This window comes from Brachyhypopomus gauderio, chromosome 19 (genome assembly GCF_052324685.1).
Source record: "Brachyhypopomus gauderio isolate BG-103 chromosome 19, BGAUD_0.2, whole genome shotgun sequence".
In the NCBI taxonomy this organism is placed as follows: domain Eukaryota; kingdom Metazoa; phylum Chordata; class Actinopteri; order Gymnotiformes; family Hypopomidae; genus Brachyhypopomus; species Brachyhypopomus gauderio.
Window position 1 is genome coordinate 5,365,759 of NC_135229.1, and position 72,089 is coordinate 5,437,847.

Sequence of the window (72,089 nt, forward strand, 5' to 3'; positions counted from 1 at the left end):
TAAAGATTTCCAAACGGTAACGGAAATGCTGCTGTGAGATATATTACAGTTAGATTAACTCCCAATTAAAGTTTGACTAAATTACAGGTTAACGTGAGCACAATTGTATTAGTATGGTCTCATTTACCTTAGACAGGTATACACTTCATTTAATGAAGAGTTCAACATTTCCCTCTTTAGGCACAGCATCCTAATTTGTTTTAAAATGCTTATTCTAGCATAAGCAACAGGCTAAAAGACTGTGAAGGACTGGACCTAAATAGCTGCAGTAAAGACCACAAATGTGAATATTGTTGCAAGATTCTGCATATTATAAAAAGGTTTATACAGCAAGAACAGGCGGCCAAAGGCTGCGGTGGGCCAGAGGAAAGCCTGTACTTAATGAAAGAAATACAGCTGTTGAGGGTTCGAATGCAGACAAGGCAACCACTGTTAAAATCCTTTGGTGTGTTTACATTACACATGAAAGATTTGATCCATGTCTTTTAAGCAACATTGGGAATACAGTCAGCACCCGGTGTGATTAATATCTCATGTTGTTCGGTCCAGACCTTGAGCTTATGTTATGAGCTTGATTAATAACATACATTACGAGGTTTTGCCTCAATTCTGTATCCATTAGCATGATCTCATGTCACTTCATCTCACACCTACTTACAGAAAAGCCCCTAGCAATACGTCTGTGTGAGAAAACCTTTTGTGTTTCTTCTCCCGGCACTGCCATCGGGCCCACCACCACGAACATGGCCTCCTAAACCACAACTGTTTAGGTTAAGCCCTCAAACACATGTCAACAACTAGGCAAGCTCCTGAAATAAACTACCGTCCAAACTGTGGGGAGAGCCAGCCAATCGGAGTGCGTAGGGCCTTCTGAAGATACCTCATTTTCATTGGCTCTTGGCTCCAGCAGGAGAAGAGCAAACAACAAAGGACCCGGTGGTTAACCTAACCAGGCACCCGGGGTGCCGATACCAGAGGACGGAGGTCCCAGGAAGGCTCTTCAAACCACAGGAGCAGCCAGGATGACCACAGGTTCCTAATCATAGGTCTCCGACCCTTCTCTGTGTGAAGTGCAAGAAGATCTCTTCCTTCTGGAGAAGCTTCTGGTGCCTCTTCACGGGGGGTGCTCTTTTTTAAACAAGAGAGGGGACGAGCAGGAACCCGGTGTTTACCGCCGGCTTCCCGGGGCATGGAAAGAAGAAACGAGCACTGGATGGAGCTTCTCCTGAACGCCACTCTGGCAGGGAGAACTGGGGGGGGGGGTTTCTTAGTCCATGGCCGCCCAATTTCTCATCATCAGGACGATGGGCAGGCGCGTGCCTCCGCCGATCTGATGAAATCCACATGTACACGCAATACAAGAGCCTGCACTCTTTAAAGACCCGGTTCTTTTTCCCCAAACCCGTAACCATTTCTGCCAGTCACTGGAGACCAGTGGGGCCCCCCGTCCAAAGCAGGCGATGAGAACCAAAGTCCTACTGGTATCAGATTATCATATTGCTACTGAGCAACTGACAGAGCATCGCCTGTACATTATATTTGATCTATATTGCAGATTTTCACAGAACCTATTGTTTATACTCTGCACTGTACTGGATTACAGTTTATATTATGAAAATCCTAAAGATTTAAACACATTCTTATTGAGACTGAAGTTGTGCATTTTCTCTATCAGTTTGTTTTGACCTAGCAAAATTGCCCAAAATAGGTCAAAGTTTTACCTGATTAAATAAAGAGTTAGAAGCAGAGACGGCTAGTGCTTTTTTATTTGACTGTATTGTGATGTACGGTATGAAAACCTGCTTCTCTGGTGAATTAAACGAAGTCTTTTGGATGATTCATCTGCTGGTCCTCCACTCCAGTCATAATCATGGCAGAGAAAAGGAAGTAAATTCATCCAGCTGAGCTTGCGGATGGCACACTGGGACTCTCGGTCAAGATCAGACTCAGAAATGATGATAAACTTTCCATTCTGACTCTGGTATTCATGAAGCTCCACACACAAATGACAAGATGCCCCCGGTCATCAGTCACCAGATGTTCTAATCTGAAGACGTTACAATGTTTTCTTAAAAGAGTTATTAGTTATGCATCATTTTTTCGGTACAGGCGCCGTATAATGCATCAGCAAGAAAATTATTATTGCCAGTAAAAAAAGAAAAAATAAATAAAAACAGAAAGAGAGAGAGATGAGTCCTGTTGGAGTGTGCACGGTAACGCCATGGAAAAGTCACTCCAAAGCACTGCTTAATGTTGTATGTGAAGTAATATATTTAGGAAAGTCAATGTCAAGTACAGGCAGAGCGGTTATGAGACGTAAGGGGATATGTGCTGGTGCTTATGAGGAGAACGGGGCAATATGTATTCTGTTCTCATCCCTTCCTATTATTCTGACATACACTTGCATTCTTCCTCATAAAATGTCCTTAAAATGAAAAAGTTAAAGTATAATTTTAATTTTGACTAGTAGTAGTAATAGTTGTAGTATTAGTAGTAGTTGTTGTAGTATTAGTAGTAGTTGTTGTAGTAGTATTAGTAGTAGTTGTAGTAATAGTAGTAGTAGTAGTTGTAGTATTAGTAGTAGTTGTAGTAATAGTAGTAGTAGTAGTTGTAGTATTAGTAGTAGTTGTAGTAATAGTAGTAGTTGTAGTTGTAGTATTAGTAGTAGTTGTAGTAATAGTAGTAGTAGTAGTAATAGTAGTAGTAATAGTTGTAGTATTAGTAATAGTTGTATTAGTAGTAGTTGTAGTAATAGTTGTAGTATTAGTAGTAGCTGTAGTAATAGTAGTAGTAGTAGTTGTAGTATTAGTAGTAGTAGTAGTAATAGTTGTAGTATTAGTAGTAGTTGTAGTAGTATTAGTAGTAGTTGTAGTAATAGTTGTAGTATTAGTAGTAGCTGTAGTAATAGTAGTAGTAATAGTTGTAGTATTAGTAGTAGTAGTTGTAGTAGTAGTAGTAGTAGTAGTAGCTGTAGTAATAGTAGTAGTAATAGTTGTAGTATTAGTAGTAGTAGTTGTAGTAGTAGTAGTAGTAGTAGTAGTGTGACGCTTGCGGCAGCTTACGGACGAGACACAAGTCCGCTGGTTTGGCTTCACAGACGTCACTTTATTTAACCTATATTGCGCAGACGGCGCACGTATAACAACAAGGTTCACAGAGAACATGTAGACTCAGACAACGATGAGCACAGGACACTGCGCGAACGCACATTAAATAGACAAACCACATAAGTCCCGCGTGATTACGAGACGAGCCACAGGTGAGACGTATTATCACAAGACACAACCGCATCCATCCAGACACAGACGAGTAGACGACGTGAACACACGCCCAAAAGGGAGGGGCCGGGGTCCTCAACGTGACAAGTAGTAGTAGTTGTAGCAGTAATTGTAGTCATAGTAGTAGTAGTTGTTGTTGTAATAGTTGTAGTAGTAGAGGTTGTTGTTGTAGTATTAGTTATTATAATTGTTATAATTAGGAGTATTAACATTAGCAGTATATCAACACACAGTATGGCAGTGTCCCCCCACCCCCTCAAATATCATCGTTTTGATACATTACAATAAAATGTAAATGATAAAAGTAACACAATAGTACAAAGTATGAAAGAAAAAAAATCTAAGACCCAATAAAGTGTAAACCTTCCTGAACATCTCTGGTCTGGATTTAAAAGTGTTTCTTTTCAGATGATAAAACCTCTTTCTTTCATGGACATCACTTTGTGAGGGTGAGAGTTGGTTCATAAAAGCCAAGCAGATGACCCAACATGTCATTAAACCTGTCACGTAATAAGTTGCATCTCCCGAAGCTAACGTGAATAGCATTAATCAGACCTACAGGGAGAACATTTATCTGTCCTGTGTGAGGATGCGCAATGAAAATACCATCCGAGTCCCAGTGTCTGTGATGTTTCGACTGGCATCAGTTTGCGTTTAGTGTTTTGTTTTCTCTCACTGGTAAGAGGAGAACATTTCACTTAAAATTACCAACTCTAACCTCAAAAAATATTTCAGCTATCTATTATATTTCCAAATAAGGAATTCATTAATGAGTTAATATAACACAGGACTACCTGTCTGTAGAAGAGTTTGGTTAGTAGGTCATACACACGGGCACTGTGTATTGGAAACATTCACTACTGATTATTGAGTAGCCTACTGCTTGTGAACTTGTGAAGAACCTTTACCTGGACATGGAGTTTGGAAGGCAATTTGCAGTAACTCCACAGACCCTGGCCTAGCCTCAAAGATATGGAACTCCTCCGTTAACTGGAAAATGGCATCAGATATACGTTTAGGATATTAAATATTGGCAACTCGACAATTGCCCGTTTCTTTATTGTGAGATATAAGTAGTACCCATAGCCTATGAAATCACTGGTACTTACTGGTTCTGCAGGGCCTGTTATAAAATGGGCCGGTCCTTTCAAGGTCTAGAGTCGGTATAATCCCTGTGTTTGCATAGCAGGTCAAAAGCCAGAAGACCAAAAGTCCCGGAGAAAAACCAGGCGACAAGCCCTGCTCAGGAGCCGCCTAAAACGGACCGCGGTTTCTGAATGTCACTGGACTTGACATCAGACGTACATTAACCCGCCGCAGCTGAAACGGAGACGCGACGTAAGGAAAAAGCGCTTTTAACAACTTAAGGCCCGTCTTGCTTTTGTGCCGCGGGAAGATGGAAAGCGATATCGCTTGAAAACTGCCGTGTGCTTTAATGAAATACGCTGAGCCACTTCTGGTTCAACATTCGCCCTGGAGCTACAACGATGCCAGCTCTTGTATGCTGGGGCATAAATGGGTTTTTGTGAGATTGGCCAGTGAGGCCAGTTATTAGTATGTTCGTAGTCAAGTGTCGTACCTGAGACTCAGTGGGACAAAACTGAGGCAAGTTCATGGGCCACAGGCCAGCATGTAGTCAGAACATCAGCGTCCTTCTCCTGTGTGGAGAGGGGGATGTGGGTGAGGGCTCTGCAGACTGCACTGCAGGGGTCAAGAGGACCATAACCCCTTACTGGTCAAGCTCCCAGCTGCCCCGGCCCGTGCCGTCTGAGCGGCGCACTGATCTGTTGAGCAGAGCCTGTGCTAAAAAAACGATCCCAGAAAAACAAGGGACGCAGGAAAAGGGTTATGGGGTGTCTGTCTGTTTATCTGTCTGTCTGTCCATCAGCGGGACGGCTAGCTGTCTACGTGCTCCGCTAGCAAACGAACAAGTGTCGCAGCATCGCACGGAACGACGCTAGCACGTGCCCGCCGTGTCCTCCGCGCACCCGCCAAATCTCACAGCTCATACGCGCCACGGCCAAAAGACGTTTATGATCCACTTTGGGGGCTGTCTGAAAACACTTCAGCCCGCACCGGTTCCCACCTTGCTTGCTGCCGTGTGCACAATAGTCACAGCCCAACAAAGGAGCTGAACCTTGGGAGAATCTGGGCATGCACAAACATGGATGAACTATGGCAGGAAAAAACAGAACAATAAGATTTGATTTTTTTAATATGATTTTATTATTTGTTTTTTTTAGCTTGGTTTCCTTTTGCAGCATTATTGCAAATATTCCATAGAAATATGACTTATTCCAATCACGCAAAGGGCGTGCAGGTTTACAGACGGGCAGGGGCAACTGTGAAGTGCAATTGTTTTGAGGAGTGTTTGTCTTCTCAACTGAGATGAGCTCGGAGCAAAACCTTCCTGGAACACAACCTGTGTGCTGAGCCCCAGTATATCAACTTTATATATCACTGCCTCATGCCAAAGTGTTTAGTCCATAAATAATTTCCTAGCTTGCCTCCCGAGGGCCTTTTGTCGATGCAATGAACACTTGTTCTCCAAGAGACCCTTTCAGCGGGTGTGTGTGTGTGTCTGTGCACATGCCTTGTGACAGCTTGCAGGCCCAAGTGTACACCCCTGAGAGTCCTGGGCTTGGCTGTGAAGTTAGGTAGATAAGCAGCCGTGTACGCAGCTGACCTCATTAAGGAAAGAGCTATGGTCTGCTCACAGCGGTCCGCGAGTGTCAAAACCAACGGCGGTAAATCTCAGGCTTGTTTTGCGGTCTCCCTTGTGTTTGGCTAAGGTGAGGATCTACGCAGAGACAGCTCGCTGATCCTGGATCAGCAGGAACTGCTTCTACCCTACCGGCAGATCACTGAACACAGGCCTACCCAGTCCAGCTGAGCCATAATTTAGGGTTTTATCACATCCATTACCCCGCCCTCTCCCCCTTCCTGCCCTCCTCGCCCCCTCCCCTGCCCTCTCCCCCCCCCCCCCCCTCTTTTTTTTTTTTTGCTAAGTTGCAGACAGCATGTGTTGGAGTCATTAGAGGCTTCTGCCAGTGGATGATGCTACTGGGTGTGTGCGCTCACTCCAGCATTTGAGGAACTCTTTACCCTTCATTGCCTCTGGCAGAGAGCATTCTGGGCTTTTTCTGTCCATTTCACGAAGAGACAGAAGGGAAAGAATTGAGGAACAGAGCAAGAGAGACTGAAGCAGAGCAAATTCTGCATTTCAGTACTAAGTACCAAAGACCTTCCTATGTAGCAACACTCGTTGAAAATCGATCAGAAAACTACCGGATGTTGCTGGTTATTTCTGTGGTGTACTTGTGTATATACAGCACAGTCCTCTGGACAGCAGATCAAAATGATGGTTGGTCTTGGCGAGAACATGTCAGGTGTTACTTGTATGAATGTGTTTCATATGAAACTCATAGGAAAATCCTTATAAGAAAAAAATTCATACACACGCGCGCGTGTTCACTGCATGCTGTGTGTAACTGACCCAATTCACATACGTGACCAGCAAAAGCTTTCCAACAACGCCCTCTAATGGTGACTAGTAAAAATACACGACACAGTAGCGCCTCGTAGCTAAAATGTGAATTTATTCTGTTATTTATACTCAATGTTTTCAGTATTTTGTAGTCACCATTTCACGTATCGTGCACCGTGAACGCTTGCTACCACATTTTAGAAAGATTCACAGTTCCAGGAATCGTATGGCGCATTCGTTGAGACAAGGGGATTATTAGACTAGTTTTTATTATTACAGCTCATGAGGAGATTGTTAAAAGCGACGAATAAATAATTTTGCACACCAACCTGTGTCCGCCATTGTTTTCGCAAACATTAAACCTATTTTGAGAAGAAAGTGACCTTGACTGCCTCGTCAGGAGGACCCGAAGAACTATGTAGATGAACTCTCCACGAGAACATAAACCGGCAGACGGCTTAGACGAGTCCAACAGTAACAAACCTTTACAGTAGCCGCCCTAGTAAAACATCGACTGATACGCTGTCGTTTTCACATTAACTTTTTACAGTATAACATTCTTCTGTACCTCCTCACGCAAACCAGACTTCTAGTTTCAGTTACTGAAGAGTAGCTATAGGGCGCTTGACTCCAGCTCAAGGCCACCTGTTAAACACATGAATACATGTGTCCGTCTGCCCATCCTCAGACTAACTGATCCAACCCAAGAAGAAGGACTCAGACGGAGGTCTCCTGTCCTGCAATACTGTGGGAATGTGGAACTACACGGTGAAAAGCTGAAAAGCGAGTGTGGGAATCACCCTTAAATATCCATGTTATCACATATTAAAGGTTTTTTTTATGTTAGCCCCGAAAATGCTATTGATAACAATGAATGAAAACGAACTAAATTAAGAATACACGTGAAACAGCCAGTTTTAGTATCAGAGCCTGATCGGAGTATAGAGACACACAAAGGAGACACAGAAATACAGAAAAGGTAGACGGTAGGTGAGTTAAAACGCTTGGTTTTATACCATTATCTCAGAAGTTATTTTAAAGGGCATAAGCTCATATTTATTAAACATAATATAATATTAATTGTATACTTTTAACTATATAGTTACTGTATTTTAAAGTACTATATAATTTACTATATAATAAGCAACAGACATCAACTATAATCACCTTATTAAATGATGCTTGAGCAAAATCTGGAAGTTGAAAATGTATTTTCTATGTCAGGAGCCTAATAGCTCAAGCATGTATGTGCTCAAAAACACTTTTGTAACGCTCCTTCTTACAGTTAGAAACATGAGCAGCAAAATTGAAAGTTGTTTGGTACACACTGTTTAAAGAGGTTTCAATTTGAACTTAATGTCACACTCGTCTAAGATTTTACCATCCAGTGGTCATGCAGTTTGTGTCACTTCTGAGCAGATCTCCACCTGGTGGACAAAACATGCCATCTCACCCTAGAGCAAAGGTTTACGTTTTAAGCAGGTTCTTAATTTTTTTTTTTACTATTTTATTTTTGACTGAATCAAGCGGTTTAAATATTTATTTGTAATATCTGTGTTATAGCATTTACCTTTTGGCATCTCGGCAGAACACTGGCTTTTTGAGAAGGACTTGGAATGGGACCAATCTAATGTCCCATTTTCTGTACACTAATTATGTCTGGTCCAGTTTCAAATACAGACAAAAATCCTGATGGGCACATAGCTTAATGTCAAATTTTTTGCTAAATAACGTTTGTGTTGATAACCAATATATCAGCTGTTCAGATTTTCATTTGAATCAGTTAACAATTATATCAGAAGCCAGTTTTTTTATTAAAGATAGTTTATTTTAAGTGATACTTAAAATAAGGGATTTTCTCCTCTAAAATTTCTCATTTTAAATAACAAAATATACTGCTTTAACATGAACACAAAATTATGCTACAGAATATCATGTATTTATATGTATACATTCTATTTTTACATTTTAATCAACAAACTACCTTTGAGATTATAATCATAGTTAATTTCATAAAAATCTTTAAATCTAATCACAGAATGCTATGCTATTCTGTTCTCTTCAAAGTTATCAAATGAATGAATGAATGAATGTTCAACTTATATAGTGCCTTTCTAGATACCCAAGGTCGCTTTACAATTGTAATACAGGTACAACTCTTACACAACCAATCATTGTAAAGCTGATATAATAGGTCCAATAACCACTGTACTCACTACTACTGATCATCATTATATCTAGTCAATCAAAAACATTTCCTGTATCGTTTCCTGCTGTACAAACAATGTTCTGAATATACTGAATGTTAACTGCCAAAAACATGCACTGCAAATATAACCTACAGTGTTATTCTCTTTGTCTCTTACCAGATTATGTTTAGTCTATTTTGTGGATTCGTTGAGACATTCTGCATCATTTAGCTTAAACGTGATAAAATTGCTTACTTTTCACTTGGTAGTCGCTGCTTATAATTGTGACGGGCAGGTGTGAGCAACTAAAAGGAAGCGATCACGCCAAGTCTCAGGGAAAAAGAATGGTTTAATAGAAAGTGTGCAAACCAAAAACCCGTGCAGTATCTCCAAATTAAGGATATAATGACCAGCGGTCAACTGGTCAATACATATATAGGCAAACAAACGACCCTCAGGTGAGACGGATCACGGGTCCCGCCCACCTGAGGGACGAACATGACGTCACCAAACAACAACAGCAACAACAACAGCCGCTGTGGACGGAGGCGGCCGGTAGGGGGCCGCCTCACCGTGACAATAATCAATGGTAAGCTAAATGCTTGTTAAGTGTAGCTAGCTAGGTATTAGAAACTAAGAAACTAAGGCTTACAAACCTTGATAAAAAATCCCATTTAACATAAACTCAGTTTCTGTTTAAACAGCTAGATAGTTACATAGCTACATTTAAAGAGCTTTACTACTTAAGTACCATTCAATGTAATAAGATACTGTATAACACAACTGTTGTTTTTGGCTAAAAACTTACAAAGTCCCTGCATAAAAATATTCATCCAGAAACACTTCCGTTGTGTTATGGCCCAGTGTGGTGTGAATAAACTTGACTGGCCTGCACGTCCTGACCTCAACCTGATAGAACATCTTTGGGATGAATTAGAGCGGAGACTGAGAGCCAGGTCTTCTCATCCAACATCAGTATGTGACCTCACATACAAATGCGCTTCTGGAAGAATGGTCAAAAATCCCCATAAACACACTCCTAAACATTGTGGACCTTCTTTCGAGAATAATTGAAGCAGTTCTAGCTGCAAAGGGTGGACCAATGTCATATTGAACCCTAATGATTAGGAATGGGATGTCACTTAAGCTCATATGTGAGACAAGGAAGGTGAGCTAATTCTTTTGGCAATGGTAATCAGATCAGACGGACACTTTGTCTTACAGCACAGTCCTCTATCACCTTAGACAGCAGGTCAAATTATGGTTCATCTTGATGAGAACATGCCCACCTACTTCTCAGTTTACAGCTATATTGCCACCAAGACAATTGTCAAAACCCAAATATAGCAAATATTCAGGCAAAATTAGAATGGAGTATAAATGAGCATGTTGATGAGTTTTTACACTGGAAATCTTTACATAGTTAAAGCACTTAAATAGATAGATACACTTGACTGAAGACATTTTCAATCAAAAGGCTTGTGCTGATTTGTAAGACAAATAGGGACGACGACATTTTTAAATGTTATTGTAAATTTGTTATGCCAGATCAACAAGTAGTTTAGAACTTTAGTTCCTTAGCAAACAAGTAAACCGACTTACATATCCCGGAAATTAAGTACTGCTGTGAAAACGATGCAACCCTGGAGTCTGTGAAGCTGTCTGAGACAATGTCAGCAGCGCAAAGCTGCTATCAAGAAAAGTGTGGCCGCTTCAAAGGTGGGGTGGCATCTAAAACATGACAAGTTTATCATTTGTTTAACACGTTTTTGGTTTCTACACGATTCCGTCTGTGTCTCGTGCAATCTCGTCAATATGTCGTTTTTGACAGCTGCACGCCTATAACTACATGCAACTAAACCCGTGCCTGCAAATGTACGCGATTGCAAACCGCGACGCGGAACGAGCGAGCGCGAGCCGAAGGCCCCCGTAGAGAGGCGGGGGCGGCGGCGCGCCCGCGCGCGCCACTGCGCTTTGCTCGTGCACGTAGGTCGTGCTCGCGGGTTTAAAAAAAAAAAAAAACAAAAAAAAAAACCCGAGGGTTGAACCACGGCTTTCTCGTGATTAGGAAAGCGACGTTTACAAGTCCGATAACTTCCGAAGCATCATTATTATCACCTCGTACGTCCAGCTAACCGGACGACAGTGGTCGGAGGGCGAAGATAAGCGGGAGGAGTAACTAGTGGTCCACTTTATAAGCGCCACGCACCCACACCAGTACAGCATTAATGGTGATGCATGCACGGAAACAGCCGAAGCTCACTGATGGGTAAACACGGACGCCTTGCGTTTCACTTTCCTCCTTATTCATTCATCCCGCGCTACTCTATATCTGTCGTTCGGGACGATAAGTTGTGTTTTTGGAGGGTTGTTTTGAGCGCCGGCCTCCTCCTTCCCTCCCTCCTGTGCACAAAAGTTAACAAAGCTGGAGCAGTGAGTGTGTCCCGCTGAACTTTCTCTCCTTCTCCCGCAGGTGTAACGAGCGCAGGGACTACCAGACGCAGCAGGTACCGCCGGCGGGGACTTCAAACCCCGACGAACCCGACTAATAATGCCTTTTAGCCGCGTTAGCCGGGCGAGTGGAGCGGTTTTAGCTCGCTAGCCGCGTTAGCGGGTTAGCCAGTTAGCACTATCCGGGCCTAGCTGCACGGTTGGAGGGGCTAGTCCCGTCGGTTAGGTCGGTGTCGGTCCAAGGGCGTCGGGTTACGCCGTCTAAGCGGCACTAAAACGTCTGTAAGTGTCCACTTAACGGCCGGGCTGGCCGGTGAAAACACCACACAATCTCGTGGGTGTACGTAGCCGCTCGGCTAGCGGGTTGTGTAGCGAGACTGCAGGCCTGTGGTAACACTGTAACAGGAGAGGGACCGGGGAAACAGTCGGCGTAGTTGGTTTACTGACCTGTCATTTACTTCCCGTGTTTAAAAAAAAAAGTGTTAGCTCATTTAGCCTTGGTAGAACTGTTTTATTTATTGTTTTCCCAAAACGTTAACTGGTCCTGTAACGCCTTTCATCCAGACTGACATTTCCTCTGACGTCCCCACCCCCCCCCCCTCCCCCCCTCTCCCCCCCTCCAGTAACACACACGTTACAGATGTTTCCACACGATTTACATTTCACTGTTGTCCTGTGTTTGCATATTGCACAGCCTGCTGTCATTAGGGTTCTGCGTCTCACTTTTAACTCTTCAGGGCCTTGGTGCTTTCACGGATAAAGCCAGCTGCTGTGTGTAGTTACCTAAAAGTGTAGTTGCCTAAAACGTGCGAGATCGTGCTTATTCGGGTCCTGGGAATGCAGATGTGGCCTTATGACTTTCATCCTGCTGTGAAGGCATCGTACTGTGTGCTCCATTAATGCGTGTCGTCCGGTTTCCCCTCCCTCGTCTAGCCGCGGGAGGCGGCTGACTACTGGTCCGAGCACATCAGCTCCTCGGGGAAGAAGTACTACTACAACTGCAAGACCGAGGTGTCTCAGTGGGAGAAACCCAAAGAGTGGCTGGAGAAGTGAGTGTAGCAGAAATCCGTCCCTGCTCAGGCCCCCGCTCCGGGACCGATCTTTCTGACCGCGTCTGTCCCGACTCTCTAGGGAGCAGCGGCAGAAGGATGCGTCGAAGGCCGTGGTGGTCAACAGTTTCCCCAAGGACAGAGACTACAGACAGGAAGCCATGCAGGCGGCAGTCGCAAACGCCAGTTCTGTCATGAGTAAGTATCTCCACGCATCACCTCAGCATTGAAGCAGCATCAGGAAGGGTCTATGGAGCCAAAGGCTGTGGCCCAGTGCTCTCTAAAAAACAACAAATGAAATGTGCCTTGTTTATTTGTGTACCAGGGGAATCATTTGTCTTTTCGTGCCTCACCTACAGAGCCAGCAGCTGCGGACAAGCCATCGTCTCATTCCGACTTCTCCCAGCCGTCCTGTAGTGTTGCTGGGGGCACGAACACCTCCAGCACTTCCGCGTTGTCCACGTCCGCCGCCACCCCCCTCCCCGGCCCTCCAATCGAACGCCTCCGCTCTCCTGCAGGACCCCGCCCTCCTCAGACAGCTGCTCCCCGCACTGCAGGCCACCCTGCAGATCAACAGTTCCAGTGTGGACATGGCCAAGATCAACGAGGGTGAGCACCCCCTGCAGGCATATCTCAACATTCACTTGTAAATAAAATGTCATGTTTGTCAATTGTGATTTTCACCCCCAATCAAAATTTGTCCTCCACATTTACCCATCTGTGCAGTGATGTCATGTGTGTGTGTGCGTTTAGTAGGAGGCTGTGGGTATAATTTGGGTATAACTTGCATTTGCTGCCTCGATGGGGTAATTTGCTCATTTTCTAAGTGAAAATCTACAGTGGCCCAGAAGCCTTTGTGTTTCCTTCCTCTGTTTTTTCACTGCACTGATGCTCATGACCGTTAAGGTGTTTTGAACCTTAATGGCATGGTGCACATCCGTAGCACGGTGCAACATCTCCGTAGCGTCTTCAGGTTACACACGATTGGGGTTTAACGTCTTAAAAACAGTGAGCTAACCGCAACTCCACGAGACTTTTGAGGCACGTGAGCTCAAACACTGAGAGAAAATGCTTAATTTGGCTCTCACCTTGACCAAGAGCTAGAAGAACCGTGCTGGCGGGAGCCATGAACACGATGTACGGTGAAGTCATCATCTATTCAACCCTGAGGGCTGTGCTACATGGCACTCTTTCACGGTCCTGATCACCGGTTCAGTTGTCAAGTAATGTCATAAGTAATGAATTGCCTCGTTGGCATGGGAGATTTGTAGCGTTTGGTTTGGCTTAGTTAAACAACCAAGTTGCCTGTCACCAAACTATTCCTGGAGTTTTTCCAGTTTGAGAAATCTATGGAAAGCAGGGTCAGTGTGATCTGAGGGGCTGGATGAATAAGGTTCCTGACATTGGCATGTCTGCTTCATAGACTCGAATAACTTGAAAACCGTGAAGTATAGCTCTCTGTTGTCTGTGTGTGGCTTTCAGTTTGTAATCCTGCTTTCTCTCTCTCTCTCACTGTGTGTGTGTGTGTGTGTGTGTGTGTGTGTGTGTGTGTGTGTGTGTGCTTTTTTCTCCAAGTTCTTACAGCTGCTGTCACCCAAGCTTCCTTGCAGTCTGTGCTTCATAAACTTCTCGCTGCTGGACCGTCTGCTTTCAACGTCACTACCCTGCTTTCCCACGCCGCTCAGCTGACCACGCAAGGTACGGCCAGCACTACCGGATGCCCGCGGTCATGTCAGGTAGCGCATTTTAAAAAAAAAGACCCATCTACGAGGCGATGGCACAACCAACGTTTCCGCTTCATCACGCTTAATGGGTGATTTTTGAATCGGTTTTGCCGAACCGGGCCAAAGTAGTGTCGGTCACATCCCAGCATGCAACACGGCACAACTGCGATGTCACATGCACATTTTTGCAGCTATGATTGTCGCCACATTTGTGGATGTGCACACGTTTTGCTAAGACTGTGGTATGTAACCTATAGTGGGTCTACAACTAAGTTACGGTAGTGTGCATTTCCTGCTCTTAAGTTGTGCCGTGCTCTAAAAATCCACCAGAAGCATTTATGATCTCTCTGATCCGGTGGTTCTAATATGCAGTTCAACAATCCGGTCAGTCGCCCATGTCAGCGACGCCAGACGCCTCGTCCCCGAGGTCTTACGTGTCGCCCAGGGTCAGCACGCCTCAGACCAACACGGCCACGTCGAAATCCCTCCACAACGCAGCTTCCCTGTCCACCCAGACGAAGGTAAGATGCAGATACCAACCCAGCTGCTGCTAACCTTTCTGCGCCTTTTGTAAAAAAGGATATCGCGGACTGTCGATCGGATGTACAAGACTGGGTGAACTCGTTTTGAAACGATATCCTTCTCATTCCTCGGGTGCGGGCATGTTGTCGGTGTTGTGCAGGTACAAAGCGGAGTGCCGTGTTTGGGCCACCGTCTAACACGAAGCGTCTTGTCGTCTTTCAGGTTAGCGAGTCTGTGATGAAACCCGCTGCAGTTCTGCAGAACCCCACCGCCACCGTGGAGAAATCGCAGGAACTGGATGACCCACGACTTCATAGGCAAAAGTATATATATATTTATATACTTAATGTTTTAGTATATGTCTTTGTTTCAAAGCTCACAAAAAAAGCTCACAAAAACAGGGTGCGTTTGTTTTGTTATGAAGCTGTGAATCACAGGACGTCCTCGGCTATTTTGTTGTGTTGTGGCCCCATCTTGTGGTTGAGTGTGGTACTGCAACCAGCTTCTTCTTATTGCTTTGCTCACGTCCTCTGCCTCACTTTCCCTTGCAGCAGTCAGGGGCCCCCGTCCTCGGGGCCGAACGGTTGCCTGGTGAACGACCTCGCCAGCACTGCCGCGTGCCCCCCCACGACCTTCACACCGTCGCTAGCGCTGCACTTCGATGAGAACCTCGTCAGACACGTTCAGAGCTGGCCGTCGGATCACGTAGAGAAGCAGGTGGGACCCGCGTGTTTTCGTGTGGGCGTTTGGCCCTCGAGACCCTCGTCCATGGGTTAAAGTTCTGTCACCACAACGGATTTCTGAATTTTTGGAGTAAAAAAATTCGTCATATCATAATAATAAACTAGGTTTATAATTGATGCATCGCGAGTGGCACGAGGATCAGCGCGGCGACAATGACGCAATCACGGTGGCTTCGCCCGTGTGCGAGGGCCTCGCCCGCTGTCTATTCGTGAGGTCGTGCACCTCTCGAATTTTGTAACCGCGCGCGCTGCGCCTCAGCGCAATAAACAAAGCCATGTTTGCAGGGCTCATACACCTTCATAAGGTGGAATTCAAGCACTTGTACATCACTTTAAAGGGCCATTTCAATAATTCCCAGCATGTTAAACTTAATTAAGTTAAATATTTATACATATACTCGAAATTATTCGAAATAATTAGCTTTTTTCATCACATTATTTAATGGTTGTTTATTTTCAAAACGCCCAATCTTAACGTCTTCACGTTCTCTCATGTTTCGTCCCGGAATTACAAGAGGCTCGTATTTGTTAACGTAATACAAGAGAACTGTTCAGTCAGACAGCTATTTGTTGTGAAACAAACTAGTTACAATTTCAAGTATTTTCAAGTACTTTAGCCTAAAATTCCAGCACTTTTCAAACCTGAAACACACGAACATTAAAATTCGTCAGGTAAATGTTCATTCCCCTGTTTTTGAGGGGTGTTTCTTTATACTACCACACATGGGGGTGGTAGTGGGGGGAAAAGTGGACCTGACTACCCAGGGCCCAAGTAGGGAGAGGGGCCCATTTTGCTCATGTGCCTCATTTACTGGCATATGATAGTGTACAGGGCCCATAATGTGCTGCTACGCCGCTGCTATCACATATCGTTTCGGAGAACACTGCAAAGAACGTGACGCCTCCACCGTTCGCAGAGTCGCGCGCTACGGTCACTCGCGAAAGTATAAACCTAGCTTAAACCTAGCTTTAGCATAGGATAACTGCGCGTACAGTATGTACATATGTTCCGATTTACACCGAAAATTGATTTACGATGGATCGACGTCGTAACCCGGGGACCGCCTGTATTTCAGACATCGGAAGAGCTTCAGAGGTAGATGCAAGATAAATTCAGTATTTTATCTTTATTCTTATGAAGTTTTTTTTTTTTTATCAGAAATATAAGAGTGTTTTTTTTTTTTTTGAGCCGGTACAGGTGGTCAGGCAATCTGGTTCATCATGGCCGCCCGTAACGTAAGGTGTAATACATGAATAAAAGCACAAAATGTATGTCCTAATAAACCAACACAAAATATTTATTAAATATTTTATATTGCAACTAACTATAATCATAATACTTGTAATTATTTTAAACTTTATTTGCATAATTTCTTTGAGTTGTATCCTTGTATCCTATAATTTTAACAACAGTAATTGTCATTGCCGTTTTTGGACTTTTAATATTTTTGTAACATACCTATTTAAAGTAGGTAATCTTACTGCTTATGTTTTTGAGATAGTGAATCTGATGAAAACAAGAGAGCTTCATACCTTTTAAAACTCACCAGGATTCACTAAATTTGAGGGGGACCCCCAGATAACTCCATTATATAAACATTTATGTACATTTATTGCTCAGGTGTTGCATTTTGTCACTTCATAGATTCTCTCTTATCTCCTTACACAGGCTGTTTAGATTAATATGCTTTATAAATGTGTTTATTGTGTAGAATTAGGCAAAAGAGGCCGTGTCCCAACTACACAACATTTTCAGTAATTGCTGGCATTGTCTTTTGCCAGGAAAAATTTCAGTCAAATGAAAATTTCTTGCTTTAACCCATGCCCTCATCTCATCCTTCTGACCTGTTCCCACCTGACTGCAGGCCTCGAGGTTGCGTGAGGAGGTGCACACCCTGGGCAGCATCAACATGTCCGAGATCTGCACCGAGCTGAAGAAGCTGCGCTCCTTGGTGCGCGTGTGCGAAATCCAGGCGACGCTGCGAGAACAAAGGTGCCCCTCTCCTCGGCATTCGTACGTTCCCTTGCCCGTGTGTTCGTTTCGTGGCGGAGCGCGCTGACTCTGAGTTTCTCCCGTGCAGGGTGCTCTTTCTGAGACAGCAGATCAAGGAGCTGGAGAAGCTGAAGAATCAAAATTCCTTCATGGTTTGATGAGCATCGCTCGCATCAGTTTTTCCACCCTCGGAAGGAACTTTTGCAGCTGGCTGCCTTTTCCTCTTCTCCTGGTCTGAACGCTGATATGGTGTGGACCTTACAGGCTGCACTGCCCCCTGCAGGACTGGAGCTTCCTCCGGGACCGGGCCGGGCGAACCAGGAATGGGGGTCATGCTGTCCTTGCTACCTAAAGCCCTGAGATCGTAGATTTATTCAAATAACCTTTATGTACATACACTTCTGTCATGAAAGCAATTATCTTTTAGGATTTCATAAATGCCGTCAACGCCAACAAATTAATGGGGCATGTGGTAGGGGTTCCGTCTTAAAGTGAAGAGTCTCAACAAAAAAAAAAAAGTTTGTTTGGACCTGATAACCAAATGGCTGACCAGGCAGACAAACTGCCTGTGAGGAGTCTGCCTGAGGGGCATAACGTTTGTTCATTAGAAGACCCGTCACTTATGCTGCCTTCAAGGACTAGAATCGATTCCAAAACAATCAGACTGTCTCGCAAGGAGTCCAGAGTGCACGTCCGTAGTAGGTTCGCTCTGTGTCTCCAAAAATAAAAGGAGCCGTCCGTTCGATTCGAACGGATCCTGGTCGTCTGCTTTCTAACCCTGCTGAAAGAGCTCGGGCCACGTCTCTCTGTTGCTTGTCTCGTCAGTTGAACCAGCTCGGCCTTCCAGCCTGATTCTTCTCAACGCCGCCTTGACACGTTTGCCACTCTATGCTTTTCCCCCTCTGTTCTCTTGCTTGATCAATTGACCACCATTCCTTGCATAAAAACTCAGTACTTCTAAAAATGTCTGATATCTGTATGCCACCCCTTCCAAAAAAAGGAGTTGGGGGGGGGGGGGGTGGCAATGCCCTGTATTTTGGTCACCATTTACCCAGCTGGGACAGTTATAGAGGTTGCTCAGATATTAACATTCCAGCCACAGGTGTGGGGTATTTTATTTTATTTTTTGTTGTTGAGCATTTGCATTAAATGCAGTGATTCTTGAGTTACGTTTTTGTTCAGCAGTCTTGTTATTCTGCACACAACTTTGAATCTACTAGGATCTATTGTATCTACTAGGTTCTATTGGATCTGCTAGGATCTATTGGATCTACTAGGTGAAGCTCACATTAGAACTATCTCCTCTGTGGAGTCTGACATAAGACAGACCAATGCGTGATTTAGGGAAAGTGCATCAGTTTCAGAGCAGTGTCTAGCTTTGTATACTGTTTAGTAAAAATGTTAATTAAAAAAAATCTACTTTGTGAAGTTTCACTGTTTCAGTCCCATCTTGTAACACTTTGCAATGCAAAATACACTGGGGATGTTTTGTTTGCTATTGTACTTTTTTAAGGTGTAAATGAGTTTTGTTTAATTAGGATGTTTCTCTGGAGGAATGCACACATCAGGGCCATTAGGAATAGCAAAGATTTTTACCAAGCAATAAAACAATTTATGTAAACGCAAGGAAACTAATGGTTTTCCGTAAAGGTCGACCAGACACGCAGTGTAGTGTTCTAGCAATTATGTTTACTAGTGTGCTTATTGATTTATTTTGAATGTAAAAGTTGATTCATTAGCACAACCCACCTTATGTCAAGGTATTTTTCCACACACGATTGCTCCTTTTAGAATAATCTAGAGAATGTTTGTGCAAAGTTTCAAATCCAAAATTTGTACCAAAATAGCTTTTTTGGCTTGAATGTGCCATTTTATCAATGGGAGAAAGGGCGGTGCCAACCCCCTCACCGTCCGTGGCGTATGTAAATAAGTTGAAGAATAAGCCAATCGCAGCCCTTGAAGGGGGAGGAGCTGGTGTGGGACGTACGCGCTACGGCTGCTCAATGCGCCCAGCGCTTATATTTGCAATGTCCAGGCGCCGTACTGTGGACGTTTGCGTGGATTTGTCTGAAGAATACAGTCAAGAAACACATGGATCTTACATAACTGGATATAAACATTTTGACGTCCTTGTTTACTTGAGTGTATTTGAACTACAGAATATCTACATGTTTTTCTACTAGTTCTAGTGTAGGTATCATCGGAGTTATCACGATGTGATTCCGAAAATGCTGACGGATGCGTCGAAGAAAACCTTGGAATACGTTTCTGAATTTGTCCCAGTCCACGGTCACGGTTCCGGACACGGTCTCGAGCGGGTCCTGTTGCCGGGACGGTCGAACCTGAGATAACACGGTACCAAATGGAGCGACATTCGAGCATCGTTTCATTTTGGCTGCAACTGGAGATTTGCGCGATCGCTGTGCTGTTGACCAGAGGTGAGATGTGATGGACACTGTCGCAGTTTTACGCAGTAAAAAGTAACTGCGAGCATGTGGTGTGATGTTTGCGGCTGAAGGTGCGACGAAATTGCATGAGCCCCTACTGTAGTTTTTGTGTGTGGAAGGAAAGCAACGTACGGGTAGGAAAATCATTTATAAAAGTTATGAAAATGTCACATGGTTAAGTTTTAGATTCGCATGTCATATAAAGGACCAAGATAACAAAAACCGTGACTTCGTTCTTCCTATAATAAAGGCGCGGTTCTTGTTTCACTATGGGGAAAGATCCTTTTGTGCATCACAGCGCTTTTATTCCTGTTTTTAATCCCTGTATTTACCTCGTAGGAGAAATCCGGTGTTACTGCGACGCTCCACACTGCGTGGCCACTGGGTACATGTGCAAGTCGGAGCTTAACGCCTGCTTCACACGCGTCTTGGACCCCCACAGCACCAAACCCCCCCTCTCACACGGCTGTTACGAGCCCTCGGCGGGCTCCGGGGTCGCGTGCCGTTCCGAGTCCACCTACGAGGCGCTCCGGGGCCCCGCCGTGCTGGAGTGTTGTCACGAGGACATGTGTAATTACAGAGGCCTGCAGGACCTTACCTACAGCAGGGGAGAAAGCCTCGGTAATATATGTCATTCAGAGTCATGTCTCCAAGATCGCTTGTTGCTTTGAGAAATCATGCAGGCATATATAAAATATATATAAATCATGCAGGTATACACCCTTGAACGTTTGAATGATTCTTCTTCCTATTAACTTAATAAATCACTTTAAGTAGCCTCACAGAGAGTCAAGAAAGTTTGATCTGTTATCTGTGTATTAAAGTGCATTTGTCTCATTTGAGGTATTTTGCTTTTCAAGATGCAAAATGTTCAGAAAAGTATGAAATCCAAATTTCTGAAACAGCCAAGCTTGTTGTATCTGCCATATGCGCTCCCACATAACCTGCAGTGTCGGTACGCGTTCGGCCCAAACCCTTCGCCTCGCCCTAAACCCTTTTCGTGTTCTTTTACGCCCTCCTCTCCCTAGACCGCGGAGTTCGGCCGGGGGCTGAAGGCGGCCGTCACCTGGTGGCCCGCGTCCAGGAGCTCCCCACGGCCAAGGAGGTGTGGTTCCGCGCGGCCGTCATCGCCGTTCCCGTGGCGGGCAGCCTGGTTCTGGCGCTGCTGGTGACCCTGGCGCTGCGCATGCTCCGTAGCGAGAGCCGTCGTCTGCGTCGGCAGCGACGTGAGATGCTCTCGCGTCTGCACCGCGGCTTCCGCGGACAGCCGTGCGGGTCCAAGGCCCGCGCCGCCAAGCTGGACCTGGAGTGCATGGTGCCCCTCGGCGCGCACGAGAGCTGCTGTCTGACGTGTGACGTGGTCAGGCAGCCCGAGCCGAACAGTCCGGGATTCCTGTCGCTCGTGCACTGGGGGCGGTGTGGTGGCAAAGGCAAGCTGGAGTTGGTCTGATGGCTTTTGTGGGTTCATATATAAATTTTTTTTTATTCCCCATTTCCCCTCAGTGGTTCCCTCCCGCTCCTCTGGACTCGAGCTCTAGCTATTTTTGAACGTCTGCCTTCTAAAGGACAGACTGCAAAGAAATGGGGGAACCGGAGCAGAAGACCTCTCGGAAGCGTCGGCCATCTGGTCACTGCTGTAGAAGCACTTTACTTGAATCAGAAGTTAGCAGAGATGAGGATCAAGTTCTTCCTCCATTGAAGGAGACGAGGACCTTGTTCCATCTGGTCAGATGGAGGACGACCATCACACCGGTTCTCCCTAAGACACGAAGGACCCCCGCCCACGCCACCCCAAATCGGTTTTTGAAACTCTTTGCACTTTTGTATATAAAAAGAAAACTGAATAAAGAAATGCTTCAGTGTTTGTGTAGACAAGAACATTTCTGCATTCGGACGAGATGGACATGGCTTCTGAAGACAAAATGGCCCCTGTGTCGTCTGATTGTCCTTGGTCAGCGTAATCTGAGATGAGTGTCATGTTCTGCTTTCTTCGTGTAAATATCATGTCTGACGAGGAACGGGCATTGTGTTTTTGTTTGTTTGTTTGTCAACAAGTGCTATTCTCAAACCCTCCTGTTGATTATGTGGGTGGTTAATTGAAGATAAACTGCCATGAAGACATTTTGTGCCCAGGATACTGCACAGTTAAATCGGGCCCAGAGGAAGTGAACATGTCAACATAAAACATGCATGCACGTCTCATGTGACTCGCTTGAAATGGCTGGCAGTAGCGTGGTGCCCCAAAAGCTGAGACGTGTGAAAGTTATTACATTTGTTATACAGAAGCTCTCCATTGCCGAACGACTCAGTCTGGAAACTCCACCCAGCTGAGGCTGATCAGTCCCAAATGGCTAGTGTTCTCTCTCTCTCTCTCTCTCTCTTTGTCTCTTTTTCTGTGTCTGCATTCATCTACAAATCCTCCCCTCCGTGTCTGTCTTCCTCACTCTCAGCTTTCCTCGATCTGTGACTGACACGCACGCTCACACAACTGCACCTTATTCCTTTCTGCGTAAGAAAAGCAGGTGCTGTAATCGTGAACTACACTCGCTGGTCTGAATACCCCAGTGCTGGAGGGAGGTGAACACAGACCTCATCCTGCTCTTCTGTTCACACACGCGTGCTAATGTCTTCATGTTTCCCTCACAAAGCCTCAAACTAGCCTCTCATTTCATGTACCGGTGCACTGTTCATCATTCTTACTTATTTATATATTTATTTGAAACTTCCCGTGGGACCCATGTGTGTATCCTGTGAACAAACACCTCACCATTCTCTTCCTCCTCGATGTCTGCTGTGTTGTCACCCAGACCCTGGCCTCTGGAGCAACTCGGAGGGCAGATAGCTCTTCGCACACGTGGAATATGGTTGTGAGTGGCTGCTGGTGTAAGACTGAACTGCAGCAGGACGGACAGCAGGCATTTTCTTCTGACAGTAATAACAGGGACGTTCTGCTGGGACCTTGCATATATTTTAGGCAGTAGTGGTTTTGGAGGGTTTAATGTGCACTCTGCCGAAATTGCTATTAGAGTCAGTCAGAAGAACTTTGGAGAACTCCGCCCCTCTGTGCTTCATGGTTTCTCTTAACTTTGCATACAAAAGTAATTAAAATGGTGTCCACTGTACGTCATGAGCGTTTTACATTTGGCTATGTACAGTATTTAAATGGGAGGATTTTACCCATGTCTTTATAATTAAAGTTTTTGAAAAGTTTTCATGGGTATTTATGTCATGTTTGGAGATATTTATGAATCTGTCATAGCAGAAAGAAATGTTCATATATTGTTAAACCATTTGGCAGAAAGTCTTTACAGTACAATGTCCAAGAAGGCCTATTGCTCTGTATGGTAAAACGGTCTCTCTGCTCTAAAATGGTCTCTCTGCTCCAACATGGTCTCTCTGCTCTAAAATGGTATCTGTGCTCCAACATGACAGATGTTCTAAATGAGACTTTGAACCTAGGACAGGTCCAGTATCACTAAAGAGAAAGAAAACATATTAGACAAAGAAAAAAATACAAACCCACCGAGATCTCTTTAGCTCAATTATGAAACTCTTGACATGCTGTGATACCAGTACATTTACATTTACGGCATTTAGCAGACGCTCTTATCCAGAGTGACTTACAAAAGTGCTAAGTGTTTAGTCAGAATATGCATCTATATCTAGTATAAACAGGTTTAAGTCCAAACTACTCGAGCTCAAGCATTGTCATAAACAGTTGCCAGTGCGGATACCTAGAAAGAAGACAACAAAATATAAGATTAGACATAGAGCAATACCTAGCAAGACTGAAATACCTACAAGACTACATTAGCAAGTGTTCCCAGAGATAAAGTGCAATTACGATTTATACCAATGCTTCAGTAGATTAGTGCTTATAAGTGCTTTACAAAGAGATGGGTCTTCAATCTGCGTTTGAAAACCGTGAGAGACTCCTAGACACTCTCACACTCCACTACCATCTTTATTATATCATTATATCTGATTCACCCGTTCACATGAGGGGCAGTTGCTGATTTGGAAGTGTGGAGTGGGGCAGATTTGGGGGTTCGGGGGTGGCCCGAACCTTCCTTGCATCCCTAGAGCTCGAATCCCTGGCAATTTGACCAGAAGAGTGAGTTTGAACTTTGAACTTGGAGTGAGAGGAATACATATTGAGGTACACACAGGGAGTGTGTGTACATAGGAGTGAATGAGACACAAACTGATCTTTGATGTTCAGGGAAATAATGGTGATGCCTTTTTTCAGTTCTAGTTTGCACCACCGTTACATTCAGCCATTTTAGAAAACTGTCTAGTAAGGTAGGCTACAGAGGACTGAAGTAAACTGGATTTGACCATTAAATCTAACACAAGTTGCTTAATCAGTTTAAGCACAACAGATGCAACAGACACCTTGCAGTGTACAAAATCAAGTGCTATGAAATAACAGCTTAGTCAAAATGGTACAGAGATGGTAGAATTTTTGATGTGCTGTTAATACATACATAAAAGATCAAAATATTGTAGGCTATACCTGTGTGCCATTGTTTTAAACGTATCCTCTGAGAATAGAGGTAAGACACTCAGATGCAGACGGCAGCTTGAAGGGGCATCACCCCCCTGCAGTGTTAATGCAGTTCGGCTACAATACGGCAGTTACCCCCCCACCACCCCGCTCTCTAGACAGACCTTTGCTGACAGACAGGAAGCACTTAGTCGCATGCTGGTTCTCGGACTGCTGACACATGATACCCATTCAAAGGGACCAGATTGAGCAAAGAGTTACGTTCACGTTTTCCCTCAGTAAACTCTCAGAACCTCGATAAATGCGTGCAGCATGTTAAATGTTTGAGAGACACCGAACAGCCTGCTTTTTTATTTGGCACCGGTGAGACTGTTTTTGATAGTAAAACGGAGAGAAGATAACTAGATAAGATACTGGAGAAAATGCTTAAACAAAATAATAATGCTCCTATTAATTTATCAAAGAGAGAAGGTCTGACTTAACATTTCGGTTGAATTTGCACAAGCACAATTTGCACTGGCTTACCTTACTAATGAGAGTATCCTATTACACCCACCCAGTCATTGCTTATAGTGATTTTGTCACTTTATTCAGTAAATGCCCCTTAATAATCCAGCACAGGCCACACGCTGCATTAGAATTTGAAACATTTCCAGATCCATGTGAAAACAAGTTTTCAGTTTTTTCACTCGACATTCTTCTTCTATCAGCTAATCAAAAGCACCTTTTCGCTAGTCTGCCAACTTCCATAAAAAGTAAGAGGTAAGTAAATGTGTACTAAGAAATCTAAACAATTTCTAATGCAGAGTAATGTTGAACGACGCCCGTTGTAAAGTTCTTGTCCAAAACATTGACTTTACTGTCCCTAATGAATAGACCCAGAGCATACAGTTTATAAAATGTCCTACACAACTTGAATGTTTATCACAAAAGTATCAGCAGCACCACAAAAACGTCAGGGCTAGATTGTAAAATTAAAGGGAAAACATCTTGCCATATCTGGTAACATCTCGGCCCAAACCCCCATACAGTTTTTAACGACCTTCTTCCTACGTTGTCTGTAGATAATAAACAGTTGAGATACCCTGAGAAGCCCCGACTCCGAGGCCGGTTATTTTCTGCTCTCTATTTAAGCAAAGGGAGTGATTTTCTTAACTGTAATTTTCGGGACGCTGATTAAGGTTTGTGAATGCGCAAAATGACAGATTCGTGCTGAGCCATGTCGCGTGGCCACCTCGCGGCAAAACACCACGTTTCTGTTTTTCTGAGCTGCAAACAAACGCACAAGACGGCGGAGGAGGGGAGAGTTGTCCCGGTTGTAATGGCAGCTTGAGCTTGGCCAGCATGGGGCATTCATTTTTTTAAAAGCCTACATTTACAAACAAAAAAGTTACTGTGGCGGGTCAAGTTATGCTGAAAGAGCGACATTCATGTGCACGTTTGTTGTTGATAAAAATCTGTTTTTTCACACATCAAAGATTTTTCTAAACTAAATGTGTTCAGTGTGTTCAACAGACTGTGCATGGCATACAATGTATCATCTTCTCAGAATTATAAAGCTCTTATATCGTTGTGTTTCATTGTAGCATATATAACATGTTACATACATGTTACATATATGTTTATAACTAAAAATGTCATTATAGCCATATGACTATAATGATTTCCTCATAACACACATTGTTGGATATAGTTGTCAATGATGAGAAAAAATTATCCTTATTCGATTCTGTCAGCCCCGTAAAGCATGGCATGAAGATCACAGGGTGGATGTACTCATGCTTCGTTGCTGTGTGCCAACGTGTGTCGTCGTGGCACATTTGGTCACGTCGTGTACGCTGCAGGGCGACTCCTTTGAGAGGCGAGTTGATGTACAACAGTACAGAAGATCAAAGACGGGCACACCGTACCTGTCCACCGTCATGTTCCGTCATGCTCGTAATTACGGAGCTGTCTACCTCAAAGCGAAGCTTTCAAACTTCTCATAACCATCTCTCTCTCTCTCTCTCTCTCTCTCTCTCTCTCTCTCTCTCTCTCTCTCTCTCTCTCTCTCTCTCTCTCTCTCTCTCTTTCACACGCGCACAAACACCTTTGACATGAAACTGTAGTTCTCAGCCACATGAGATGGAGCACATTCCAGTGGTCGGGGCTCTAATAACAGGGCCGCCTGTGTGTTCCTGCTCTCCGCCACTGATCACCTGATTCCCAGTGACCATCCAAACGCTTGAAACAGATGCCGCAGAATAGCGGCTATATTATAGGATCATGTATTATGTATTATGTTGCCACTAGATAACCCTGAGAAATGTAAGAACAATGACTCTACAGTGCGTCTGCGTCTAGATTAACCCCAAAAAGCCTCAACTGCTCATCAGCCATTGACGTTACTGAATGAATTTATGTATCGCATGTATGAGAATGCAACTCATTCACCAGAGACGTTTCAAACAGGCCTCTGTGTAAAACATTACAGGCCATATTTTGTCTGTGTGTGTTGCTACAGGCCAAAACACAATTGCCCTGCTCCTCAAATATGTCTTTGTGACCTGTTCCCACTCATCTCCACTGCGTTTGGTTCCAATTAGTCCCCAACGCCACCGACATCTAAACCGTCGAGCACAAGCCGGCTCGGTATGTTATGTTTAACTATGGCGACTCTGTCGGTCACTTAAAGGGCAGCTGGATTGCATGAAGCTGCCTGTGAGAAACAGGAAGAGATGCAATCGCGCGCCGCTCTGACGAGATTAAGCAGCTCGCGGGAAGGAGGAGGAGGAGCGGCGAACTGGTGCGCGTGGAGATGACACGATAGGGTTCGAGGTCACCGGCGTGCGGTGCCGCGCGGGCGCTGGGACGCGCAGGGTTAACGTTAGCGTTAGATCTGTGTGCCAAACGTCCCCCGTCAACAGATTTGTGTTGAGACATGTGAGATAAGTTACGTTGCATTTGCTGTTTTTAAGGTTATGGGAGATTTTAGGGGGTCTACCTTCATAAATAAACTTTATTAAAAATTCTTATGTGTCATTAGTGCTTCTTTTGGGAATCTGGGTTTATTGTCTGTTGTACTGATTGCAGACGTCTACACAAATGCTGTTATAATATTTATTGTGGAGGTGGAGCATGTTGGTGGAGAGAATAGGTGTAGGAAGGGATTTAACCCAGAGCATGTGAGCATCTTTAATGCCCCCTTTGCTATCTTCCAGCTGGCCGCACCTGATAACTAAGAGTCCTACGCAAACGCATGACTCAGCAGAATCTGAGGGGAGAATTTAAACGTTTCAGCAGGGCTGTGCCGGACCCATGCTGAATGCCATCCCTTATAACTTGTGTTTTGCCTGCTCTCTCTATCTCTCCCTCTCTCACAGTTTCTCTCCCTCGTTCCATCCCTCCCTCCTTCGTGCTCTCGATCTGTCTCTGTTTTTCCTCTCTCCCTTTTTCTTTGTCTCCATTGCTCTTTCCCTGACCGACTCTTCTAATTATGGTGCTGGAATATTGCAGGGTTTGAGTCATCTCCACAGGCCAGCCTCTCCACTGGAGGCGGACGGAGAAAAACACTCCTCCGAGCCCCAACCTGGGTTCTCTCTCTCTCTCTCTCTCTCACCCTTTTCTTTCTCAAAACAAATATTACAAATATTTTCCCACTTTGGTCTTTTAAACAGATTAAAAATAGTTCTTTGGTGAGGTACAGTGAAAATGTAACAGCTATTTAAAGGAACTTATAGTGACCATTAAAAGCTCCCCTCCCTACATAAATAATCAAGGCCGGCTAAATCGAGAGACGCTGCGTCTCTGTGGATTTCGAAGGGAATTTCTGCGGTTGCGTGGATTCACCGTGGCGCCAGTTGTCACGGGGAGGCTGATGGTTCGTCAAGGAGCCACAGGTGTGACGGGGTGTCCGCATTTCAGGCGTAGCAGAGTGAAAGCATCTTATTAATCCTGCAGAACGTTCAGGCTTCACTTCTTGCTTTGCAGCATTTTACCGAGAGCCACCGTAATTACCGTCTTAGAAAAAGCAAACACTAGGGAGGGTTCCTTTGTAATGTCAGAGAGTGATGAATGTGTAGAGAGAACGTTAAATTGACAAGTGGATAACTTTTTATCTAATCATGGTTTCATGGTGGAGGCCGACAAGAAAAGCGAGGTGTCGGACGTGTGTGTACACACATAGCACTCAAACTGAGGTGATGAATACGGACACACACACACACACACACACACACACACACACACACACACACACACACACACCACTCAAACTCGTGGTGAACGAGACTGGCGTAATGTCGTGCTGATTGTGTTGCATTATGTGTTTGATTGTCTTTGAACTGTCCTGTTTTCTGTGCGAGTGTCTCCGCTGAGTGTGTTATCAGCAGACACTCTTTCTCTGTTCTGTCCTGCATGGAGGTCGTCCCCACGTCTAGATGTGCATTCTACTCTGTAATTATGCCTGTGCCAAGCTGTCTGGGAAGAAAGAGAGAGAGAGAGAGAGAGAGAGAGAGAGAGACAGACAGACAGAGAGACAAAGATAGAGACAGAGACAGACTAAGTGTGTGTGTCCAAAGTTTTGGCTGAGAGGATAAGCCCACTTCTCTGCAGTTCATCAACCTGACAGTTCATAGCCCAAATCCACCCACCAGTTCCCTTAACTGTATACACCGCACTTAACAAGCTGCTGACCCGAGGTCATTTTGAATGTGACTAAAACTAACCAATGAGCTTAATGCAGCTGTGTGAGCTGTTCTAAGATCAGGATTGTTCTTTAAAAAAAATAAAATAAAAATTCTACACTGTGGATTTATGGGACTTATCCTGACGTCTAGAGTGTATAAAACATTTGGTATGCCCTCAAGACTACAATGCTCTGTCATGGCCTGTTTTGCTAATCAACGTTACTGATATGTGCAGAACATTATATAAATGTAACCACCGCCCGGGTAGACGCTGTCCCACAATGCAGTGTGAGAGAATCCTGCAGAAAGTGTGTCAGGAGTGCAGCTTGTGCCAGCAGTCTTACCAGGCTTCTCAACTGCAGTATCGGCATTGGACAGGGCCTGCGGTTATCCCACAAATGAATATTACTTTCCATGTGAAATAATTCCCTAAAGGCCCCCGGATGTAAAAGCAAGCGTGCGTCTGAGTAAACTGACATCTGTTTGTGGTTTTCGACTTCCCTCCAAACTCGGGCGTGCTATCGTTCGAGGGTTTAGCCGTCAGGAGACTTTAAACACCGCCCTTCGACACTAACAACACATTTGAGTGTTATTTGAATGACATTTGAGTTGTTAATGGGACAATTATTGGTGCTTTGACAATTGAGAAATAGTTCCAGTCAAATCAGATGCATTCACTGTGCATCCCAGAGACTTAACAAGGTTGTTGTACACAGTCAAGACTGCAGATAGAAGACTTGTTCCGTAATTCTATTAAATCTGTCATGGAAACATAAAAATGGCTAAAGCATAAATCACACGAATAAGTCTCAATCTCCTCTCCCTGGATTCATTCTCACCTGCTTCCTAATCTGCAGGAAGTCGACTCTGTGAGCCTGTGTGAGTGTAGTGAAATGCGGCTGCCTCTAAAGTGCTTTTGAGGCTCAGGGCGGCGGAAACGGGATGAGAGAGGGCTGAAGAGGACATTTCCCCCGCTGGGCATAAAGGGACGGGCGTCCTGAAATGTGGGCGACTGCACAAAGATCCTCAGAGTGGGCCCCTTTTTATTTGGTTCAAACAGGAGGTTTGTGTTAACGCCATCAGCAACTGTACACAAGAGAGTTGCTGGTCTCTTTACTGAGGGGCCTGGAGTTCATTAAGTCACTGGTGGGGCAGGAGGGGTAGGGTGGGGGTAGTGGTGGGTGGGGGTATAGGTCTTCACACAGAGAGGGCCACAACTTACCCTGTCCTGGAACACCGAGGACAGCACCTGTTCTCACTGGACGCTATAGGTTCCTAACAGGTTCCAAAATGGACAAAGAACATCTGTGTGAACTGCCGATGTCTGTAATATTCTGACATGCAATACGGAGATCCTACGCGTGGCGTGTTGGTTTCAAATCACACTGTAGTGTGGTGTGTTCCAGTGAAATGATAAATAAACATATTTATGTAATTATCATTTGGCCTACTTGACATTACCCCATCAGTCTTGTTTGCTGGTATGTAGAGGGATTTTCATTTTTGAAGTGTGTTATTGTTTTGCTGTTCACTTCCTACCCTCTGTGTTCTCTTTAGTCTCCCCCTCCTCACTTTTTACCCCTCCTCTTTTTCTACAGCGGGCCACATTCCTGCGTTTCACAGCCATAAACAACTATTAGGCTAATGAGTAGAAAAATCATTATAGGGCGAACATCTGTGGACTGCAAACGCCCAGTTAAAAAGGCATAGGGAGAAGGGCAGGCCAGCAAAGTCATCTCTTATTGGTCAGAGGCTAAGTTGGCTCCTCCCAGTAATGTGTGGCCATATAAGTCCATTAGGCTTCATGGACATAAAGACAAAATGAATGTACAAAAAGAAAGATGAAGGGGAAGATATGAGGCATTTGACTGGCAGCTATGGGTCTTACATGCTGGCAGTCTGTCAAGGAGGAAGGAAGACTGGCATCCCACCACATTTACAGACCTTCAAAGACAACAGGTGTCAGCCCAAGCGATTTTACAGTAAAACCAAATAAAAAATGAAAGCAAGCATACAAAAAATTAATCTTAAGTAATCAAATGGGATGACACAACAAACGCACAATATGACTAAAGGATTATAGATTAATATACTTTAAAATAGACTGAAAATTGCCTACCCTGGGGGGGGGGGGGGTGTATCTTGAAAGGTTCTTGAAAGGTTCTAAAAGGTTAGAACATTCCATAGTCTCTTAAAGGAGATCAGAGATGTATCGCCAAGTCAAATATGGCTTTAAAAACAAATAATAAAATCTTAAATGTCAATTTTGTATTTAAGTGGCGAACAGTGGTGTGGACCCAGAAGACCAGAGCTGCTGACCTACTACAGATGTGATGAGGGGGGAAAAAGCTGTCTGGTGATAAATCACATAATTACAGGTCATGGTAAGGAACACAGGCTTTTTAAAATGGCGCTTGCTTCACACCAGAACTTCCACTTCAATAACTCTACACAGGGAGAGAGGGAGACAGGGTGAAAAACACACACACACGGGCTTCTCAAACAAGTCTGCCTTTGGGAAGGGGGTGTCGAGCTCCTGCATTTAAAGAACCCCAACAACAGGGCTGGTATGATAAGTTCACCTACAGAGGAGCAGCAGAGGTAGAGGGAGGGAGCAGAGGGAGCTTTCAGTTTATCAGCAGATCAGATGACCTGTAGGCAAACAGATGTTACTGATGGACAACGTCAGCATGGTGTGTTAGCAGGGATGGAGTATTTAGTCGGTGGACTGCGGAAGTCGTGCGTAATATGCCGTGTATTGAATGATTGAGTTATTGTATCATTAATGTTTATCTGTCACTGCAGAGCCGGAGTGGCTAATCGGGAGATTCGGGAGGATTCCCGATGGGCCGGCTCATGTCAGTCTCTAGTTTGGGCCGATTGGGAGGGAAAAATAATTTTGGGCCGGATTTGGACATGAAACTCCCGGGCTGAAAATGTGTCCCACTCCGGCCCTGTGTCACTGTGTGTGTGTGTGTGGGGGGGGGGGGGGGGGGGTGTGCAAGATCATGATCGTGTGTGAACACTCGTGATGGATACAAACTCCAAAATTCTGTCACCTATGACACAATATCCCTGAGTAGTGTGTTTGGAGGTATTCACATAGCTAATGTGCTCAGTCCCCCCCCCTGCATAACACAGTGGTAGGGCGGAGTGGTAGTTTAGCTGTAGCAGTGTGTCCATCCGGATCAACATTCAGTCATTTGACTGGAAAACGACAACAAATTGTGCAAATTCAAGCCAGTGTTCAATTTTATAGAGAAGGTTTGTTCATCTAACCTACAGTTTATGAGGCAATTCACTGTGTTAATGATATCTCTGTCTGCACTCTATACCAGAATTTGGGTGGAATTATCCTCATAAAAAGCTCTTTTATGTCTGGTTGATTGCAACCAACATTTTATTTGATACTGTGAAAATCTCTATAAACTAGTTGAAGAAAGATCAAATGCTAACATATTTATATGTATTAGAAAGGTCCGGAAGGCAGGTTAAGGGTTCAGAACATTTAAACGCTTGAAGCAGATCAGAAGATACTAGCCATCTAGGTTCTCTCATTTCTATCATTTTGAATTTTTTAATAAGTCAGTCTGGAGAAGATTTTCTGCCAGTTATCCAAATGTAAACATGCTGCCCCAACAACATCAGCAAAAAATGTACTACATTGCAATTTAAATGAGTTAAATAAATCAAACCTACTCAAATACTTTTAAATAAGTGGGTTACACACAGTCATGAACTGTTTAGTCATTGGCGATAAAAGCCGAGATCTTTGATCTTAGGTCGATATTGCTATCTGACCTATTTCTTCCTCTCTTTTGTTTGGATACTGGCATTTTTTCGAGCCACACTGGAGCTGTAAGTGAACTAAATACCCCCGAGAGGATCTCCATCCAGCCCTCATAAACACCACCGACCGACAGAACTCACAATGTTCTGGCTTTTCTTCCCTTCCCACCCTCAGGCTTTTCCTCTCTTCTCTCTCCCTCTCTTCTCTCTCCCCATCCCTCGCTCTTTCTTTGTCAGGGGCATGGAGGCGTGAAAACAGTCTCCCAAATGGGGATAATGAGATAGAAAAGGGCCCTGCCCCGTCTGCCTAATCAACTCACACAACAATCGGTAGATTGTTCCGGAAGGCTGGTGACACAAAACCTCGGTCCTGCAACATTTGAGCTGTAATTAGCAAGGACTTACTGTCATGCATGTCAGATGTGGTTATGGCGTGAAGTGAATCGGAACGGTACATAAACAGAGATGTGTGTGTGTGTGCATGTACACACACACACACACACACACACACACACACACACACACACACACACACACACACACACGTTCACAGAAACTTACAGACCTTGAATTGTACTTACTTGCATTTTCTAGAGGCACTCACGGGTATAGTAGATCATAGTGTAAACATATAAAAAGGCCACACGTATATAGCTCTCACTGGCTTAGAAATGTTTAAACTTTTCAAATCTGCTCCACATCCCACACAGAGGCCTCTTGTTGATTGAGTTACTCCTCCAAACCCTATTATTTGAGCATGAATTGAAGTTCTATTAATGATCTGCACAGTAATAGCACCGAGGCTGCTGAAACGCGCAAATATTTCCAAGTTGACCCCCTCCTGAACAATACTTCAGCTGAAAGTATTTATCTCTGCTGGGCCCTCTGTTCATTTGCTTCTGAAGTTTTTACAATCCCATGCCCAACAAACCTCCAATACTATAAGGAACACAGGCACTCTCTGTCTGACCGGAGGGCAACTTCCACTCACGCTTATGACATATAACGATAGTTTACTAGAGTTTTAACGTAACCCACAGAAACTGTTCATTACCAGACCATAGTTGTTTCAGAGTTGTAGAGCAGTTCCGTGCAACTTTTATATTATTTAATTGACACTTACATTTATTATATCTGAATAGCAGATGATCATTCTTTTCAGTCCAGAGAACCACTGTTAGCTGAAAATAACGACTGACCCTGAGTCAGTGAAGTCATCATGCCTGTAGTGCGCCCTCTAGTGGGGCCGATGAATTTATGAACAATCTTCACTTATAATAAAACAAGAAGCTACGCGTAAAGAGGTTAAACAAATACTTCTAAGACCACAGCTAGCACTATGAGGAAATCTGGATCGTTATATTATGTTCAAGTGTTGGTATCTGCTGTGGTACATCGACCAAGCCCTCAAAATCATTATGACTATTACAGTTTTTCTCAGTCGATTCGGTTCATTTTTCAGATCAGAATTGAAATTCTCAAAATAGTTCATTCAGTCTCCACATCTCCTTGTCACTTGTGCACATCATAATTTAATTTCTCCTTGTGTTTAACATTTTCCAAATGCTTTTGTACATATTGCAAATGGACATGGGCAGTTGTCTGTTGTTTTTTACATTATGTGTTGCTTATGTCATGGTTATCAAAATGTGTTGTATGGATTGGCTGTTGAATTGTCTTACCCTCCCAAACATTTAGTCTTTAGGTCATCGCCTAGGTCATTATATGCAAAAGTGCTGAACATGTTGTCATAATCTCTACGGAATCATTTTACATTTATTTAGTTACGTAATTTTTTTGTTACATTTTGGTAATTTATCCTAATTTGATTAAATTGTTTGCAAGTGAACATTCAGTTACAGTAAGAAAGGAAATTGGTGAAGGCTTAGATCAACCAATGGTCTCAACCACAGGTCAGAGGTGCGTCTCATGAACCTTTACTGTAATTGGCAAACATTTATAGACGCTAAACACGGCAGTATCACAAAGTCTCATAATGGAAAGACATGGCCATGTGAACAGTCAATAGGAGAAATAGTGTGTGGTGTAGAGGGGTAAGACTGTGTGGTGTAGAGGAGTAAGACTATATGGTGTAGATGGGTAAGACTGTGTGGTGTAGATGGGTAAGACTGTGTGGTGTAGAGGGGTAAGACTATATGGTGTAGATGGGTAAGACTGTGTGGTGTAGATGGGTAAGACTGTGTGGTGTAGAGGGGTAAGGATATATGGTGTAGATGGGTAAGACTGTGTGGTGTAGAGGGGTAAGACTATATGGTGTAGATGGGTAAGACTGTGTGGTGTAGAGGAGTAAGACTATATGGTGTAGATGGGTAAGACTGTGTGGTGTAGATGGGTAAGACTGTGTGGTGTAGAGGGGTAAGGATATATGGTGTAGATGGGTAAGACTGTGTGGTGTAGAGGAGTAAGACTATATGGTGTAGATGGGTAAGACTGTGTGGTGTACATGGGTAAGACTGTGGTGTAGAGGGGTAAGACTATATGGTGTAGATGGGTAAGACTGTGGTGTAGATGGGTAAGACTGTGGTGTAGATGGGTAAGACTGTGTGGTGTACATGGGTAAGACTGTGGTGTAGAGGAGTAAGACTATATGGTGTAGATGGGTAAGACTGTGTGGTGTAGAGGAGTAAGACTATATGGTGTAGATGGGTAAGACTGTGTGGTGTAGAGGTGTAAGACTATATGGTGTAGATGGGTAAGACTGTGTGGTGTAGAGGAGTAAGACTATATGGTGTAGATGGGTAAGACTGTGTGGTGTAGAGGAGTAAGACTATATGGTGTAGATGGGTAAGACTGTGTGGTGTAGAGGAGTAAGACTATATGGTGTAGATGGGTAAGACTGTGTGGTGTAAGGCTGAGGGGGCAAAACGGTGAAATACAGTAAGGGCAACAATTGTGGACCATGTTTTACACGTAAGTCATGGTCTCACAATGGCTGAAGCTGGTTGCTGGGAGCAGCCGAATATTGGAAGATCAACTGTGTCTTCAATCGTCCAAACATTTCATAATGAAAACATGTATGTAATTCAGAAATGTGCTCTCTGCTGTAATGCTGCACATTGACATACTTTCTGACATGTTATTCTTTTTTTGCATTCTTATACCATATAGGATATCAAGACTAGCTCATAGTGGTAGCAGAGGTTCAATTTTCACACAGCAAGAGGAGGCTGTATGTGCTCAGGTTGTTTTGAATGTGTAGAATAAGTTTCTAATTTTGCAGTTTTTCCAGTCAGTTGTCTGTCTTTTCTGAATTTCAGTCAGTGTTTTTGTCAACAAATTGCAGTGCGAACAATACCATCAAACAATATTGCTGTACAAATTTGAATCCAGTCCAATTTCTTGCTATCAGTCTCCCACATACAGTCATGTGTAATTTCGTGTTCCGTCTAAGTTTGTATGTGTGTACCATGTATTTGATATACCACAGAATGTGCAGCGTTCTTGAAATCAAAAGCTTAACTAGTTTCCATCAGAATATACAGTCTACAATGACTGTGACTTATAGTTGCACTGACAACATGACTAAGTATTTTGACTGCCTTGTTCATAGGCAATGGCACACAGACTAGATATTCTGATGGCACTGACAAATCGACTGACCTAAATATTTGATTTTGGGGCAAAAACAAAGAATTTTGAGTGAAGTATGTACTTTTGCAGGTATTTCATTGAGTTTTGCTGTTTGCACTAACTGTTTTGAGAAATGCACTAGTTGTGATGCCAATGTAAAGCATGATGTGAGAAATGAACCAAACCGACTGGGAAAAACTGCAAAGAGCTAGAGATTTGCTCCAGACGGAGAGGTAAACAGTCCGGCTCCGGCTAGACTCAGTGGCTGACTGGGCTCTCTTCCCCCACAGCTCTGTAGAGATAAGAGTGTGTGAGATAGGAGAGTCACTCACTCACCCTCTATCAGCGTAAGAACCCAGCCAGCAGACATCACTACCCACATTCCCGCATGGTATATTGTAGCTAGTCACATGATGGATTTTTAGCACAATTACACATTTGTCCAAGTGTGGCTGCTCGAGGTTTCTGTTTAGTAAATGCTCTAGAAGCGGGTTTATGTGGTGTTTATATCTGAACGGTGCAGTGAATTTAGCAAGGAGACATCCCTAGATGCTATAGGCTTCCAACATGTCTATGCAGCCTCTTGGCAGGTTATAGAAAAGTAACACTCTGTATATCAGAGAGAGAGAGAGAGAGAGAGAGAGAGCAAGGGTGCGTGGGGGGGTGTCCCGGGGAGTGAGGGTGTTATCTGACCTGACGGACCTCAAGGTGGCACTTCCCTACCCATTCGGATCAGGATGGCGGGAATGTCTGTTTTGCGATGGTGACAGAGAGATCACGGGCCCAGACATTCCTGCCACACATCCGGAGATCCACGTGGACCAAACTGGTTCTGAAACGCCTCTGTTAGCATCTCCTTGGCTTGGAGAGCACCACACCATCATCTGCACACACACACACTTGCTTAAGACAAAATACTACACGTTCCCATAGCTCATCTTTATATTTTCCTTCTTGCTTTTTATTTAATGAGTAGAACATTTTAATACAATGACTATAAACAAATATTTAAGGCAGGCGATGTCTTGTATTTTATTACGATGAAACATGGATCAGATATGTGTAAGGAATGGTGAAAAGATAGAGCAGGTGTTCTGCTGGGTGTCAAACCTACTTTCATAAAAATATAATACAGTTGTTTATTGGCACAACTGTATGTACACATCAGATTTACTATGTAACCACAAGTAACAGAAATACACGACGCTTTCGTTTAAAACCTATTTGAATCCATATGTTATAAACATGTCTAGTAGACTCTGCATAATTATTACCCAAAGCCAACGCGAAGTAAGATGAAGACACTGGTGTGTGCGCCAGAGATGTTAGAGCTGAATTAAACAGAAACCACTGGAAACGCAGCTTCCTGATACTTCAGCGCAATTACAGATGCACGTCAGAAAACTGTGGATCAAAGCTCCGGGCATCTTAAACGGGGGGCAGTTCAGCTCCCGGCCCTCGGCATGATTTCAGCGGGGGGAAAAACAAGCTTTTCTTTCTGCGGTTAGCTAATGAAACACTTGTGTAGGAAGGAGCGCTGTGGAGATGCAGTGGAGATGGAGGTTTCTCCGAGGGCGTGAGTGTCTCGGTGCGAGTTAACTATTATGAGCAGCCTGACTAGCGCCTGTTCATAAAACCTCCACGTTTACCCCGAAGGTTGGGCATCAGGCCGAGGATGCTGGCATGCTTTTTGTTGGCATGAAGAAAAACGGGAGGGGAAAAAAAAGGAGAGGCTGGATGGTGTGATGGGAAAAAGGGCATCGTTACGGAAACAACGCTGGCTCGTGCCCGGCTAACGCTACCCATGACCTTTGCCTGCCTGTTTTTCCACCACAGATGTGCTCATTGGTTGTCAGCTGCCACCATAATGAGTTGTAAAGGTGTGTGACACACACACACACACACACACACACACACACGCTTGTATTAATATGGTTGTATTTCCATTGATTTGTGTATTTTCAGCTAATAACTTTCCTTAAGCCTTAGTTTAAGAACATTAAGGGCTCTGGTTCTTACAGTTTCAAACAAATGCTGTATTTAAACAGCTTCCCTTCTAGGGATAAGCCAAACGTCCTTACTGTGTATTGTTTTCTTGCTTGTTTTGCTGATTATAGAATATTTGTTCTCCACAAAGAATTAAGTATACACACACACACACACACACAAACACCTCTTCAACAAACGGCAGCGCTGTAAATATGGATTCATCCCTGATCATTTAACACGTTTGAAGGAGGGAGATATTGTACATAAACGCCATGTGCAGGAACATCTTTTTTAACCTTCCCCTCCAGTCGTATGCCTACGAGCTCAACGAACCGGTCTTAACAGCTCCGCACTGAACCTGATTGTCTGAGGACAATCTGATAGCAGGATGTTGACAAAGCAAAAGGCCCCGGGGGGGCAAGAGGATCGCCTGGCGTCTCTGTTGGGGAGGACCCGTCTGAAACACCGTTCGTCCCACCTCCCTGTCCCGTCCCTGTCCTGTGGCGCGTTGAGGGACGCGCCGGCATCCTCCGCAAACAAAGAGGCGGCTCGGGGTGTCTTTCTGGACGGCCTGGTGCCATGCAGTCTCTCAGTCATCGGACTGGTTTACCACAAATGTGGTGACGAGCTAGCCAACTTGATACAAGGATCCTCTATGTGGGCACTCCAAGAGTTGTGGGTGGGGTGGGTGGGACTGGGGGTGGGGGGGCACTTTCTGTATGAGGATACAGAAAACAGGTTTTGTGTGACCTGCAGGACAGAGCAGTGTCAGTGTGGAGTTTTGACCTGGAATGGCTTTAGAAAAGGCCCTTTTATTCCATACTTGGAAGGTAAAACCACAGGACACAGAGGTGCCAATATAGAATAGCTGACTATTTAAGAATAGCTGACTGCTAGTTTATAGTTTTGCTGGTGCCGTGTTTTCTAGTGGGCCTGACAGGGCTTCTGAGAACTTTATGAATAATTTATGATCTATTGTACTGTAGTGTTATGAACACAACAGCCATCCCTCTTCCTCCCTTTCTCTGCTCCTACTCACCGGTCCACATTCCTGCAATTTAATCAATCAATCAATCAATTCAGACTTGATCCTCCAGCATATTTTGCCCTTTGTCTCAGCGGAGGACGAGCCTCTGCCGGGAGTTCTCACACCTGTGTTGCCCACGCTGCTCGACTGGCAGACGTGTGTGGGCGTGCCCGGCGTAGCGCGAGAGGCGCGGGTTTGATTGCTTATCGCTGTGTGTCGTCAGAAGCCGTCCTGGCTCTCTCTGCTGCGTCTGCTCCGCCCACCTGCGCGACGTGGTGGTCTGAAGGAAGCCGCGGCAAACAAAGGCCCGTTTGTGAACTTCACGGTGACTTTCATCGGCTTCGGAATGACTGACGGAACCCTCGGGCAACGTGCCGAGACAGAACTCTGAACTCTTTCATGGCTTATCAAACTTTTGGGATGCCGATGTAAAGTGTGAATGCTTGTCAAAAGAATTACGTTAAATAAATCTGAATTTATTTATATGTTCTTTCCAACATGATATCACTATTGCAAATTAATTTTTTTAAATAGAACACAGACATTTATAATCCCTACAAATATTTTGGGAGATCTCAGTAATTTATCCATGCATGTATGTACCACTTACATAAAGGATGACCAGGGGTGTATATATTGACTACCGTATCCAGACCTGCCAATCACATCCAGACCTGCCAGTCACATCCAGACCTGCCAATCACACCCAGACCTGCCAGTCACATCCAGGCCTGCCAATCACATTCAGACCTGCCAATCACATCCAGACCTGCCAATCACATCCAGGCCTGCCAGTCACATCCAGACCTGCCAGTCACATCCAGACCTGCCAGTCATTCCAGACTCCTCATGCAAAACCACGTTTGCACATCTTCACATGAATACATAATGTCACATCCCCTTTATAAGCAGCAATTTAATAATAGCTCAAACGTAATTTTACACTCACTGCAGACCCAGTTACAAGACCGCAGGCGTCGATAGTTAAAAGCACCCTGCAGTGCTGGATGACATATATAAATGCCCAGCTCTTTTGGGATTATACCATAGCTGTTTCCTGTTGCTGTTTACCGTAGGGGCAAACGACTGCCTCTCGACATGCTTGGGCCTGTTCCCCCGTTTCTCCCACCCCTGGTGACCCCCCTTCCCACCCCACCCCCCAAGTTCACCCTTCCCTGGTACCCATCATTGTTTGAGGCACCAGTTTCCCCAGGTTTGCTATCTGTCCTCTGTGTAGCCCCTAAAAGGGGGAAATCCTTCTGCGTTCTCTCACATTATTTTTTAGTATGTAATCTTTTATTGGCTACGGGAAGGTCAACATTTGTGTGCCATGATAGTGACTTAAGGACAGCTAATAAGTCACTCAGATTTGCGTGGTAGGCCAGGCCAGCCATGACATGGAGTATGAGATTTATTTTTCCAAAGGGTTATAAAATGACCAAGCATGGCAAAGTCCAAAAATTCACAATCTCCCTTCGTTCGGTCGCCGAGCTGTAATGGCACGGTGGGCGCTATGGTCTTGGTTTATTTTTCACCCCAATCTTTCCCCTTCATCGCTCTTCCTCCATTGATATTTTTTCCCCCTTTTCCGTTCCAAAGAGCTTACGGTCCTGAGAACAGCGTGCGTCCCTCTTACCCACACCTTAGTCGGGAGGAAACAACTGTAACGTTTATTTTCTTTCTTCTCTCCGTTGTTTTCATGTGTTTTCACTGGTCTGGGCGACTCGGTACCGTGAAACGTCTTGGCTGGCGCGAGGCCTTGTGAGCGCGAGCTACAGCTCTCCGTCCCACACACATTTCCGCGGGAAGGTGCGTGGCGCTCCGTTGCTTCGCCTTTTTCCGCTCGCTCCGATTTTAAATGTTGGGGAGGCGATGACTGATCCAAGCTAATAAAAAACCTTCTCGCTGCGCTAACTGCAACATTATTGTTCTTGCGTTATAATTCGGTAATTCTCTTGGCGCGCAGACCGCTTTTCCACCAGAGCGCGCGCAGGGGCTGGCGGCCTCGCGCTAGAAAGCTGCAACATGCAACGCATTAGCGAAAAGTACTAATTGGCATTATCTTGATAAATGGCGTGACTTGACAGATTACCCGATGAAGGTCACAGTCACAAGAAATAACATCACACCTATGTTGTTCCATTTCCGTTCTAGGCTAAGGCTGTTTATTGAGCATTAGGTTATAGTTTAAATTTAGCTCTGGAGTAGGCGCATTCACTTTATATCATATGAAGGCAGACAGAAATTCAATCATTAATGTTAGTTTTACATAGTTTAAATGTATAAACTTTTGCTTTAGATTAAATTGCATGTTGTATTGTTCACTGAAGAGATATCCTAAACCCAAACAGAATCACAAAAACTGTACTTTAATTTGCTTATGATGGATCTATTTTAAATATTCTCCGTAACTGGACTTGTAACTCTTTCATGAGCTTTAAGTACTGTCATTTAGAATATATTCCCCCAAACATTTTAAAGGTCAACAAATCCCAAACAGAAACATTACTATAGATCTATTCTTAATTTATTATTTCATTGTATAATTAGTTTTAACCTCCAATCTCTTTCTGATCCTCTATATGGGTGTACATGTGCCTTCTCAGCCTGTGAGTATGATCTAACATCATAATAATAGCATTATGCAATAGCATAAAAAAGTTTTTAAAAGCATTTAATCTCTTGAACTCTTTTAACTGCTTTCCCCCGTTAACCAGTGACGTACTTTCATGTTGTCAGCTGTCATCAAAAACTGGGTGGGACTGAATTTAACGATGGTTAGGTAGTTTTATTACCTATTATTAAATATGGAGGGGAGGTAAGGCCCTGGACAGAACTTGTCCCATTCCGGAGAGGCGGGAACATAAACGAGCAGGGGACGTGTGTCAGCCCAGAGTGGCCCTGCTCCCTCTGATCTTGGGTTTGTTCCCAGTTCGTTGCGTTCTGATGGAGACACACTCCACCTGAGATCATGGGATACATCTCCAAGGTTCAGGGGTGAAGGTCTCTCCACCCTCTCTGGACATCATGGCGTGGGCATGCTCCCCAGCAGACGTCTCCTCACTTCTCATCTGTGCCTGTTTTCCGTCCACCAGCAACCGTCACTGCATTTCAAACACGCAAAGAGACTCAAAGCTACACCTGCTTCCTCTGGGAAAAGCATTACGTAACTCAGAAATTCCGGCACATAAATTTAATTGTCATATTTTTACAACACCCAACATGCTACTTCCCATGGAAACATGCGTTACAGCACTGATGCATCAACACTCTCCGTTTACCTCCTCGTCTCCCACAGACGACAGTGCTACGCCTTTGGGTTTCCGGATCCTGAGTGACACCTTGTGTTTTCTTTCAGAGCCCCGTAGAGCAAGTAGTTTCCTGGTCAGTCATAGATATGTATCAACGTGGGGGTGTTACACAATCCACATGGACCTCTGACTTCCTTCTGCAAACAGGAGCATGACTGAGGTGGTCAGAGCTGATCCCAGAGCAGCTTCAGTCAGGAATTCTGCCTCTCCGAAGGCTGGAGCGGGCACTCAGGGAATCTCAGTCAGGAATACCACCTCGCCCAGGGCTGGGCCAGGCATATGGGGAATTTCTATGCATTATTTTTATGAATCATAGGGTTTTGGTATAAGAATTTTTTTTGTGTGTATTTAGAAATAAAATCTCATTTACATTATTGCAGCGAAATGATGAAAAAGCAAAGAAAAAACACACAGCAAAGAAATAAAAATCTGATATTTTGGATCACCACAAATCTCTTATATGCAAAAGTATCAAATAGCATGCCACATTTCACTTTTTCGAGTAAAAAAAAAAAATTGTAGTCAAATTTTGAGTTGTATTTATTTACTTTAGACTTTAGTTTAGTTTGGTATTTTCACCATTTTCTCTCAAGTCTTCATTCTACTCCTCTGTCTGCCCAGCAGTCAGGATTAAACCCACCATGAACGCTGCCAACACTGAAGAGTTTGGTACGGTTACGTTAAAGTGTGACCATTGTGACGTAAATATGGTTTCCAATTCCCGAGGCCTTTTCCAATTCCCGAGGCCTACTGGAGATAATCACAGACTGCACGCGGCGCATTTTTTTAGGGCGAGAACATGTTTTCATATGGTTCAAGAAAGCAAAAAATAGATACTGATTTACATTCTGGGCTTTCGGGCTCGTTTGGGTCACCCGAAATAAAAAGTGCCTGCGTCCCTCGATGAGTCGAAATGCATCTCTGCTTACGGACGTGGAAGATTTCAATCTACAGAATAGATTTTGTTTTGTGGTTTTGGCGTTTTAGGCATTCTGAATCCAGCAAAAGCAAATGCAGTGTATTATTTACCTCTGTGTGAACGCGTTGGCTTACGTTACAGTCACTGGGTCCACATTGAACGAGCCATTGCACGAACCTGTGTGTCGCTTCCAACAAGTCCGTTCATCATCTGTGCGAGCCGCCCCCGTGTGAGCCGCCCCGTGCGAGCCGCCCCCGGGCTTATGCTGCAAACTGAACCCAGGCCCAGGGCACGCCTGAAAGCTAATGTGACACCCAGGTAAACACAGTTAAGCACAGCCCCAAGAAAGTCTACGTTATTACTGTTTACCTTTAAACCGGACTCCCTCTCTCCATCTGGCTGTGTGCCAGCACTTTCTTTTATATGTTTTTAACTCTTGTCTAGAGGCCCTTTTCAAGATTTGAATATTTGCTACCCCACCCCCATAATCAAATCAAACTCTATAGGCTACCCAAAGATATGAAAATGTAAATGCCTAGATTATCCAAAAATTATTTCACGAAAAATTGGAAAATCGGCTATGCATGGAAAATTGGTCAAAGCAAGATGGGGTGCAGAACGGTCTCCTGGAGGCCGGGAGAGCACAGCTTAAGAAACTGAGACTTTCATCACTGCCTTGTTACTTTGACTCCTCCAGATCCCGAGGAATCGAACGCTCTCTCCTCCCAGGAATCCTCTCCTGGAGAGCGAGCGTGGGATCAACTTCGTGGCGACTCGCGAGCCTTCTGCTTCTGCCGTGTCGCCGCATCGCCCCCGGCGGGCCCCCATCTGTTTCTGCTTAGCCCTCCTCCGCCTGTCTCCGTCACCAGCCTCTGGCTCAGCGCTGCTCCTATGCGCAGTTTCAGATTGATGGATCTTGAGGGGGGGGAGGGGTCCGCAGAATGGGGGGAACTCTGAAAGACGATAACTGGGTTTAATGACATGGCAAACGGTTAATGGAATGTTTAGGGAAGGTTCTATGTTCGGACCTTTGAAACTGATATATGGGTCGTTCTTTCTAGGTTAATCTACCATCTGTACGGATATGGTCCCAGTTGAATGTTTGGTTACAAAACTACATGCAGTGTGCAATGCACAATATACTGGTCAACACACAAAACACAGTAATGTGCAAGGGATATAGTATGCTACTGTATAGCTAGACATGCCAGTATCAATAGAACTCGTGTTTTTACTTTGTTAACAATGCATACCAGTGGCAGAGGACACTCTGTTTTATAATCTGTCTGTTACTGTATGAATGCCTTTGTCTCTCTTACCACATTGCAAAAGTTGATTAAATATATCAGATATAAGATATGAGTGGTGGTTGGCCTACAATCCCCTAATCAAACCAGGAAATCAGTATCTCTCGTCTTCTTTGCGTGACAATAAACACATCTTTTTCCCCCTTTGTGTATCAAAATGGCTTGTCAAAACGTCCTGCCATGGAACAGCACGCAGGCCTGTAGACATCGACATGATAACCTGGGCTTATCGGGGCAGATATGATCTACGTCTGTGTCTCCTGCTCTTTTCTAACGAATGTGACAGGGCCCAGCACCTCCAGGGTGAGACCAGGCCGGCCTTCCTCTGTTCGTTGCGGGGGGGGGGGGGGGGGGGGGGGGGGGGGGGGGGGCGTCCTGGAAAGTCCTGCCATCTCTACGCCAGAATTCAAGGGACGTTAAACATTTGCTCAATGTACGGCTGTGAGACAATGACAGACAATGTATGGAATGGAGTGCAATGGTAGTATTTCAATTCCATTGTAATGACTAGACGAGCGATGTTGATGAGCTGGTCGCTCCAGCACAACTGCTGAACACTCTTAGACTTCAGGTGCAGACGTCCTGAAGTTATTAAACCACACACACTGGTTCCTTCAGCAAGGCCTGGAGACCTTCACAGGCTCGGGTGGGGGGGGATGGGGGGGGGCGTCTACTTGAGAACGGATGACGGGGTGGTGGTGGGCGTGGTGGGGGTGCAGAGGAAGATGGCTGACCAGGTTTAATGTCTAGCAGTTTGAAACCAGTTTTGAGGAAGGCTCTGAATTAAAAACAAAAAAACTCATATCAGATATGGCTGCTGTGTCACCTGTTTATGGCAAATGACAGAGACTCACTTGTTTTGCCAGCTGGGATATGCTTGAAGAGAAAGAAGGGAGTTTTTTTTTAGTTCAGTACTGATGAAAATGTCACAACACCATTGGCTCATTTCCTTTCACTTCTGTGAGTAGAAATGTTCTTTCAACTTGGATCACCATGATGTCTGGTAGTTGGTCCCAGAACGAGTATTTCCTTTAAACAACAGTGCCATACAAGCATGACCTCAGAGGCTGAACGAGACTACTTACAAATGACCCTTTGACTTTGTATCTTATCATGGTAAGGGAGGGAGAGAGGGAGAGAGAGAGAGAGAGAGGGAGAGAGAGAGGGGGGAAAGGTTTGGGTGATACAACCTGACGCTAATTGCTAGTGATGTTTTCCCAGGAATATTTCTTTTCCCTGAACCTGGTGAGCTGCATTTCTAATCTACCAGAGAGAGTCCTGCCAGACTGGAGTGTTGGGCTCTCCATCTCTTCTTAAGAAACAGGGAACTGCAGCTTCTCTGCTGCCTGGAAGTCAAAGCAGATGATTGCGGGCAAGTCCAACTCAGTGATTTTACAGCTGCAGGGCCCTGTCAGACCTTCCCGGCTAAAAAACAACTCAGAACCAAATGACTCAAATGTGACGTTTGAGACGGAATGAATACATCCTTTGAAGTGACTGATTGGTTATGTATGAGCTGGCTTTAAGATGTTTTTTAATTGAGTGTTTCATTACAATTTGCAGTCCGTGGAAGGAAGCGAAAGCGAAAACAGAAGTTTACATAGACCTGAGGTCGCTAAGGACAAGACTGGACTCACAGAACCCCTTTTACTACAAGTGAAAATCCCTTTACTTAAGATACCTGTTTTATGTTTGCATTACCTACAGTATGATAAAAAAGAACGCATATTTAGTAATCTGGCTTGGAGTGTCTGCCTGTTATAGCTTTAACACTATTTTATCCTCAACAGAAGAAAATTAAGGTTTTGGAAGTCCATTTAGCATGATATTTAATGCTTTGAATCTCTTCAAACACATCTCAATAACTTCCATCATGCCAATGAAAGACTCATGGCAAACACGTTCATTTAGCTAACGTCCGTTAAGTCATTGGTGTGACATTGAAGTTAGACTGTGGTTACCAGCAGCATTAAATAGATTTAAATAATTCAGCGTCAAGGTTTTGGGATGGTTTCCTTTTTGATATTTAATTTTACGGTCGTGTGTCACTCGGATGTCCGGGAAAATTGACTTAGAAACAACGCAGAAGAGCTCATATAATAAACAGAAGCCGCTGTTTACTTAAAGCCACACATGAGATCTAGCCTAAAGTCACTGGTCTAATCTAAGGTCATTGCTCGAGGTTAGACGCCTTAAGACCAAAAAGGGGGAGAAGACGGAAGGACAACCTCGGAGACGTTTTGGGCAAAGTTTTGGGATGTTACACAACTTCAGGACAGACTGCCTGGAAAAAACTCACCGCGAGTGTTTAATGTTTCGGTGAACAGTCGAGTGCCGTCATTGTTCTAGATTCTCTGGAGTCATTTTGGGAGTGAGCCATGTTGGATGTTTGGGAGAGTTCAAATGAACTGCAGTAAAAACACTTCACCCCTGCGTAACCTCATCATACGATCCACCCTGAAGACCCCGGGGGATGAAACCATCTAATAGGTTGACATGTCAGTGTTTCGTGTCGTTTTGTGTGAACTGTGCTGGTTCATCACTGTTACTGCTCGCAGAAAAGCATATAAAGTGTCCCCCCCCACCCCCCCCCACCCCCCCCCCCCCCCCCACCATACCCCACCATAACCACCCACACGCCCTCCCTCCCGCCCATACTTACCCCGCCTACAGCTTCCTATCCTGCACAGCTGTAAACCCACCCTGCCCTAAAAGACGCCTGACGAACACAGGTAACCCCGCACTCTTGACTACGTCCTAGTTTAAATGTACAGTACATACTTGAGATGCTATCTCCAGTGGAAAACTCGGATGGACTGGGATGGCCCTTTGGAAGATAGGGCAGATATCTTGTCTGTGAATTTGTGGAATGCATGGTGGAAGCGTGGCTGTGCTTGCCCTCGGGCGTGATGCGTGAAGGTCTGTAGGGTTTTAGAGCTTCTCACGACGACAGGGCCATCACGTCTTTTTAGACGTACGTCTGATTCAACTCACAGTAGATACTTGATTAACGGCAAACTAGCAGCTTTATCCCTGGATCAGACAGCAATATCCTTTGATATAATGACAGTCTTGCTCCAGAAATCCTAAACTGTTTATTTTATTACCATCATGATTCTTATTTTCAGTCAGAGATATGTAGAACTACTCATTAGTTTAGTGTGTGTGTGTGTGTGCGCGCGCGCGCGCGTGTGTGTGGAGTTGTAGTGAGCATATTAGGTCCACAGTAATAAGGTCATATGCCATATATCACAGTAGGATCAGATGAGTGACAGCTCCAGTTTGGAACAACTTCACACAGCTGCCAAAAGGGTCTACCATCCAGTTCCTGGCAGTGCTCCAACCAGAGGACTGCAAAGCCCCTTTGACACCTTTTATTCATAAGTGTGTCTTGATGGACACGCACACACACACACACACACACACACACACACACACACACACACACACACACACACATTCATACACACTGAAACATGCTGGTGTAGCTAGACCTATATTTATGAAATCTGTGCTAAACATTATTATTTAAAGCTCTGTTTGAAGGGTATATTTAGAGGGATAATATCAGTAGTCTGAGATAGTTTCAACATTTCATTGTACTATCTGGAATGCGCTGCCATCTAATGGTAAATATATGAATTTACATTGTAAGGGAAGAAAACGTCTATCATTCCAAAGAAATTGAATAATAGAAGAGTTTATCTTTAACCGAATTTCTATACACTAGTTAACTTAATCCTTTAATAAGTTCAGCCATTTTGATAAAAAAAAGTGAATCAGTAGTTTGAACAATTATTTTATTTATTTTAAACATTAAATAAACTGTGTACTAATCTCCCCTCAGAGACACCGAGTAAGTCAGCATTATTGTCATGTGTGGGTATAAGCTCTCTGATTGGTTTAGACCTGAGGGGGATTTTCTTTGTCACCTGCGAGGTGTCTGTCCTCACCTCTCATATTACACTAATCTGTAGAGGGTTCTCGTTCCAGCCAGCAGTGCCATGCTGACATTTCACATCAGCCAGAGAATCGCATTAAATGATTTATTATTTCACTCCCCTAAGATTCATACAAACACTTCAATAAAACACATTTGTTCATCTAACATAAGGTATGTTAGCACTCAAGACACAGCGCTTGAACAAATATATTACATTATAAAGAGGATAATGTTAGAAAACCGTGTGTGTGTGTACATGACACATCCGTCCTTAAAACAGTGAAAAACACACAGTGGCGAGAGACAAGAATCCAGCTTATGGTCTTGCTCGTTGACCTAATAACACATTAGAAAAATGAAGCCAATAGGGGCTTGAGTTAGTTGTTAAGAGAGGCTTGCGATGACATCCATAATAAAAACCATGCTCACGGACTCACTGCCACGCTGGAGGTTGAGCATTAAGACCCTGAGGAGACCCTCCTTGTGGTCTCCTCAGACCCTGTGTTGTGTGCCAGGGACACCTGGAGGGGTTCAGCAGAACCGGTCTATCTCATCTCTCCAGATGCTCTTTTAGCGGGATAGAGACCCAGAAGGGTGAGCTGTGTCTTGGGGTGTTGGGAACACCTCCAATGTAGAAGGGACATGGATGTCTACCGCCGGGTTCTGCACTCTCCAGAACCTCCATCTTCAGCTCTCAGCTCTGGCTCCTCTGTCTCAGATTCTTCATCCTTCATCAACTCAAACCCAGTTGTCCAATGAGGAAGCTACCCAGGAGTGACCTGCACACAGCTTTCACGATCACGACCCTCGACACACCAGCGTGACCTCTGTAGCTATCCCACAGATCTCTTGACAGCAGGACAGCACTGAAGACTCCAAGCTGTGCCCACTGGGTGATCGTCCTGGACAAGTGTAGCTTTCATCACCAGGGCCATTTCAGGCTATATTTATCCTTGTCTAAAGTCATTTATGGCCCATTAGTTGAAACATCGGGCCTTGTGGCAGCTCTGTGCCATGTCCCCTTCTGCTCTCCAAACCTGCTTCACGCTCATTAGCCAGGGACTTCACTAAGGCACTTCCTGCCAAACATCCAGACAGCTGAAGCACTTAAAACATTTCTGAATATCATTACACCGTGTTTACCCCAAAGACCACGCGAGCTCTTTGAAGAGTGAATAGACCACTGAATTGCTGTGAAATGAAACATTCAAGGAGACTGAGCACTTTGAGCACTTAAAAAAAAACAACTTTTTGTGCTGCCAGTTTCATAAATAGGCAATACTCCTAGATGTACTTGTACACATTGAGTTTAAAAGGTCGGTTCCCCCCTCTATATCCATGTTACTTATCTCAACACGGCCTATGTCAGATTTGTGGTAGATGTATTATTTATCTTTTTTGTTAAACATTTTGAACTTTTAATCTGAAAGTTACAGTTAAGTTGTAAGTGAACTAAACAAAATTAGTTTAGTTCACTTTTTTGTTCTTTTTATGTATTGCACTTACAAAAAGATGTCATGAACAAACAAACAAACCAAAAAAAAAACAAGTAAGCACCTCACTTAACCATAGTTTTCCTACATTACCCATATGCCTTGATTCATCTTTCTGACGCACAAGACGCTCGTGCCCAGAGGAAACGACAAACTTTGATTGGTATCCGTTTTCTCGGTGTACCATTCTTCACATTCCTTGAAACAAGTCTGCCCCCTAGTGGACTTGTAAAACTGAAGGGCCGAGTCACGATGTGTGTCGGTTTTGGTGTGTCAAATTAACAATGGACCCAGAAAATAAGTCTTCACAAACCATGCAAGATTAACATTGCTCTTAATAGAACTCTTAGAAAACTGTGCTCTTGTGTTAATCCAACCGAAAATAATTATATCTCTCTTTAACTTTTTTTGAGGAGTTCAATAATGTCATGGCAAAACCAATATCTACCAAAAATACCACAAGTTGGACAATCTAAGTAATTTCACGTGTTGGTTGGTATAAAGCACCAACGTTATGACACATATTTACCACAAGGGGTCACTCTTTTCTAATCTCTACTAGTCTCTACATTCACATCTTCAGATTGAGAAAGACGTGACACATACGTTTCGTGCACTTCGCAATAAAAAAAAAATCCTCAGGACAAAACTTTGCGGCTAGATCTTTGGATAGATGTATAGCGTCCCCTGAAAAAGTTCGTTAGTGAAGGGCTGAAGCCCTAACAGTCCGTATAAGTGGGCGGTGTGTACTGAACACCGCAGCAGCAGAATATTTGAAATACTAACAAGGCATGCTTACAACCACACCACAGGCGCCATAATTATTTATTAGAAACACGTTCAGGGGAGGTGCCATGCTGCTAAATCCCTCTCTGGAAACCCATCTCACTGTTTGATGGGTAAAGTTATTGGTGCACTGAAGACCCGGGGATGTCTTTTAGTGCCTGTTCTTTATACACTCACGTGCATAATAAGCCATTATTGGATTTTTAATGTGCTTATTACCTCAGCATTGTTATATAACCATAAATTCAACGTTTTTAATAAGATTTATTTTGCAGGCATGAGAGAGAAATACTTTAATTAGACTATATAAAACTTATACAAGGACCTGTAAGATACTATGATGAAAATGCAGAAACTCAGTCAGCGTTCCTAGTAATTAAAAAAGGTGTTAAGTAGATAATTAAAAATAAAAACAAAAAGGTGTTAAAATCCTTATTTTAGAGCTAACATAAAATCAGACAACTTGATATTTTTGAGTGTGCTAGAAAAACACAGCTTCTTCAAATAATTCTCGACCTCCTGAGCTCCGAACACACATAGAGATCTCAACCAAGGGATGAACCTTCTCTGATAAACACTGGCTGTTGTTTCCACTTCCTGTGCATGTGAAGTGAAGGGTCCAGGAACGAAACAGGCAGGGGTCAGTGAGAACTTCGTTTGGAATGTGCAGATCCATCATACCCCAACCAAAGAAGATCCCAGGATTGCTCTGGACGCTGGAAATTCTTAGTCATTATGTTCTGTTGATACGGTGTAATAATACAGATGTTATTAACTGATGCCTGATAAAGGTAAGACCTTTCAAATCTCGGAAGCGTATGTTTGGCCATTCCTGACACTACCGCAGCATAAGGGCCGGTTCAGGGGCCACTTGAAATGACCCAGAAGCTTCCTTGTTCAAACTTCCTAACTCACCTCTTGCTGGACCTGTTCCCCCTCACCACACATCCATCTGAAGGGTCCGATAACAGTTGTTACCACTCAACATCCTGGCTATAATGGAGCCAGAGTTGTGCTGGTACAGAGAGTCTGCTACTGGACCTAGCAGTGCAGGAGAGCAACCAAAACCACCACGCCTGTGTTTCCCCAAAATATTAAGAGGCAAAGTGTTAAAATACCACTCTTGTTTTGCGCAAGCAATTCATGTAGCAGGACTTCTAGTTTTGCAGTCCAGATGTGGTAAATGAACAAAGCTTGATTGATGACTATTGATCTCGGCGCTTCTGACTAAAGCCCAGCTACTTCACAGTCCATGGTTCCTGATGATGATGTTCTTAATGGTTTATTGGATGTATGGGCACTGATTGGCTCACGGTCTCCATGCCAACAGGCGGTACTGATCCTGTCCATTTCAGAGCAGAAAGTCTGAATCAAGCAGCACCGAACCTGAATTCTGACATTCCAATTCTCTGACGTTAATGGTCATGAACGGTTCTAATGGACTGGAAAGGTTTTGTGGTGTAAAATAAGAAAAAATGGTGGAAAGAGACATTAGAAATATTACCAAAAAAAAAAACTAGATAAAGCATTCTTCTTGGAAGAGATTTCACTCCAAAATAGTTATTAAGAGTGCATTGCTTAAGACACAGGAGGGTGTTTCTGTGCATGAGAGGAGACCTGCTCATTCAAGCTTTAGTTGAATCTCTGTGAGATTGTTCACGGGACCCATCAAGTATCTGTTTAATTATGTGGTCTTTAATGATGTACTGATTCAAAATTGTCAAAACAGTTAGAAGATTCCGTTTGAAAGTAATACAAATGTAATCTTAACATTGATTATGGCTTATGGCAGAAATTACAATAAGACTGAATTATTAATTATTCCTAAAAGTGAGAGATTTCATATATCTTTAAGATTCATAAGAGACAAAAGATTGCCGTGCCAACCACTGATTTCAAGATTAATGATTCATAATAGAACCTTACTAAAGATTAATTAAGTCTAATTAATACTAATTAATTCAGCACACCACAGCACAAAACAAAAATCAGTAACAACCATGAGAGATAACATGGACTACTTGGATAACATGGAAATGAACCCAGAAGAGTGACTGCAGAACTGGCTAATCTGCCAATAATCTGTCATGGTGCAGCCCCTGACTCCGCCCTTCTGCGTCTGTTCACGCCCATACATGTATTTCCTTTGGGTGTGGTTACGTGTGTGTATGTTCATTTGTTGCACCCGTCTCGTTACCGTGACGTGTTGCACTTGGTCATTGTTTATGGCTAGGTATTTAATGTGGGTCTATGTTGTGGCCAGTGCTCGTCTTTGTCGGAGTCTCGCTTGCGTGTGTGGCAAAGTGTTTAGTGTGTGTTCTAAGCAATAAAGCGTTCTGTTCTGTTTAAATAAAGATGCTATTCAAAGTGCATCTTATCTCGGCATCCAGCTTTCCTCTCGGGTCACATAATCTTTCCACACTGTACAATACAGTATTAAAATAACAATGTGATATCAATATAACCCATCAACCTCTGTCCCAGTTGCAAAAAACAAAACAAAAAAAAAAAAAACAAAAATGCTTGCTATTGATCTTGTTATTGTTCACTTATGTTTCCATGAAATAATTGGAAATAATTTCAACATCATCTTCAACATTCTCTTGTACCATGATCCTTATCGGTTCATCTGTTTGAGGGCTATGTGAAACATAAGGTAGAATTGAAAGGTCTGTATAGGCCTTTGCGTACAGAGTGAAGGCTTCAGAGGACCCTGGTACAGGATACCAGAAGGACCAATCACTGGGCAAAGCTTAAAGCAGACCATTCCAGAACGTTCCCATAGGAACAGCTTCATTATTCCAGTAACAGGCATCATAAACTAACAACCCTATCAACACTGCAGGGTGCTGAGTAAGAGCATCTTTGTTAAAAGGACTGAACGTTCCTTTTGTGAGTGTCTGGGTGGCTCTGTTCATCATTTCTCCATCTAAGGACAGAGATGTTTCTTCTGCGGATGTTTGGTGGTGTGAGTTGAGGTCGTGGTTTTTAAATAAAACTAAAAATGGGAGAGAATCTTCCAATGTGGAAGATTGATGATGGATTTCAATTTGCATATGTTGAATAATGTATGATTCGGGTGTAGAGATAAAGATTTCAAATGCTGGTGTGGTAAGGTAGGTGGGGCAATGACATTCACTCCTGAAAATATGTAAAAATTGAGATCTTTGTGTGCTCGCTGGGTATTATCTGGGTTAGGGTGTCTCAGTAATGTTACCTTATCTGAAATAAAACATCCAGATCATCTCTTAAACCAATACTTCTGCATCTTTATTGTTTGGATGAAATTATAACTTTGATACTGGCAAAATATGCGATTGGCCCATGACATACATCCCACCAGTAATAACCTAGGGATAACCACTGGGACCTTGAGAGTACCTTAAACATATTAAACAACTAGTGATTTATGTGTAGAGTATAAAAATAAATATATATTAAAATATGTGTGCTAGAGCAATGCTGACAGATTGGTACCTTCCTTTATAAGCATTAGCAAGCGTTCACACATTACATGCTAATTCGTACTCTTCGTTTCTGTCCAGCAGAATCCATTTTAGACAAGCGCTGCCCTCCTGACAATAAAGAATAAAACATGAACAAAAGCACCAGGGCATCTGTCCAAATGTTTTTTAGTCGCGAGGCCAACATTTTCTACATGCTCAGAAAAGAAAAAAAAAAACACAATCCTAGTTTTACTGGACCAACATTTGATATCTTTCATCCAACAGCACAGTACCTGAAAGGCTTGAAAATCTCTGAAGGAAACAGACCTTTACTGCTTTGCTGAAAAAAAGGAGTTCTTGCTACTATGTTGATAAATAATCAGCATTAGTCCACTTGTATTTTTCCACTATCAGTTACAGCCACAGATAACAATGACTGTCAAATATGGATTACTGGTTTATGCATGCTTCAGCAATGAGGAATTATCCAATCATATAAAAAGACTCAAACATTAACCATGAGAAAATAAAATGGCTCGCAGGGGTGTCCAAGAAAGCTTGGATTTGTTCAAACGTGACTGATTTATTATGTGAGATAGCTAGCTAACTAATGAATATGCATGGCTTGCTAATTTGCGGCTCATGTTTGCCAGAGTCCAGAAAAGCAAAAATCATATTTAGTTTTGTTTTGCACTGCACATTGAGTAACATGCTAGATTAATTATAATTACAGTAATAATAGTCATCAATAAAGCAGCTGTAGAGAACCTGTATAAAAATAACTGTAATATTTACTAAAACTGTGATTATGCCTTGGCAGTAGTCCATGAGACAGATTGTCTGTGAAAAAAATCGAGCTCTTCTAACTCCACCTCCTCCTAATTCTATTTGCAGGAATCCACCATGCCCAAATCAAAAGAACCAATCAGAGACAGAAGTGTCTCATGGAGTCAAGTCAAGTCAATTTTATTTATGTAGCGCTTTTTACAACACATGCTGCCACAAAGCACCTTTACTAGTGCATGGGTCCAGATCCCTAATGAGCAAGCCAGGGGTGACAGTGGCAAGGAAAAACTCTATAGGCAGAGATTTGGAAGAAACCTTGGGAGGACCAAGACTCAAAAGGGAACCCATCCTCCATTGGGCGGCCCAGCTAGTACAAGTCCATATTTAGAGTTCTAGTTCTAGGCTAAGCAGTCACTCCAATGTGAATGTTGGGCCTCAGTATCGGGATGTATCTGAGCTGATATTTGTTGTACTGTATACTGCATACTATAGTACATACTCCTACGGAGCCAAATAAGCAGTATACAGTATGTACTGAGAGCAGCATATATAGTAGATTATTTCAAACACAGCAACTCACTGTTAGCATGTGCATAGTCTCTCTCAGTCAAGCACCAACAGTGATGTACAAACACAACGTGTACTTTGTGATAGCAAAATGGCCGGTGAGGAAAAACTGCATGTCCTCATCAAAACCATCTTGCATAACAAAGAAAAGTAAACAAATTAAGTTGGCAAAGGAAGAAAAGCAGGCAAATAAAAATAAAACTGAGATTTTTAGAGGCTACAAGACCTCAAAGGATTCAAAACCAATGCTCATTTAGTTACATTTCTACTTGATAGGTAGCTACCTAGCTAATTACTCCTTCTTGATTATTTATTTGTTTATTTTTGGAGGCGTTGCGGCATGTTCTCTGCAGCAGAGGGAGGCATGCATTTAGGCCTGGCACTGCTAACAGGAACATCCACTCATACTGTTTTAGATCAAATGGCGCCCCAGTAAACGTGCACCTGTTAGCTTGCTCCATGGGGCTTGTGGCATACGAGGTGGCGCGTGGCGATGTACCCTCACTGATTATCTCACTAATAAAAGCAGTTTGTCCTGGTTTGGTCAGGTGGCTATGTACACTGTATGAGTGTGAACCAGTGGTAAAAAGGCTGACCGCAATGCTTTGGTTCCACGTGATAAATAACGCTGATCGCACAGAGAGAGAGAGAAGTGGTTTTCCCTGCCTGCCAGTCTGCTGAGCAATTTGAGTTTTAATTACATTCGAATGCACGGTCAGAGCTCAATAAACGCCTGCTGGAAAGCTTGGAATGAGGGTGCTTTTTAAAAGTGCTTCAGATCACCACTGCATAATAAAAAAAAATACACACTGGTGTTACCCATGCTCGAGTGTACTTTCAGATTCATATCCACCTGGTGAAACTTCATCTCATGAAGAATTCATAGCAAATGTTTCAGGTTCGTGTAATTCTATGGGCTTTATGGGATTATATGAAAAGCTAAAATAAGCAACCTTATTCTTGGCCTTACCTATTCATAGCTTTACATTAAAATGTCTTACCACTGACTTCCATATGGTATCATAAGATTCTGATGCCTCATTAATCATATACATCCAGGATGTACACGGCTGTGAATGCTGACTTGGCTCTAACAATGCTGAAGTTTCGCACTGGTTTCGCACTGGTTTAGCACTGGTTTAGCACTGTTTGTATAACCCAATCCTGAATAGCTAATGGGATGTGGCCCAAGCTTCAACACTGATGAATAACAAAGATTTGGATTACTGCAGCGTGATCAAAGGTCCCCATGGAATCTTTTCAAAGATTTATTCAGCTGATCCTGCCTCTCGCACACCCTAATCCCCAGTCTCTGATGGGCTCTTGGATGGAAAGCGACAGAGAGGCAAGGAGCTCGTATTTCATGTCAGACGGCGGCGGTGTGTGCTGACCTCCCCCAGTTCTCCTCCTTTCCAAGTCAGAGGTGTGGCCAGCAGCGAAGGATTTAAATGTAAATAGATACGTAATTTCAGGCCCGGGGGGCGAGAAAGTAGAACCTGGAGAGAGTCGACACCGGGCGAGGAAGTTGAGTGGCCCCTAGGGCCTCGAAGACAAATAGCCCCATGCACTGTGACAAGTTCAAGGCAGGGCTGAGCAGTAATGTCGTGTAATTACTAACATTGCCCTCAGCCCTCAACAGCAGAGGAGCACAGTTATCTTGTTCCAATTCAGGAGAGAAAATTTATGTGTTTTCTTTTACACGGTGCAGAATAAATAAAAGCCAAGCAATTTTTTCTTTGTCCTCCAATCGGGGTTCTTTGCTGTTTGCAGTGGGTGAAGTCAGCGACCCTACTTGGGTGGTTCAATTACGCATGAGATCTGACACACGATGATTCATGTGAGACCAGCGTGCAGCCAAGTCCTTCCTTTCTCATTGATGTAATGATGTCAAAAGTGAACCATGTCAGAAATGATGTCAAAAGTGAGCAGTGGTGTCGTATGCCCAGCAAACGTAGGATCAACTTATCAATTGCTCATGTTGTATGATGTTCATTAACTGTCATCAGGGTCATGCTTGCTGGATGTCATGGAGGTGAGTGCTATGTCATGCAATCCGTAGATATTCCTTTATTATGAATAATAATACAGACAGGCCCCTCCCCCCTTCTTCCTGTCATTTAACGTTCTACAGGTACACAAGCAAATCTGTTGCCAAGAGACCATTCACTGTTCCAAGTTGGTGGTGCAGATAAACAAAACTTCATGCAGATGAGGGTTATTTTGAAGGTCCACCAGATCCTTAAAACACATTATTTATTACAACACTGTCAACTAATTAGTAGACATGATTCTAGTATAACAGTTCTGATGGCTTCAACTAGTCTGCAAATCCAGGTGGTTGCAACAAAATCCTTGGGTGGATTTTTACTTCCTGAATCTGGACACCTTTATCAACCTTGAGTAAGGGCCCAGGAGGAGTGTGCTGCATGGTCCTAGTGTCTGTGGGTTCATGGCTTTCCTCCCATAAACATACTGGTGAAGATCAGCCATGACTCTACGACTAGGACAGAGCTGTGTAAGAATCCCCCCATCTCCCATAAACACAGAGATCTGCCATGATTCAAGGTATATTGCAACTAGCCACCTCCTTGTTCACCCCTTCATTCTGTCTCATTCACTCCTTCATTCTACCTCATTCTCTCCTTCATTCTGTCTCATTCACTCCTTCATTCTACCTCATTCACTCCTTCATACTATCTCATTCACTCCTTCATTCTATCTCATTCACGTTGCTACTTTGATCCACTGCCTTGAATCACACAGTGTCATATACTTAGTGCATTTAGGACTCCAGTGACCCCCCCCCCCCCCCCCCACCAGATCTTGTAAGTAGTGCTGGGCTGGTGGATGGATGACTCTTATTTTCTTGTCAGGTCTGTACTAGTACTAGTTTTATGTTTAATCTTGACCTGTCCCTGATGAGCCTCCGTTTGTCCTTAACAGTGAGGGAAGAGGAGTGTGGAGGGTGAGACAGACAGTGTGGTCTGTGGGCATAAAGGAGGCACAACCTTGGTGGGACAACCTGTGCTGATGCCCCTTCACCAACGAACAACCAACTACAACGAGCTTTGAAATGTGGAACTGCCACAGAAGAGGGCACTTCATTAAAAAGATATAAAATACTCAGGAAAACATCAAATGAATGAAACAAGTTTCTAAACTATTTTTAAGTGTTTTTTTTTTGCTTTCTTAATGCTGGAACATATCAAATGATTAAAAAAACATGAATTTTTAAAGTATGTAATTAGCATTTTATGAGACTATATACATGAACCAATTTCTTCAGATTTATACAAAAGGCTTTTTCTTTACTGATCCTGCAGTTGCTGCCGTGCAGGTGATTTCAAATAAGCAGACCTCAATTTTTCTTTATAATCTGCCAGTAAGGAGCCACAATCCATCTTCAGTGAGAGTAATAATGTGTCCAACCGTAGATAACAGATTGGTGAATTCACCTAAGAGAATTTTTCCTCAGCTCTTTCTAAGCGTGTTGTAACGCCTCAGGCGTGGGCTGAGAACGAGGCGGACGCAATTCGCTGAGTAGAGGGAAGATTTATTAAAGGCAAATCCAATAGGAAGACAATACAACGAAGTAAGTAAACAGAAACAGGTGACCACAATAATGAGAGGCAGGGTAACAAATAACAGGGCATTGAAACAGAACACAGAAAGAAAACAAAGACACGATTGACGCGAGAGGACAGAGGCAAACGTGACACATATAAATAAACAGAGCTACCTCCCTCCATATCTAGTCTCCCTCCATATCTAGTCTCTTGCCCGTTATCAATAGCCTTCGACGGCAGGGCACACTGAAGCTGATGACTTGTCCACACGGGTATGGAGGATGACATGTGCCAAGCATCTGATCTTACACAGAAGAAGTAGGTTTGCTTAGACTGGTTTCTACCAGCCCTGGTCTCTGAGATCTGCTTTCCTGAAGAGTTCAGGTCCTGTGTAACATTTGATACAGCCAGCAGGATATAGAAAGGTAATGACGATGGGTTAGATATGGGCTGTAGCTATACTCTACAATACTCCACTTTACCTTCAAACATACTTAAGAAGCCGTTGTTCTCAAGGTGCCAGCTATATTTCCTGCTTTGCATGCGTAATCAGACAAGTTCTAAAAGTTTAAACAACACCATAAACATTTAAATATTTATGAGGGGGGGGTCAGAGGGTAGTTTTCAAAACCAGATCCTATATGAGGAATACTGATTAGTGGGGTGTGTCTTCAATGCGCTAGACTTCACTGCAAGAATACTAAGGAAAGTACAGATCTCAGGTGCAACAAATGAATCATCTTCCTATGGAAAAATGACAATATGAGTAAAAGGGACTTCACAGAGTTCCACTCTGAGCTTTTCGTCTGACTTGGTGTGAACTGACTACTGCCATAAACGTCTTGTTGTTATTGGTGGTGGCAACCATCTCGTCAGCCTGTTCCATGTGTGAGGCTTGTGATAAGATAATGCCCGCCGAGGCAAAACGGTTAAACACGTTCTCGAGAAGTAAAAGAGGTCTTTGTGTCAGTGGACGTGGATGCCGAAATGAGCTCATGTGCCTTCAATCTCCACCGTCACGTCATAGCGTCACATCATAGCGTCACGTCACGTGAACACTGGTGCGGGAACTTCAATAAAAGTTCATGGATCCTGTCAGCTAATGACCAGGCACACTGTGATAGAACTACTAGGTGGACATTACTAGAGGAATTCTCTCTATATATTAGAGGAAGGCTCTATCTATATATATATTCTCTGTATAGCATCTCCTTCTGTTATCTGCTCCTGAATTTCCAGATTGTATCATATGTGAGTGGGTTCAATAATTCTTCTTTTACTGCTGTTTCAAAAATATCACAAAAACTCCCAATTTGTATCTTGAATGAATCAAGGAGTTGGTGGTAATCTTCCCTTTATCCATATCTTTTTATAATGTGAATGTATTATCTCTAGGTAAGTGCTTTTCCTTGACAGTGAGAGAATGTTAACAGTTCAATTGCCTCAGGAGGAAAAACCACCATCTTTAAGCATTTGTTTGTTTCACCTCAGTCTGCCAGTTTATCCTGCTCTCCGTCATCTTTACTAAGTGTGACCCAAAGGTCTTCTCAGAAGCTGTGGCTTCATCTGCATCCCTGCTCCAAACATTTGCAGCACCTTCAAAGCTGGCGCTGATGACCAGGCAAAAATGTTTACATTTCATGAAGGTTCCTGTACAGTTTCTTCATGGACATGAAGTGCAACAGGATAAATGTCCATGAATCCTTTATGTGTCTTTGATGACTATGCAGTTAGAATCAGACTCATGGTGTCATGCCATTTAAAACACAATCTTGTTCATTCGTAATAGCCATCCTGTGCTGTGTTTTGCACTAAAAGGTCACGGTCCTAAGGTCACAATGACAGTGTTTGTGTGGTTTGAACTTCCCATGCCACGGTATATTATAATGCCTCTCTCCTTTGGGCTTGTGCCACCTGATGTCATCAATCCGTTGCCACGCCAACTACCGCCACCTGCATAAACACTGCCGATGTGGCCACGGTAATAAATGAAATGAGGACCGCATCCACCGACTCGCCGTATAAGGAACTGGCAGCCGGCCTTCTGTGTTATTGTTGAGTGAGGTCTGCACTGTCATCGCCCCAACCCATAATCCCGGGATGAAAAATGACTGAGCCTCCATATACTGCACCCCCCACAACCCCCACCCCACCTCACACCCTCCCCATCCACCCACACACCCTACACCCCCCCACCAATCCCCCCATCCCTTCCTCTCATTCTATTGGCTGTTAATGCTTTATTATCTGCTCCTCCAGGTTGGTCATCACTTTTATCACCTCTCAGTTGTGGCATCTGTTTCTTCTTCTTGCCTTGTATCAGCACTGTGACCCAGTCCCTGGGCAGCATCACTTTCACAGTCCTCTTATTCTCTCTCTCTCTCAAGATCTTTTGCTCTCTAAAATGAAGGAAGGTCCCCTCGTCTCCCCCTCGTGCCATTAAATCATAAGATGATGAAGCGAAACTTAAAGTATAACTTAGCGAACCCCAGGACCCCAAAAATAATAAAAAATTGGTCACTGACTTCAGGCTGCAGGGCCTATATCAAAATTGTGCTTAGGGCCACAGAAATGTCTGAACCACTTCTGACTGATTAGTTGAATCGGTCTGGATTAGGGTTTGAAAGCTATGAAGTCTGGAGAACTGTGAATCTGGGATGTGGTACCAATGCTTTAAAAGGTTTTAACTGTACTGTCTCTTCAGCCTATCACAGCAACAGAATTCTTATCTTTATTCATATCAATTAATCTGCAAATGTTGGGGTTGATTACCTTAATTGTAAATTAAGTCTAAAATATTAGAAGAATTGGGGTTAAATAATATCTTGTCTAGAGATCATTCTTGAACAACTACGCAGTTGTGGCATTGCAGAGTCTTGATTAGTTTAAAATGAATTAAATTAATTAACCTCAAGCCTTTGGCATATTGATTCAGGCCGTAATTACATCGTAAGACACTTTAGATATTGTCATAGGACTTACAGAATATCTTAAGATTTGCCACGTTAATATGTATCTGCTGCAAAAAAAAAGGCCTAACCTAAAATGGCTGAAACTCAAATGTAATGCATAGCACTAAAGAGGAGTGATTAATCTCCTTGCTTTGGTGTGATTAAATACATGGGGGTGTTGGGAAATTAAACCTAATTTAAATGTTAATGTATGCCATGGGTAATATTCAAAAGAAGCATGTTTGACAGCACAGAGGCTATAATATTTGACTTGGCCGACAGGCAACAAAAATTAATGTTTTTCTGAAATGGGGTAAGCACATGCAAACGTCTCTCCTCAGCAAGGTAGGGCTTCATTAATGCAACGAGCTCTTGAAATCATTTAGTGGGAAAGTGGTGGGAAGAGTGATAAAACTGAGACATTACTGTCCGTGGCAGTCACCCTAATTAGTCTGAGATATTTGCAGTGAGAGAAGCTCGAACTCATTTTTTACCTGACAGGCTAATGTTTGGAATATGTCACTGCTGCTTGCTTTTTGGCCAACTGGGCCATTTAACAACCAAGATGACAATGAGATAAACCCTCACATTTCCATTAATTCTGAATTCCACAAAAAAACACTGGCATGCATTAACAGAGAATCGAATGTGTTGGTTTACATTAATATTTTACTATCTTGTGTGTGCACAGGGGAGATAAAAACATAATTTGAATTTGAAGAGTATGCATTTCACTATGCTTAATAAGGGTCAAGTCATTGGCTTACGTTTTTGGGGTGTAGATCATTGCACTGGGAACCAGGTCCATAAGAATCGTTAATTCCTAATGTATATTGTATGTAAACAGCAATTTTATAACCTATAATCCCAGTTGATTCATCAGAAGGTTCCATAAGGCTGAGTTTATTAATAAGTCCAAGGTTAGTCCAGGGTTCGATATTGTGTAACTATTAAACACTACATTGCACATCATCACTCACTGCTCTGACACTGTTCAAGTCACTTTACTGTTCAAGTCACTTTACTCACTGTGTGTCACTTTATTGAACTCTGGTCACTTTACATCATGTTGCTGCTATTGTGGACTTACTGTTTTGCGCTTAAATTATGCCCTGTGTGTATATAGTATATATATATATTCTTCTAAAATACTAGCTTCCATTACTGCTCTTTACTTTAAATTGTTTTTAGATAATTAATGTATATTTGTATTACTGGGACCTTGAGTATAAAAATTTCGTTCCACCCCATGCAAATGTGATGCGAATGACAATAAAAACTCCTTGAATCCTTGAATAATGTGCTGACGTCAGTGGGAAGGCCGTCTTCGACACTCCCTACATGCCTGTTTCTCCCTCTCTCTGTTGTTTTAGGAATCCTTAGATTATTAGGAATTCATAGATTAACCACTGGATTTAGGTGTATTAGGTGACATTCATGGTACTATTAACTTTTCCAAACATTTTCTGTTCATTTTATTATTATTTCTTTGTTCCGCAACTGCAGTTCTCATGGCCACATTTTAAATCTTGGATTTTAAGAGACGTTTTATATCTTTTGTTAGAATAAATCCTTCGTCCTTCTGTACTGTAGTAATGTAACAAGCGTACTGAAACAGTACTACTCCACTCTGCTGCACTCATAACAAACCTTTTTTTCATTCTGGAAGCAAATTAAGATGTGTTCCTTGGGGATTAATGAATAAGAAACACTACTGATTGCAGTGCATAACATCATTTTCCCATGAGAAATGAAGCCCTGACTCAAAGTCAGTTAAGGCCACAACCAAAGCCATTATCATTAGCGTTTAATCCAAAGCGTCTGGCCGTGGGCACCGCCAGGATAAAGGGACCGCCCAAACCCTCTGGAGGGACCATTTCATCACTCCAGTGATGTTTACAGAGGGGCGGGGTTTGTATAATAGAAGAGCAGCCAATGAAAAGTCAGCAGAGAAATACAGTAACTTTCCAGCACTGTTCGGAGAATGTTGCAAGGCGTTTACGAGGGAATCAAACAACGCACTTGTGGTTCGATTTGATCCACGGTCTTCGTGTGCACTACATCTCCAGAGTCCCCAGCCTCCTTTCTGAGTGCAGTTGGTGGGATGGATGATGGAATCAGGCTCCTGGGTGTGAGGTGGACAAGAACATACTGTAGAAAGGCTGGTAATTATGGGATTGAAGAAAATGCACGGAGGGCTACGTAAGATCATAGCCGATAATATATATATATATATATATATATATATATATATATACACTGTATATTTGAAGGCATCTGTTTTGTGTATGTGTAGTGGTTACAATGTTTATTATTGTCTTTGCAACTAACTGTAGTATATAACCTTATAGAGCACAATATGACAAGCTTTTGGTTATATTATAAAAGTTAATGTTTTACAGAACACCATTTGATTTTCAGTGTTTATTTCAGCTTCTGTCATCATTCGAAATTCAATTCTCAGCACTAGAGGATAAGGCTTAAAAAGGCAGTGCACACCAAACATGACAAAAGCTCTTTTAGTTTGTCAACACTGAAGAAGGCTTTATGGAGAAAAGCCTCAACAGACCATGAGAAAAGGTCAGAAATCAAATAAAAGTGTCTGGGATTCAGCACGCACACTGCCCAAAGAGTCAGGAGACATCACAGCTCTAGTGGACACTTTATCTTCAAGTAGACCAAAGAAGGATCAACACAATGGAGATAATGGAGAAAAATGACACGACATGTACCACACGTGCTAACTAGCAAAACATAAAAACTGATTTGTACACACAAATAAACTGTTTACAGTAACAACACTAAGCATTGGACAGGCACACAGCATCATGGGAGTCTGCTCTCCTGATTGGCTCAAGTCAGTGGTGGACACCACACAAGGCTTTAAGGGTTAAAGAATGTGACCTTTGTCATGCAGCTCTAATGAATAGTGAAAACGAATTCGAAAATGTGATCTGTTTAATCCAGTCTATTGTGCTATAGGCAAGAATAATTAATATTTGCATAATATATATATTGAGAAATACAAACTGCATTTTGTTCTTAAAATACTTCCCAGCTCAATCATTATTTTGGGGATTTTGTCATTAATAGTCTGACATTTTAACTCTAATCTTATTTGTATCATAAGCCATTGTTCTGTATTAGAGTACCTTCATAACACTTGCTGGGCACGTGAACTCTGTCACTACTGCGTCCTGTTGACCGTGGAGCGCACCATCAGGACGAGCTGCTCATCAGAGGTTCAGCTCGACCTCTGACAAGCCTGATTAATAACGCAGCAGTGCTGCTATTGGCATTCAGCTCCCCCTGCTGAAAACTGATGACAGTGATCAGGACTGCATGATGGAGAGAATGTCCAGAGGAGAAAGACACCAGAGATGAGATGTCCGGGGTTTTCACCCCCCTCAAGATTAAGCCCTTGTCACAACCCAGCAGGAGTAATATTTTCAACACAGAGCAAGGGGGAAGGTGAGGGTGGGTTGTGAGAAGGGGTGGGGGGGGGGGGGGGTGACAGAATTAGTTGTGAAGGGGCAGAAAGGCAATTTAAAGAGAGAATAAAGTTACACTCCAACTCAAAGGCATCCCACAAAAGGATCTGGGAATGAGTTTGGTAACATTTGTCTAAATAAAAGAAGAAACTGGCACTGATATATTATTTCTACTGTAAGCAGAAATGGCACGGTACCAATCGCTTGTAGAGATCAGATACCAGTATCTTTCATTTGAATGTCAGCCGATGCTGATAGCGATCTGCTGTTTTTTAATTAAAACTTAGATTGTTGTTTTTTTGTGTTTGTGTGTGAGATTTATAACGTTTCATTTTTGCAGATGTCTTGTATGGATCTGACACATAAATATAAACGCGATTCTAAAAAAACACAAAGCACTTAATTTTACGCCCCATTTTTGCGCAGTGCTTCTCATAATGAGATGTTTGTTACCATAGTCATCACCTGCAAGGTTCTCTATAGTGTGCTGACACACTCTGATACACTGTACGCACACACACATACGCACACACACACTCAAACACACAATGCCATATTTCATCTGTGTTTTTTCCCTTATTCCTGAATGCAACAGTAATTCAACAAACAACTTAATACTGACCTTTTTATTCTTCGTTTAAATATTTCAGTTGTAAATCAGATACTACCTGCCCCACCGCACGAGGTGAGCAGACAGAAAAGACAAAGGCTGTCTGCACAATGAATCACTTTTCTCTTGACCTCTGCTTAAAAAGCAATATAAATGTGCTCTGAAGATGATTACAAGATACATATTCTTTCTAACTAGTAAAAAATCTTTGGGCAGAGTTTAAGTTAACTAAAGTTAGAGTTAACTAAAGTTAACTCATCGAATAGCTTATTCTCCAGTTTCCTAATGTCATGTGTTCCACCACAGAGGACTACACTACCCACAATGCCACAATGACACTAAAGCGAACTTCATCACCTTATTACTTCAATAAGTAATTACTTCAAGAAGTAACTTCAACGCCTGATTCCTATGTGTATATACATTCTCCCTCACAAACTTTGCGAAGTATTGCCAGCTTTTTTTTATTGTCTTCCTACCAAGCATTTACTGAGTTTGGGTTTATCTGCCTGGTTTTGCCTTCTCTCGTGTGCTTTGACCCTGAACTTTGTCACCTTGCTGCTTGCTTATCTGGTTTATCTGGACCCTCCCTGGCCTGGCTCTAGAGTGGTTTTTTAGATTGCCCTTCCATTAGTAAAGCTAGTTACATTTTTTGCTATTATCTGCAAATGTCTGCGACTCTGTTTCACACAATGTCAAATTATTTTACTTAGTCTGTATGATTTTCCAGTGTACCTTATATAATAATGTTACTATTAACTATCTGGTCTATCAGGAGCACGTCTAGATTATAGTTCCGGTTCCACAATTGAACCTTGAGGGACTCCACAAGACAAAACAAGATGTTAAAATGCTGAAAGTGCAACATGATGTTCACTGCTGCTCTAGAGTTGAAGTTTAGCAACTTTTTATTTATTTTTACAAATTTAAAGTTGAGCTGCAGAGACCAACAAAGGTTTGTACTTAACTGCATCAAAAGCAACACTGAGATTTAAATAATCAGTACAGTTAATCTGCATTTTGATGAATAGTGATTTTTTATTTCTCAGCTACTTGAGTCCTAATTCTGTGTGAGTTCAATAAACCAATGACAAAACATGACACCACATGACACATCGCATGACACCACATTCATATCAAAGCATAAATGTGAATCTATCTATCTATCTATCTATCTATCTATCTATCTATCTATCTATCTATCTATCTATCTATCTATCTATCTATCTATCTATCTATCTATCTATCTATCTATCTGTAATTTTTTCAGGTCATACAAACTCTGCAGTTAAGATAACATGAAATAAATGGCTGTCTTTGACATTTGCTTTCACAAAAGGGCTCAGTGTCCTTTTCAGTCGATGCACACGAGACATGCTAATTGCTGTCTTTCTGAGCGGATGCATCTCTCGGGGACAAGACAGTTACAAGACTGCTGTCAAAATTACATCCATTTCTTTCTATTGACTACCTGAACACCTGCACTTCATAAAAAATGCAACAAACAGAAAGACTAAAGAAAGACCAGTATTGCATAGACTGCATGGTTCCAGACATATAATTCAGGATTGGATGGACATCACCATAGACAATTTTAAACTAAACCTATAAATCGTCCAGTGCATAAATCAGTTTCTTCTGATTCTGACAAAAAAAAACTTTCTTTGGATTCCAAAATATTCCACAGTAGACGTAAAAAAAAAACACAATACAGAGTCGACGAACACAAAATCGGCATGTATGCTGCAACCGTTAGTCAGCCATAGCTCTCGTGATTCATGTTACAAAAATGATGCACATAACTTTTCTCTTTCTGGCTGAGATAGAAGCTCCCCCCCCCTTCCCATCTGGACCACCTTTTCCCTTCAGAACTGCTTTAATAATTCGTGGCACAGATTCAACAAGGTATTGGAAACATTTTTCAGAGAGTCTGGTCCATATTGACATCCCAAAAGGTGCTCTATTGGATTGAGATCTAGTGACTGTGTGGAGGCCATTCGAATACAGTGAACTCATTGTCATGTTCAAGAAACCAGTCTGAGATGATTCACACTTTATGACAAGGCACGTTATCCTGCTGGAAGTATACTGTGCTCATAAACAATACTTGGTTGTGGCTTGGTTGACATGATACTCAGTTGGTACTAATGGGCCCAAAGTGTGCCAGGAAAATATCCCCCACACCATTGCATCACCACCTCTAGCCTGAACCATTGATACAAGGCAGGATGGATCCATGCTTTCATGTTGTTGACGCCAAATTCTGATCCTACCATCCGAATGTCGCAGCAGAAATCGAGACTCATCAGACCAGGCAACATTTTTCCAATCTCCCATTGTCCAATTTTTGTGAACCTGTGCGAATTGTAGCCTCAGTCTCCTGTTCTTATCTGACAGGAGTGGCACCTGGTGTGGTCTTCTGCTGCTGTAGCCCATCCAATAACGACTATTGATTATTTGAGTTACTGTTGCTGTTCTATCAACTCGAACCAGTCTGGCCATTCTCCTCTGACCTCTGGCCCACAGAACTGCCACTCACTGGATATTTTCCCTTTTTCGGACCATTCTCTGTAAACACTAGAGATGGTTGTGCGTGAAAATCCCAGTAGATCAGCAGTTTCTGAAATACTCAGACCAGCACCCATCTGGCACCAACAACCATGCCACGTTCAAAGTCACTTAAATCACATTTCTTCCCCATTCTGATGCTCGGTTTGAACTGCAGCAAATCATGTTTGCCACGTTTACACACCTAAATGCATTGAGTTGCTGCCATGTGATCGGCTGATTCAACATTTGCGTTAATGAGCAGTTGAACGGGTGTACCTAATAAAGTGGCCGGTGAGTGTATATATATCATCCATAGTTTGTCTTCAGGGCTAACTTGACTTGTGTTGGCAAGAACGTGTTGTGGTGGTAGAAAACATCTCCTTTCTCCTCTAGCTGTGTCATCTTCACTTGACCTGCCTTGTTTACTGAGGTACAACGGAGGCAGACATAAGGCGGTAATCTATAGTATTACAAGACAAAATGGAGGGAACCAGACAAAGGAGGCAACAAGAAGAGAGAGATGAAAGAGTTTCTATGACTCTGGTAAGATCAGATCACAGCAGGTAATTGTACTTTTGTTTCAGATACTTCTAGGTTTGATAATCTTTTCTGAGTGGCATTCAACAACAGCAGAACAGCCCTTTAGTTTTATGTTTGTGTTCCATCTGTGTATTCCAAAGCAGCTATTCGACTACAAGTTCAAAATGTGTTTTTCTTATTCAGTTGAATGGCATGAGAACATATTTTATTTGGATGGTTAGTTAATCTGATCTATAGATAGCGCAGATACTTCTTGCTTATTGTGATTACCCAAGTAATCACTATCTAATGTGTCCTGGTGCATGATCCTATCACAGGAACCAAGCTTCAGACTTCTGAACAACTATCATAAAACCTGTCACATAATTCATCCATTTGCTGCTTCGAGATGGCATTATAAAATCCATCTGGTGATTCTGTCTCCTCAACAGAGTTGTGCAATGACTATGGGAAACTTAAATAGGAATGACCATCATTTACACATCTCTACAAATATTCCCTGCACTTCCCACAAACCAGCTCTTTCAGAAGAGCCATGTTCCAACTTTAACTCGGGATGTTTTTTAATGGGCCAGAAACTTTTGTTCATCAGAATGGTTGCATAGAAATGGACTGTGATGGCATAAACAATTTTCATATCATTAAAATGTTTTTGAAAGTAGCCCTCTGTGATCCAGAAATAAGCTTGCTTACGTTTATTGAATTACAACATTTTTGAAATTCCAAGGAATGCTGATAGTTGTGTTAGGAGGTAAACATTAAAATTGCATACTACAAATCTTGCATCATTTTGAATGATGTAGAAATAAGTATTGAGACAATATGAGCCAAGTTTACATCTGTCTTTCATTATACTCTTAAGCTCCTTTTAACAGGGCATATAAATCACATACTATGTCATCAGAAGAGTAGGCCATGCATGTTTAGATCTTCTTGTATATGCTAATGTCTTGATTATTATCTTTAAGGGATATAAGTGCATTATTAAGCTAATATTCAAAGAAACCTATCCAGCTCATACAGGGGCAGAAATGAGAGCCCTTCCATGAAATGATCGAATATTTATTTTAAAACACAATGGGCTTTGAGACATATTAAGATAAATACACACGGTGACTCTTGCAACTAAACCATCGTAAATTCCGGACAAGGACCAATATTATTTTCTGCTGTTATTACCCCAATATAGACACAGCGGGAGAGGACAGTTTGGCCATGTGTTTTGATTCAGACCAGCAGACTCCTAAGAGGGTTTATTGTTCCAGAATGGTAACTGTCAAGTAATAAAAAAAAGATCTAGCCTCTGATAAATGAAAACGTTACAAATCTAAAATAGCTTTCTTCCTGCTCGGGACAGAGGCCACAAAATTCAGACAAGATAGGATGCACATAAAGCATTAATATTTTATGTTCCTTAGAAAATTGGATAGATATGAAATAGATCTTCGAAGGTGCCTCAGGAAAAATGCTCATGATAAGTGAATGAACATTCAATGACCAATGAACATTCATGACCACAGTAAAAACAAAACCAGGACTTGACAAAAAACACAGAAGCATCTGGAGTGTTCATGGAGTTGTTTTCTCTTTTCTAGTTTAGGTTCAGGACAAATGAGAACACAGTATAAAAAGTATTTTTAAAAACTTATTACAAAGAATCTATCCCTGCAACAAAGAGCAGTCTCAAGGGGAAACGTTAAAATTTAATTGTACATATTCAGAAGGTGTTGTAGAGGGGGAACTTATTCACTATATCTGATTGGCTCACTAGAATTATCTCCTGATTTCTGTATCTCCCCATTGGCTGCCAGATGGTCAGCTGACTAATATACCATACCAGATAGTATTAGACTGACCTCAGTAATGTGTACGTTTTCCTCCTTTGTCAGCATTAACGCATATTCCTCTTAGTTTGTTATGAGCTGGATCTATTAGCAAGTTTCACTGGCTCTTAGATATGTACCATGAGTTTGGTATGACCTGTATCTATTAGTAGGTTTCACTTGCTCTTAGATAGGTGCAGTATGTTTGGTCAGAAGTTGGATCTAGGAGTTTCTTAGATATATGGTGTGTGTTTGATAGGAGCTGGATGTGGTTAAGACTGCAGACTCTAAACCTGGAAGTGTTTACATGTGGTTAAGACTGCAGACACTAAACCTGGAAGTGTTTACATGTGGTTAAGACTGCAGACACTAAACCTGGAAGTGTTTACATGTGGTTAAGACTGCTGACACTAAACCTGGAAGTGTTTACATGTGGTTAAGACTGCTGACACTAAACCTGGAAGTGTTTACATGTGGTTAAGACTGCTGACACTAAACCTGGAAGTGTTTACATGTGGTTAAGACTGCAGACATTAAACCTGGAAGT

The 72,089-nt window shown here is 43.0% G+C and overlaps 2 protein-coding genes across 2 annotated transcripts; both read left to right on the forward strand.

The window, feature by feature from the left end:
- The first annotated feature begins 10,959 nt into the window (after window positions 1–10,959).
- wacb (WW domain containing adaptor with coiled-coil b) lies at window positions 10,960–18,015 on the forward strand. Its single transcript, XM_076981207.1, is given in 12 exon segments — window positions 10,960–11,223; window positions 11,428–11,461; window positions 12,339–12,454; window positions 12,537–12,652; window positions 12,814–12,931; window positions 12,933–13,063; window positions 14,030–14,152; window positions 14,551–14,699; window positions 14,923–15,023; window positions 15,252–15,417; window positions 17,309–17,436; window positions 17,525–18,015. Coding segments are annotated over 12 exon segments (1,293 nt in total). The 5' UTR covers window positions 10,960–11,182; the 3' UTR covers window positions 17,595–18,015.
- A 741-nt stretch (window positions 18,016–18,756) lies between these two features.
- Window positions 18,757–23,093, forward strand: bambib (BMP and activin membrane-bound inhibitor homolog (Xenopus laevis) b). Its single transcript, XM_076981208.1, has 3 exons — window positions 18,757–19,874; window positions 20,223–20,504; window positions 20,912–23,093. The coding sequence occupies exons 1-3, from the start codon at window positions 19,799–19,801 to the stop codon at window positions 21,331–21,333; spliced, it is 780 nt and encodes a 259-aa protein (XP_076837323.1). The 5' UTR covers window positions 18,757–19,798; the 3' UTR covers window positions 21,334–23,093.
- The last annotated feature ends 48,996 nt before the right edge of the window (window positions 23,094–72,089 follow it).

Excerpts from the sequence above, each read along its gene's own strand:
- bambib (XM_076981208.1), top strand. The coding sequence starts at position 19,799 with ATGGAGCGACATTCGAGCATCGTTTCATTTTGGCTGCAACTGGAGATT. Across the intron at positions 19,875-20,222 it reads CGCTGTGCTGTTGACCAGAG|GAGAAATCCGGTGTTACTGC; the intron begins GTGAGATGTGAT and ends TTTACCTCGTAG. Across the intron at positions 20,505-20,911 it reads CAGCAGGGGAGAAAGCCTCG|ACCGCGGAGTTCGGCCGGGG; the intron begins GTAATATATGTC and ends TCCTCTCCCTAG.